Source organism: Chiloscyllium plagiosum, unplaced genomic scaffold (genome assembly GCF_037043375.1).
Source record: "Chiloscyllium plagiosum isolate Xiang-an unplaced genomic scaffold, Cpla_swu_hap1 HiC_scaffold_24, whole genome shotgun sequence".
Lineage (NCBI taxonomy): Eukaryota > Metazoa > Chordata > Chondrichthyes > Orectolobiformes > Hemiscylliidae > Chiloscyllium > Chiloscyllium plagiosum.
In genome coordinates this window covers 73,701,521-73,770,459 of record NW_028270162.1, presented here as the reverse complement: position 1 = coordinate 73,770,459, position 68,939 = coordinate 73,701,521, and positions in this window count along the sequence as shown.

The following is a 68,939-nucleotide window of genomic DNA, read 5'->3' as shown; positions in this document are numbered from 1 at the left end:
CCATCTCTCTCGAAACCCCTCTCTCTCACCTTCTCTCTCTCATCCCCCCTCATCATCCTCTCGCTCTCTCACACACTCGCTCTCACGCCCCTCATCCTCCTCTCTCTCTCTCTCTCACACCCGCGCTCTCTCGCTCTCTCAAACCCCCTCTCTCACTAAAACCCCTCTCTCTCACCCTCTCTCTCTCACCTCCCTCATCCTCCTCTCCCTCTCTCGCCCGCTCGTTCTCGATCTCTCAAAACCCCTCTCTCTAAAATCCCTCTGTCTCACCCTCTCTGTCTCTCACCCCCCTCATCCTCCTCTCTCTCCCTCACCCGCGCTATCTCGCTCTCACAAACCCCTCTCTCTAAAACCCCTCTCTCTCACACTCTCTCTCTCACCCCTCTCATCCTCCTCTCTCTCTCTCACCCGCTCTCTCTCGCTCTATCAAACCCCCTCTCTCACAAAAACCCCTCTCTCTCACCTTCTCTCTCTCACCCCCCTCATCATCCTCTCGCTCTCTCACACACTCGCTCTCACCCCCATCATCCTCCTCTCTCTCTCTCACCCGCGCTCTCTCGCTCTCTCAAACCCCCTCTTTCACTAAAACCCCTATCTCTCACCCTCTCTCTCTCACCTCCCTCATCCTCCTCTCCCTCTCTCACCCGCTCGCTCTCGATCTCTCAAAACCCCTCTCTCAAAAATCCCACTCTCTCACCCTCTCTGTCTCTCACCCCCCTCATCCTCCTCTCTCTCCCTCATCCGCGCTCACTCGCTCTCTCAAACCCCATCTCTCTCTAAAACCCCTCTCTCTCAACCTCTCTCTCTCAACCCCCTCATCCTCCTCTCTCTCTCTCACCCGTGCTCTCTCGCTCTCTCAAACCCCATCTCTCTCTCAACCCCTCTCTCTCACCCTCTCTCTCTCACCCCCCTCATCCTCCTCTCTCTATCTCTCCCGCTCTCTCTCACTCTCTCACCCCCCTCTCTCTCTAAAACCCCTCTCTCGCACCATCTCTCTCTCTCGCCCCTCATCCTCCTCTGTCTCTCTCACCCGCTCTCTCTCGCTCTCTCAAAACCCCTCTCTCTCTAAAAACCCCTCTCTCTCAACCTCTCTCTCTCACCCCCCTCATCCTCCTCTCTCTCTCTCACCCGTGCTCTCTCGCTCTCTCAAACCCCATCTCTCTCTACACCCCTCTCTCTCAACCTCTCTCTCTCACCCCCCCTCATCCTCCTCTCTATCTCTCACCCGCTCTCTCTCTCGCTCTGTCAAACACCCTCTCTCACTAAAACCCCTCTCTCTCATCTTCTCTCTCTCATCCCCCTCATCATCCTCTCGCTCTCTCACACACTCGCTCTCACCCCTCTCATACTCCTGTCTCTCTCTCTCACCCGCGCTCTCTCGCTCTCTCAAACCACCTCTCTCACTAAAATCCCTCTCTCTCACCCTCACTCTCTCACCCCCCTCATCCTCCTCTCTCTCTCACCTGCTCTCTTTCGATCTCTCAAAACCACTCTCTCTAAAATCCCTCTCTATCACCCTCTCTATCTCTCACCCCCCTCATCCTCCTCTCTCTCCCTCATCCGCGCTCTCTCGCTCTCTCAAACCCCCTCTCTCTCTAAAACCCCTCTCTCTCAACCTCTCTCTCTCACCCCCCCTCATCCTGCTCTCTCTCTCTTACCCGCTCACCCTCGTTCTCTCAAACACCCTCTCTCTCTAAACCCCTCTCTCACCCTCTCTCTATTACCCCTCTCATCCTCCTCTCTCTCTCTCACCCGCTCTCTCACACTCTCTCAAACCCCCTCTCTCTCTAAAAACCCTCTCTCGCACCCTCTCTCTCTCTCACCCATCATCCTCCTCTCTCTCTCTCACCCGCTCTCTCTCGATCTCTCAAAACCCCTCTCTCTCTCAACCCCTCTCTCGCACCCTCGCTCTCTCACCCCCCTCATCCTCCTCTCTCTCTCTCTCACCCACTCTCTCTCGATCTCTCAAAACCCCTCTCTCTAAAATCCCTCTCTCTCACCCTCTCTGTCTCTCACCCACCTCATCCTCCTCTCTCTCCCTCACCCGCGCTCTCTCGTTCTCTCAAAACCCACCTCTCTCTAAAACCCCTCTCTCTTAACCTCTCTCTCACCCCCCTCATCCTCCTCTCTCTCTCTCACCCGCTCTCTCTCACTCTCTCAAACCCCTTCTCTCTCTAAAACACTCTCTCGCACCCTCTCTCTCTCACCCCTCTCATCCTCCTCTCTCTCTCTCACCCGCTCTCTCTCGCTCTCTCAAACCCCGTTTCTCTCTATAACCCCTCTCTCGCAACCTCTCTCTCTCTCACACCCCCCTCATCCTCCTCTCTCTCCCTCACCCGCTCTCTATCGCTCTCTCAAACCCCCTCTCTCTCTAAAACCCCTCTCTCTCACCCTCTCTCTCTCACCCCCGTCCTCCTCTCTCACTCTCACCCGCTCTCTCTCGCTCTCTCAAACCCCCTCTCTCTCTCAACCCCCCTCTCTCACCCTCTCTCTCTCACACCTCTCTTTCTCCTTCCTCTCTCTCACCCGCTCTCTCTTGCTCTCTCAAACACCTTCTCTCACACCCTCTCTTACCCCCCTCATCCTCGTCTCTCTCTCTCACCCGCTCTCACTCGCTCTCGCAAATCCCCTCTTTCTCTCAACCAATATCTCTCACCCTCTCTCTCTCACCCCCTCATCCTCCTCCCGCTATCTCACCCACTCTCTCTCTTGCTCTCTCAATCCCTTTCACTCTCTAAACCCCCTCTCTCTCACCCCCTCTCTCTCACCCCCTCACCCTCCTCTCTCTCTCACCCGCTCTCTCTCTCTCTCTCAAATCCCCTCTCTCTCTAAAACCCCTGTCTCTCAACGCCTCTCTCTCACCCCTCTCTATTACGCCCCTTATCCTCCTCTCTCTCACCCACTCTCTCTCGTTCTCTCAAACCCTCTCTCTCTCCAAAACCCCTCTCTCTGACCCTCTCTCTCTCACCCCCATTCTCCACCTCCTCTGTCTCTCTCACACTCTCTCACCGCCCTCATCCTCCTCCCCCTCTCTCACCCGATCTCTCTCGCTCTCTCAAACCCCCTCTCTCTCAACCCCTCTCTCGCACCCTCTCTCTCTCATCCCGCTCATCCTCCTCTCTCTCTCTCACCCGCTCACTCTCGTACTCTCAAACCCCCTCTCTCTCAACCCGTCGCTCTCACGCTCTCTCTCTCACACCCCTCATCCTCCTCACTCTCTCTCACACGCTCTCACTCGCTCTCTCAAACCCCCTCTCTCTCAAACCCCCTCTCTCAATCTCTCTCTCACACCCCCCTCATTCTCCTCTCTCTCTCTCTCTCACCCGTGCTCTTTCACTCTCTCAAACGTCCTCTCTCTCTAAACCCTTTCTCTCTCACCCTCTCTCTCTCAACCCCCTCATCCTGCTCTCTCTCTCATCCTCTCTCTCTCACCTTCCACATCCTCCACTCCCTCTCTCACCCGCTCGCTCTCGATCTCTCAAAACCCCTCTCTCTAAAATCCCTCTCTCTCACCCTCTCTGTCTCTCACCCCCCTCATCCTGCTCTCTCTCTCTCATCCGCGCTCTCTCTCTCTCAAACCCCATCTCTCTCTAAAACCCCTCTCTCTCAACCTCTCTCTCTAACCCCCCTCATCCTCCTCTCTCTCTCTCACCCGCTCTCTCTCGCTCTCTCAAACCCCATCTCTCTCTAAAACCCCTCTCTCTCACCATCTCTCTCTCACCTCCCTCATCCTCCTCTCCCTCTCTCACCCGCGCTCTCTCGCTCTCTCAAACCCCCTCTCTCACTAAAACCCCTCACTCTCACCCTCTCTCTCTCACCTCCCTCATCCTCCTCTCTCTCCCTCACCCGCGCTCTCTCGCGCTCTCAAACCGCATCTCTCTCTAAAACCCCTCTCTCGCAACCTCTCTCTCTCACAACCCTCATCCTCCTCTCTCTCTCTCACCCGTGCTCTCTCGCTCTCTCAAACCCCATCTCTCTCTCAACCCCTCTCTCTCACCCTCTCTCTCCCACCCCCCTCGTCCTCCTCTCTCTCATTCATGCTCTCTCGCTCACTCAAACCCCATCTCTCTCTAAACCCCTCTCTCTCACCTTCTCTCTCTCACGCCCCTCATCCTCCTCTCTCTCTCTCTCACCCGCGCTCTCTCGCTCTCTCAAACCCCTTCTCTCACTAAAACCCCTCTCTCTCACCCTCTCTCTCTCACCTCCCTCATTCTCCTCTCTCTCTCTCACCCGCTCTCTCTCGATCTCTCAAAACCCCTCTCTCTAAAATCCCTCTCTCTCACCCTCGCTGTCTCTCAACCCCTCATCCTCCTCTCTATCCCTCACCCGCGCTCACTCGCTCTCTCAAACCCCATCTCTCTCTAAAACCCCTCTCTCTCAATCTCTCTCTCTCAACCCCCTCATCCTCCTCTCTCTCTCTCACCCGTGCTCTCTCGCTCTCTCAAACCCCATCTCTCTCTCAACCCCTCTCTCTCACCCTCTCTCTCCCAACCCCCTCATCCTCCTCTCTCTCTCTCGCTCTCTCTCACTCTCTCAAACCCCCTCTCTCTAAAACCCCTCTCTCGCACCATCTCTCTCTCTCACCCCTCATCCTCCTCTCTCTCTCTCACCCGCTCTCTCTCGATCTCTCAAAACCCCTCTCTCTAAAATCCCTCTCTCTCACCCTCTCTGTCTCTCACCCACCTCATCCTCCTCTCTCTCCCTCACCCGCGCTCTCTCGTTCTCTCAAAACCCACCTCTCTCTAAAACCCCTCTCTCTTAACCTCTCTCTCACCCCCCTCATCCTCCTCTCTCTCTCTCACCCGCTCTCTCTCACTCTCTCAAACCCCTTCTCTCTCTAAAACACTCTCTCGCACCCTCTCTCTCTCACCCCTCTCATCCTCCTCTCTCTCTCTCACCCGCTCTCTCTCGCTCTCTCAAACCCCGTTTCTCTCTATAACCCCTCTCTCGCAACCTCTCTCTCTCTCACACCCCCCTCATCCTCCTCTCTCTCCCTCACCCGCTCTCTATCGCTCTCTCAAACCCCCTCTCTCTCTAAAACCCCTCTTTCTCTCAACCAATATCTCTCACCCTCTCTCTCTCACCCCCTCATCCTCCTCCCGCTATCTCACCCACTCTCTCTCTTGCTCTCTCAATCCCTTTCACTCTCTAAACCCCCTCTCTCTCACCCCCTCTCTCTCACCCCCTCACCCTCCTCTCTCTCTCACCCGCTCTCTCTCTCTCTCTCAAATCCCCTCTCTCTCTAAAACCCCTGTCTCTCAACGCCTCTCTCTCACCCCTCTCTATTACGCCCCTTATCCTCCTCTCTCTCACCCACTCTCTCTCGTTCTCTCAAACCCTCTCTCTCTCCAAAACCCCTCTCTCTGACCCTCTCTCTCTCACCCCCATTCTCCACCTCCTCTGTCTCTCTCACACTCTCTCACCGCCCTCATCCTCCTCCCCCTCTCTCACCCGATCTCTCTCGCTCTCTCAAACCCCCTCTCTCTCAACCCCTCTCTCGCACCCTCTCTCTCTCATCCCGCTCATCCTCCTCTCTCTCTCTCACCCGCTCACTCTCGTACTCTCAAACCCCCTCTCTCTCAACCCGTCGCTCTCACGCTCTCTCTCTCACACCCCTCATCCTCCTCACTCTCTCTCACACGCTCTCACTCGCTCTCTCAAACCCCCTCTCTCTCAAACCCCCTCTCTCAATCTCTCTCTCACACCCCCCTCATTCTCCTCTCTCTCTCTCTCTCACCCGTGCTCTTTCACTCTCTCAAACGTCCTCTCTCTCTAAACCCTTTCTCTCTCACCCTCTCTCTCTCAACCCCCTCATCCTGCTCTCTCTCTCATCCTCTCTCTCTCACCTTCCACATCCTCCACTCCCTCTCTCACCCGCTCGCTCTCGATCTCTCAAAACCCCTCTCTCTAAAATCCCTCTCTCTCACCCTCTCTGTCTCTCACCCCCCTCATCCTGCTCTCTCTCTCTCATCCGCGCTCTCTCTCTCTCAAACCCCATCTCTCTCTAAAACCCCTCTCTCTCAACCTCTCTCTCTAACCCCCCTCATCCTCCTCTCTCTCTCTCACCCGCTCTCTCTCGCTCTCTCAAACCCCATCTCTCTCTAAAACCCCTCTCTCTCACCATCTCTCTCTCACCTCCCTCATCCTCCTCTCCCTCTCTCACCCGCGCTCTCTCGCTCTCTCAAACCCCCTCTCTCACTAAAACCCCTCACTCTCACCCTCTCTCTCTCACCTCCCTCATCCTCCTCTCTCTCCCTCACCCGCGCTCTCTCGCGCTCTCAAACCGCATCTCTCTCTAAAACCCCTCTCTCGCAACCTCTCTCTCTCACAACCCTCATCCTCCTCTCTCTCTCTCACCCGTGCTCTCTCGCTCTCTCAAACCCCATCTCTCTCTCAACCCCTCTCTCTCACCCTCTCTCTCCCACCCCCCTCGTCCTCCTCTCTCTCACTCATGCTCTCTCGCTCACTCAAACCCCATCTCTCTCTAAACCCCTCTCTCTCACCTTCTCTCTCTCACGCCCCTCATCCTCCTCTCTCTCTCTCTCACCCGCGCTCTCTCGCTCTCTCAAACCCCTTCTCTCACTAAAACCCCTCTCTCTCACCCTCTCTCTCTCACCTCCCTCATTCTCCTCTCTCTCTCTCACCCGCTCTCTCTCGATCTCTCAAAACCCCTCTCTCTAAAATCCCTCTCTCTCACCCTCGCTGTCTCTCAACCCCTCATCCTCCTCTCTATCCCTCACCCGCGCTCACTCGCTCTCTCAAACCCCATCTCTCTCTAAAACCCCTCTCTCTCAATCTCTCTCTCTCAACCCCCTCATCCTCCTCTCTCTCTCTCACCCGTGCTCTCTCGCTCTCTCAAACCCCATCTCTCTCTCAACCCCTCTCTCTCACCCTCTCTCTCCCAACCCCCTCATCCTCCTCTCTCTCTCTCGCTCTCTCTCACTCTCTCAAACCCCCTCTCTCTAAAACCCCTCTCTCGCACCATCTCTCTCTCTCACCCCTCATCCTCCTCCCGCTATCTCACCCGCTCTCTCTCGATCTCTCAAAACCCCTCTCTCTAAAATCCCTCTCTCTCACCCTCTCTGTCTCTCACCCACCTCATCCTCCTCTCTCTCCCTCACCCGCGCTCTCTCGCTCTCTCAACTCCCCTCTCTCTCTAAAACCCCTCTCTCTCAACCTCTCTCTCTCACCCCCCTCATCCTCCTCTCTATCTCTCACCCGCTCTCTCTCGCTCTATCAAACCCCCTCTCTCACTAAAACCCCTCTCTCTCATCTTCTCTCTCTCATCCCCCTCATCATCCTCTCGCTCTCTGACACACTCGCTCTCAGACCCTCATACTCCTCTCTCGCTCTCACCCGCGCTCTCTCGCTCTCTCAAACCCCCTCTCTCACTAAAACACCTCTCTCTCACCCTCTCTCTCTCACCCCCCTCATCCTCCTCTCTCTCTCTCACCCGCTTTCTCTCACTCTCTCAAACCCCTCTCTCTCTAAAACCCCTCTCTCGCACCCTCTCTCTCTCTCACCCCTCATCCTCCTCTCTCTCTCACCCGCTCTCTCTCGCTCTCTCAAATCCCCTCTCTCTCTAAAACCCCTGTCTCTCAACGCCTCTCTTTCACCCCTCTCTCTCACGCCCCTCATTCTCCTCTCTCTCACCCACTCTCTCTCGTTCTCTCAAACCCTCTCTCTCTCCAAAACCCCTCTCTCTGACCCTCTCTCTCTCACCCCCATTCTCCTCCTCCTCTGTCTCTCTCACACTCTCTCTCACCGCCCTCATCCTCCTGCCCCTCTCTCACCCGATCTCTCTCGCTCTCTCAAACCCCCTCTCTCTCAACCCCTCTCTCGCACCCTCTCTCTCTCATCCCGCTCATCCTCCTCTCTCTCTCTCACCCGCTCACTCAAATCCCCCCTCTCTCTAAAACCCCCCTCTCTCTCACCCTCTCTCACTCTCTCACCAAGCTCATCCTCCTCTCTCTCTCTCTCACCCACTCTCTCTCGTACTCTCAAACCCCCTCTCTCTCAACCCGTCGCTCTCACGCTCTCTCTCTCACACCCCTCATCCTCCTCACTCTCTCTCACCCGCTCTCACTCGCTCTCTCAAACCCCCTCTCTCTCAAACCCCCTCTCTCAATCTCTCTCTCACACCCCCCTCATCCTCCTCTCTCTCTCTCTCACCCGTGCTCTCTCACTCTCTCAAACGTCCTCTCTCTCTAAACCCTTTCTCTCTCACCCTCTCTCTCTCAACCCCCTCATCCTGCTCGCTCTCTCATCCTCTCTCTCTCACCCCCTCATCCTCCTCTCTCTCACCCGCTCTCTCTCACTATCTCAAACCCCTCTCTCTCTAAAACCCCTCTATCTCACCCTCTCTATCTCACCCCCCTCATCCTCCTCTCTCTCTCTCACCTGCTCTCTCGCTCTCTCAAACCCCTCTCTCTCTAAAACCCTTCTACCTCACCCTTTCTCTCTCACCCACCTCATCCTCCTCTCTCTCTCACCCGCGCTCTCTCCCTCTCTCAAACCCCCTCTCTCACTAAAACCCCTCTCTCTCACCCTCTCTCTCTCACCCCCTCATCCTCCTCTCTCTCTCACTCACCAGCTCTCTCTCGTTCTCTCAAAGCTCCTCTCTCTCAACCCCTCTCTCTCCTCCCCTCTCTCTCACTCCCCTCATCCTCCCCTCTCTCACCCGTGCTCTCTCGCTCTCTCAAACCCCCTCTCTCTCAACCCCTCTCTCACCCTCTCTCTCTCACCCCCCTCATTCTCCTCTCTCTCCCTCACCCGCTCTCTCTCGCTGTCTCAAACCCCATCTCGCACTAAAACCCCCCTCTCTCACCCTCTCTCTCTCACCCCCCTCATCCTCCTCTCTCTCTCACCCGCTCTCTCTCGCTCTCTCAAACCCCATTTCTCTCTCAACCCCTCGCTCTCACCCTCTCTTTCTCACCCCTCTCATCCTCCTCTCTCTCACCCGTTCTCTCTCGCTTTCTCATACCCCCTCTCTCTCTCGCAACCCCTCTCGCTCACCCTCTCTTCCTCACCCCCTCATCCTCCCCTCTCTCTCTCACGCCTCTCATCCTCCTCTCTCTCACCCTCTCTCTCTCACCCTCCTCCTCCTCCTCTCTCTCTCTCACCCGCTCTCTCTCGCTCTCTCAAACCTCCTCTCTCTCTAAACCCCTCTCTCACACCCTCTCTCTCACCCCCTCATCGTCCAATCGCTCTCTCACACACTCTCTCTCTCTCCCCCCTCATCCTCCTCTCTCTCTCCAGCTCTCTCGCTCTCTCAAACCCCCCCCTCTCTAAAACCCCTCTCTCTCACCCTCTCACTGTCACCCCCCTCATCCTCCTCTCTCTCTCTCTCCCTCTCTCACTCACTGCCCTCATCCTCCTCTCTCTCTCTCACCCGCTCTCTCAAATCCCCTCTCTCTCGCAACGCCTCTCTCTCACCCTCTCTCTCTCACCCTCCTCCTCCTCCTCTCTCTCTCACCCACTCTCTCTCGCTCTCTCAAACCTCCTCTCTCTCTAAACCCCTCTCTCACACCCTCTCTCTCACCCCCTCATCGTCCTCTCGCTCTCTCACACACTCTCTCTCCCCCCTCATCCTCCTCTCTCTCTCTCCCGCTCTCTCGCTCTCTCAAACCCCATTTCTCTCTCAACCCCTCTCTCTCACCCTCTCTTTCTCACCCCTCTCATCCTCCTCTCTCTTTCTCACCCGCTCTCTCTCGCTCTCTCATACCCCTCTCTCTCTCGCAACCCCTCTCGCTCACCCTCTCTCTCTCCCACCGCTCTCATCCTCCTCTCTCTCTCACCCGCTCTGTCTCGCTCTCTCAAACCCCCTCTCTCTCTCAACCCCGCACTCTCACCCTCTCTCTCTTTCACCCCCCTGATCCTGCTCCCTCTCGCTCACCCGCCTTCTTAAACCCCCTCTCTATCAACCCCTCTCTCACCCTCTCTCTCTCACTCCCCTCATCCTCCTCTCTCTCACCCGCACTCTCCCGCTCTCTCAAACCCCCTCTCTCTCTAAAACCCTCTCTCTCACCCTCTCTCTCTCACCCCCCTCATCCTCCTCTCTCTCCCTCACCTGTTCTCTCTCGCTCTCTCAAACCCCCCCTCTCTCTAAAACCCCTCTCTCTCACACTCTCTCTCTCACCCCCCTCATTCTCCTCTCTCTCTCTCACCCGCTCTCTCGCTCTCTCAAACCACCCCCTCACTCTAAATTCCCTCTCTCTCACACTCTCTCTCACCCCCCTCATCCTCCTCTCTCTCTCTCACCCGCTCTAACCCGCTCTCTCAAACACCCCCTCTCTCTCAACCCCTCTCTCTCACCCTCTCTCTATCACCCCCTCATCTTCCTCCCGCTCTCTCTTGCTATCTCAAACCCCTTCTCTCTCTAAACCCCCTCTCTCTCACCCTCTCTATCTCACACCCCACATCCTCCTCTCTCTCTCTCACCCGCTCTCTCTCACTCTCTCAAACCCACTCTCTCTCGAAAACCCCTATCTCTCACCCTCTGTCTCTCACCCCACTCATTCTCCTCAATCTCTCCCACCCGCTCTCTCACCCTCTCAAACACCCTCTCTCTCTAAAACCCCTCTCTCGCACCCTCTCTCTCTCACACCCGTCTCATCCTCCTCTCTCTCTCTCACCTGCTCTCTCTCGCTCTCTCAAACCCCGTCTCTCTCTATAACCCCTCTCTCTCACCCCTTCATCCTCTTCTCCCTCACTCTCTCACCCGCTCTCTCTCGCTCTCTCAAAAAACCCCTCACTCTAAAACCCCTCTCTCTCACACTCTCTCTCTCACCCCCCATCCTCCTCTCTCTCTCTCACCCGCTCTCTCTCGCTTTCTCAAACCCCCTCTCTCCAAAACCCATATCTCTCACTCTCTGTCTCTCACCCCCCTCATCCTCCTCTCTCTCTCTCACCTGCTCTCTCTCGCTCTCTCAAACCCCGTCTCTCTCTATAACCCCTCTCTCTCACCCCTTCATCCTCTTCTCCCTCACTTTCTCACCCGCTCTCTCTCGCTCTCTCAAAAACCCCCTCACTCTAAAACCCCTCTCTCTCACACTCTCTCTCTCACCCCCCATCCTCCTCTCTCTCTCTCACCCGCCATCTCTCGCTCTCTCAAACCCCGTCTCTCTCAAGAACACCTCTCTCTCACCCTCTCTCTCACCCACCTCATCCGCTTCTCTCTCTCTCTCTCACCCGCTCTCTCAAAACCCCTCTCTCTCTCAACTCCTCTCTCTCACCCTCTCTCTCTCTGTCACCCCCCTCATCATACTCTCTCTCTCACCTGCTCTCTCTCGCTCTCTCAAATCACCTCTCTCTCTAAACCCCTCTCTCTCACACTCTATCTCTCACCCCCTCCTCCTCCTCTCTCTTTCTCACTCGCTCTCTCTCGCTCTCTGAAACCGCCTCTCTCTCTAAGCCCCTCTCTCTCATGCTCCCTCTCTCACCCCCTCATCCTCCTCTCTCTCTCTCACACACGCTCTGTCACTCCCTCAAACCCCCTCATTCTCTGAACCCCTCTCTCTCACCCTCTCTCTATCACCCCCTCCTCCTCCTCGCTCTCTCTCTCACCCGCGCTCTCTCGCTCTCTCAAACCCCCTCATCTCTAAACCCCCTCTTTCAAACCCTCTCTCTCTCACACCCCCTCATCCTCCTCCCGCTCTCTCATCCGCTCTCTCTTGCTATCTCAAACCCCTTCTCTCTCTAAACCCCCTCTCTCTCACCCTCTCTCTCTCACCCCCCTCATCCTCCTCTCTCTCTCACCCTCTCTCTCAAAGCCCTCTCTCTCTAAACCCCTCTCTCTCACCCTCTCTCTCTCAGCCCCCTCATCCTCCTCTCTCTCTCTCTCACCCTCTCTCTCAAACCCCCTCTCTCTCTAAACCCATCTCTCTCACCACCTCTCTCTCACCCTCTCTCTCTCACCCCCCTCATCCTCCTCTCTCTCACCCGCTCTCTCAAAGCCCTCTCTCTCTAAACCCCTCTCTCTCACCCTCTCTCTCTCACCCCCTCCTCTCTCTCTCTGTCACACCTCTCTCTCGCTCTCTCAAACCCCTCTCTCTCTATACCCATCTCTCTCACCCTCTCTCTCTCACCCTCTCTCTCTCACCCCTCATCCTCCTCTCTCTCTCTTACCCGCTCTCTCTCGCTCTCTCAAACCACCTCGCTCTCTAAAACCCCTCTCTCTCACCCTCTCTCTCTTACCCCTCTCATCCTCCTCTCTCTCTCTCAACCGCTCTCTCTCGCTCTCTCAAACCCCCTCTCTCTCTCAACCCCTCTCTCTCACCCTCTCTCTCTCACCCCCCCATTCACCTCCCTCTCTCTCACCCGCTCTCTCTTGCTCTCTCAAACACCTTCTCTCACACCCTCTCTCACCCCCTCATCCTCCTCTCTCTCTCACCCGCTCTCACTCGCTCTCTCAAACCCCCCCTCTCTCTCAACTCCTCTCTCTCACCCTCTCTCTCTCACCCCCTCATCCTCCTCCCAATCTCTCACCCGCTCTCTCTCGCTCTCTCAAACTCCCTCTCTCTCTAAAACCCCTCTCTCTCACCCCCTCATCCTCCTCTCTCTCTATCACTCGCTCTCTCTCGCTCTCTCAAACTCCCTCTCTCTCTCAACCCCTCTCACTCACCCCCCTCATCCTCCTCTCTCTCTATCACCCGCTCTCTCTCTCGCTCTCTCCAAAACCCCTCTCTCTCACCCTCTCTCTCTCACCCTCCTCATCCTGCTCTCTCTTACTCACCCTCTCTCTCTCACCGCCCTCATCCTTCTCCCCCTCTCTCACCCGCTCTTTCTCACTCTCTCAAACCCCCTCTCTCTCTCAACCCCTCTCTCTCACCCTCTCTCTATCACCTACCTCCTCCTCTCTCTCACCCGCTCTCTCTTGCTATCTCAAACCCCTTCTCTCTCTAAACCCTCTTTCTCTCACCCTCTCTCTCACCCCCCTCATCCACCTCTCTCTCTCTCACCACCTCTCTCAATCCCCCTCTCTCTAAAACCCCTATCTCTCACCCTCTGTCTCTTACCCCCTCATCCTCCACTATCTCTCTCACCCGCGCTCTCTCACTCTCTCTAACCCCTCTCTCTATAACCCCTCTCTCTCACCCTCTCTCTCACCCCCTCATCCTCTTCTCTCTCTCTCACCCGCTCTCGCTCGCTCTGTCAAACCCCCCCCTCTCTCTCAACCCTTTCTCTCACCCTCTCTCTCTCATCCCCCTCATCATACTCTCTCTCTCTCACCCGCTCTCTCAAACCCCCTCTCTCTCTAAAGCCCTCTCTCTCACCCTCTCTCTCTCAACCCCCTTCTCCTCTCTCTCTGTCACCCGCTCTCTCTCGCTCTCTGAAACCCCTCTCTCTCTAAAGCCCTCTCTCTCACACCCTCTCTCTCTCACCCCCCTCCTCCTCCTCTCTCTCTCTCACCCTCTCTCTCTCTCACCCCCTCATCCTCCTCCTGCTCTCTCTCCCGCTCTCTCTCGCTCTCTCAAACCCCTCTCTCTCTGAAACCCCTCTCTCTTACCCGCTCACCCTCGTTCTCTTCAAACACCCTCTCTCTCTAAACCCCTCTCTCTCACCCCCCTCATCCTCCTCTCTCTCTCTATCACCCGCTCTCTCTCGCTCTCTGAAAACACCTTCTGTCTCTAAACCCCTCTTTCTCATGCTCCCTCTCTCACCCCCCTCATCCTCCTCTCTCTCTCTCACACGCTCTCTCTCGCTCCCTCAAACCCCCCTCTCTCTCAACCCCTCTCTCACCCTCTCTCTATCACCCCCCTCCTCCTCTCTCTCGCTCACCCCCTCTCTCTCGCTCTCTCAAACCCCTCTCTCTCTAAGACCCCTCTTTCTCACCCTCTCTCTCTCACCCCCTCATCCTCCTCCCGCTCTCTCACCCGCTCTCTCTTGGAACCTCAAACCCCTTCTCTCTCTAAACCCCCTCTCTCTCACTTTCACTCTCTCACCCCCCTCATCCTCCTCTCTCTCTCTCACCCGCTCTCTCAAACCCCTCTCTCTCTAATACCCCTATCTCTCACCCTCTGTCTCTCACCCCCTCATCCTCCACTATCTCTCTCACCCGCTCTCACTCACTCTCTCAAACCCCCACTCTCTCTAAAACCCCTCTCTCACACCCTCTCTCTCTCACCCGTCTCATCCTCCCCTCTCTCTCTCTCACCCGCTCTCTCTCGCTCTCTCAAATCCCGTCTCTCTCTATAACCCCTCTATCTCACCCCCCTCATCGTCTTCTCTCTCTATCACCCGCTCTCTCTCTCGCTCTCTCCAAAACCCCTCTCTCTCACCCTCTCTCTCTCACCCTCCTCATCCTGCTCTCTCTTACTCACCCTCTCTCTCTCACCGCCCTCATCCTTCTCCCCCTCTCTCACCCGCTCTTTCTCACTCTCTCAAACCCCCTCTCTCTCTCAACCCCTCTCTCTCACCCTCTCTCTATCACCTACCTCCTCCTCTCTCTCACCCGCTCTCTCTTGCTATCTCAAACCCCTTCTCTCTCTAAACCCTCTTTCTCTCACCCTCTCTCTCACCCCCCTCATCCACCTCTCTCTCTCTCACCACCTCTCTCAATCCCCCTCTCTCTAAAACCCCTATCTCTCACCCTCTGTCTCTTACCCCCTCATCCTCCACTATCTCTCTCACCCGCGCTCTCTCACTCTCTCTAACCCCTCTCTCTATAACCCCTCTCTCTCACCCTCTCTCTCACCCCCTCATCCTCTTCTCTCTCTCTCACCCGCTCTCGCTCGCTCTGTCAAACCCCCCCCTCTCTCTCAACCCTTTCTCTCACCCTCTCTCTCTCATCCCCCTCATCATACTCTCTCTCTCTCACCCGCTCTCTCAAACCCCCTCTCTCTCTAAAGCCCTCTCTCTCACCCTCTCTCTCTCAACCCCCTCCTCCTCTCTCTCTGTCACCCGCTCTCTCTCGCTCTCTGAAACCCCTCTCTCTCTAAAGCCCTCTCTCTCACACCCTCTCTCTCTCACCCCCCTCCTCCTCCTCTCTCTCTCTCTCTCACCCTCTCTCTCTCTCACCCCCTCATCCTCCTCCTGCTCTCTCTCCCGCTCTCTCTCGCTCTCTCAAACCCCTCTCTCTCTGAAACCCCTCTCTCTTACCCGCTCACCCTCGTTCTCTTCAAACACCCTCTCTCTCTAAACCCCTCTCTCTCACCCCCCTCATCCTCCTCTCTCTCTCTATCACCCGCTCTCTCTCGCTCTCTGAAAACACCTTCTGTCTCTAAACCCCTCTTTCTCATGCTCCCTCTCTCACCCCCCTCATCCTCCTCTCTCTCTCTCACACGCTCTCTCTCGCTCCCTCAAACCCCCCTCTCTCTCAACCCCTCTCTCACCCTCTCTCTATCACCCCCCTCCTCCTCTCTCTCGCTCACCCCCTCTCTCTCGCTCTCTCAAACCCCTCTCTCTCTAAGACCCCTCTTTCTCACCCTCTCTCTCTCACCCCCTCATCCTCCTCCCGCTCTCTCACCCGCTCTCTCTTGGAACCTCAAACCCCTTCTCTCTCTAAACCCCCTCTCTCTCACTTTCACTCTCTCACCCCCCTCATCCTCCTCTCTCTCTCTCTCACCCGCTCTCTCAAACCCCTCTCTCTCTAATACCCCTATCTCTCACCCTCTGTCTCTCACCCCCTCATCCTCCACTATCTCTCTCACCCGCTCTCACTCACTCTCTCAAACCCCCTCTCTCTCTAAAACCCCTCTCTCACACCCTCTCTCTCTCACCCGTCTCATCCTCCCCTCTCTCTCTCTCACCCGCTCTCTCTCGCTCTCTCAAATCCCGTCTCTCTCTATAACCCCTCTATCTCACCCCCCTCATCGTCTTCTCTCTCTCTCACCTGCTCTCCCTCGCTCTCACAAACCCCCTCTCTCACAACCCCACTCTCTCACCCTCTTTCTCTCATCCCCCTCATCATACTCTCTCTCTCTCACCCGCTCTCTCTCGCTTCTCAAAACCCTCCCTCTCTAAACCCCTCTCTCACCCTCTCTCTCTCACCCCTTCCTCCTCCTCTTTCTCTCTGTCACCCGCTCTCTCTCGCTCTCCGAAACCCCCTCTCTCTCTAAACCCCTCTCTCTCAGACTCCCTCTCTCGCCCCCCTCATCCTCCTATCTCTCTCTCACCCGCTCTCTCTCGCTCTCTCAAACCCACCCTCTCTCAACCCCTCTCTCTCACCCTCTCTCTCACACCTCCCTCATCCTCCTCTCTCTCTCTCACCCGCTCTCTCGCTCTCTCAAACCACCTCGCTCTCTAAAACCCCTCTCTCTCACACTCTCTCACTTACCCCCCTCATCCTCCTCTCTCTCTCACCCGCTCTCTCTCGCTCTCTCAAACCCCCTCTCTCTCTCAACCCCTCTCTCTCAGCCCCTCTCTCTCACCCCCCCATTCTCCTCTTTCTCTCTCACCCGCTCTCACTTGCTCTCTCAAACCCCCTCTCTCTCTCAACCCCTCTCTCTCACCCTCTCTCTCTCTCACCCCCTCATCCTCCTCCCGCTCTCTCACCCGCTCTCTCTCGCTCTCTCAAACCCTCTCTCTGTGCAAAACCCCTCTCTCGCACACTCTCTCTCTCACCCCCCTCATCCTCCTCCTGCTCTCTCACCCACTCTCTCTCGCTCTCTGGAACCCCCCCTCTCTCTAAAGCCCTCTCTCTCACCCTCTCTGTCTCACCCTCCTCCTCCTCCTCTCTCTCTCTCACCCTCTCTCTCTCTCTCTCACCCCCTCATCCTCCTCCTGCTCTCTCACCCACTCTCTCTCGCTCTCTCAAACCCCCTCTCTCTCTAAAACCCCTCTGTCTTACCCTCTCTCTCTCACCCCCCTCATCCTCTTCTCTCTCAATCACCCGCTCTCTCTCGCTCTCTCAAACTCCCTCTCTCTCTCAACCCTTCTCTCTCACCCCCCTCATCCTCCTCTCTCTCTCACGCGCTGTCTCTCGCTCTCTCAAACCCCCTCTCTCTCAACCCCTCTCTCTCACCCTCTTTCTCTCACACCCCTCATCCTCCTCTCTCTCGCCCGCTCTCTCTCGCTCTCTCAAACCACCTCGCTCTCTAAACCCCGCTCTCTCATTCTCTCTCTCTTACCCCGCTCATCCTCCTCTCTCTCTCTCACCCGCTCTCTCTCGCTCTCTCAAACCCCCTCTCTCTCTCAACCCCCTCTCTCACCCTCTCTCTCTCACCCCCCCATTCTCCTCCCTCTCTCTCACCCACTCTCTCTTGCTCTCTCAAACACCTTCTCTCACACACTCTCTCACCCCCTCATCCTCCTCTCTCGCTCACCCGCTTTCTCTCGCTCTCTCAAGCCCCCTCTCTCTCTAAAACCCCTTTCTTCACCCTCTGTCTCTCACCCCCCCTCATCCTCCTCTCTCTCTCTCACCCGCTCTCTCTCGCTCTCTCAAACACCTCTCTCTCAAAAACCCCTCTCTCTTACCCTCTCTCTCTCACACGCCTCATCCTCCTCTCTCACTCTCTCAACAGCTCTCTCTCGCTTTCTCAAACCTCCTCTCTCTCAACCCCTCTCTCTCACCCTCTCTCTCTCAGCCCCCTCATCCTCCTCTCTCTCTCACCCGCGCTCTCTCGCGCTCTCAAACCCCCTCTCTCTCACACTCTCTCTCTTAGCCCCCTCATCCTCCTCTCTCTCTCTCTCACCCGCACTCTCAAACGCCCTCTCTCTAAAACCCCTCTCTCTCTCACCCTCTCTCTCTCTCTCAACCCCCCTCATCCTCCTTTCTCTCTCTCACCCACTCTCTCGTACTCTCAAACCCCCTCTCTCTCAACCCCTCGCTCTCACCCTCTCTCTCTCAACCCCCCATCCTCCACACTCTCTCTCACCCGCTCTCTCTCGCTCTCTCAAACCCCCTCTCTCTCTCAACACCTCTCTCTCACCCTCTCTCTCTCACCCCCTCATCCTCCTCTCCCTCTCTCTCACCTGCTCTCTCCCGCTCTCTCAAACACCCTCTCTCTCAAAAACCCCCCTCTCTCACACGTCTCATCCTCCTCTCTCACTCTCTCAACAGCTCTCTCTCGCTCTCTCAAACCCCCTCTCTCTCAACCCGTCTTTCTCACCCGCGCTCTCTCTCACCCCCTCCTCCTCCTCTCTGTCACTCACTCGCGCTCTCTCTCGCTCTCTCAAACCCCTCTCTCGAAACACCTAGCTCTCTCACCCACCTCATCCTCCTCTCTCTCTCACCCGCTCTCTCTCGCTCTCTCAAACCACCTCGCTCTCTAAAACCCCTCTCTCTCACTCTCTCTCTCTTACCCCCCTCATCCTCCTCTCTCTCTCTCACCCGCTCTCTCTCGCTCTCTCAAACCCCCTCTCTCTCTCAACCCCCTCTCTCAGCCTCTCTCTCTCACCCCCCCATTCTCCTCCCTCTCTCTCACCCACTCTCTCTTGCTCTCTCAAACACCTTCTCTCACACCCTCTCTCACCCCTCATCCTCCTCCCGCTCTCTCACCCGCTCTCTCTCGCTCTCTCAAACCCCCTCTCTCTCTAAAACCCCTCTCTCTCACCCTCTCTCACCCCCCTCATCCTCCTCTCTCTCTATCACCCGCTCTCTCTCGCTCTCTCAAACTCCCTCTCTCTCTCAACACCTCTCTCTCACCCCCCTCATCCTCCTCTCTCTCTATCACCCGCTCTCTCTCGCTCTCTCCAAAACCCCTCTCTCTCACCCTCTCACTCTCACACCCCTCATCCTCCTCTCACTAACTCACCCTCTCTCTCTCACCGCCCCCATCCTTCGCCCCCTCTCTCACCCGCTCTTTCTCACTCTCTCAAACACCCTCTCTCTCAACCCCTTTCTCTCACCCTCTCTCTGTCACCCCCGTCCTCCTCCTCTCTCTCTCACCCGCTCTCTCTTGCTATCTCAAAGCCATTCTCTCTCTAAACCCCCTTTCTCTCACCCTCTCTCTCTCACCCCCCCTCATCCACCTCTCTCTCTCTCACCACCTCTCTCAAACCCCCTCACTTTCTAAAACCCCGATCTCTCACCCTCTGTCTCTTACCCCCCTCATCCTCCACTATCTCTCTCACCCGCTCTCTCTCACTCTCTCAAACCCCCCTCTCTCTAAAACCCCTGACTCACACCCTCTCTCTCTCTCACCCGTCTCATCCTCCTCTCTCTCACCCGCTCTCTCTCACTCTCTCAAATCCCGTCTCTATTTATAACCCCTCTCTCTCACCCTCTCTCTCTCTCACTCTCTCAAACCCCCCTCTCTCTAAAACCCCTGACTCAAACCCTCTCTCTCTCTCACCCGTCTCATCCTCCTCTCTCTCACCCGCTCTCTCTCACTCTCTCAAATCCCGTCTCTATCTATCACCCCTCTCTCTCACCCTCTCTCTCACCCCCCTCATCCTCTTCTCTCTCTCTCTCACCCGCTCTCTCTCGCTCACTCAAACACCCTCTCTCTCAAAAACCCCCCTCTCTCACCCCCCCATTCTCCTCCCTATCTCTCACCCGCTCTCTCTTGCTCTCTCAAACAGCTCTCTCTCGCTCTCTCAAACCCCCTCTCTCTCAACCCCTCTTTCTCACCCGCTCTCTCTCTCACCCCTCCTCTTCCTCTCTGTCACTCACTCGCTCTCTCTCGCTCTCTCAAACCCCCCTCTCTCTCGAAACCCCTAGCTCTCTCACCCCCCTCATCCTCCTCCCGCTCTCTCACCCGCTCTCTCTCGCTCTCTCAAACCCCTCTCTCTCTAAAACCCCTCTCCCTCACGCTCTCTCTCTCAACCCCTCCTCCTGCTCTTTCTCTCTCACCCGCTCTCTCTCGCTCTCTCAAACCCCCTCTCTCTCTAAACCCCCTCTCTCTCACTTTCTCTCTCTCTCACCCCCTCATCCTCCTCCCGCTCTCTCACCCGCTCTCTCTCGCTCTCTCAAACCTCTCTCTCTCTAAAACCCCTCTCCCTCACGCTCTCTCTCTCAACCCCTCCTCCTGCTCTTTCTCTCTCACCAGCACTCTCTCGCTCTCTCAAACCCCCTCTCTCTCTAAACACCCTCTCTCTCACCCCCCCATCCTCCTCTCTCTCTCACACACTCTCTCGTACTCTCAAACATCCTCTCTCTCAACCCCTCGCTCTCACCCTCTCTCTCTCACCCCCCTCATCCTCCTCACTCTCTCTCACCCGCTCTCTCTCACTCTCTCAAACCCCCTCTCCCTCGCAGCCCCTCTCTCTCACCCTCTCTCTCTCACCCCCCTCATCCTCCTCCTCTCTCTCTCACCCGTTCTCTCTCGCTCTCACAAACACCCTCTCTCTCTAAACCCTTTCTCTCTCACCCTCACTCTCTCACCCCCTCATCCTCCTCTCTCTCTCACCCGCTCTCTCTCGCTCGCTCAAACCCCCTCTCTCTCTAAAACCCTTTTCTCTCACCCTCTCTATCTCACCCCCCTCATCCTCCTCTCTCTCTCACCCTCTCTCTCGCTCTCTCAAACCCCTCTCTCTAAAACCCCTCTCGCTCACCCTCTGTCTCTCACCCCCTCATCCCCCTCTCTCTCTCTCTCACCCGCTCTCTCTCGCTCTCTCAAACCACCTTGCTCTCTAATACCTCTCTCTCTCACCCTATCTCTCTTACCCCCCTCATCCTCCTCTCTTTCTCTCTCACCCGCTTTCTCGCTTTCTCAAACCCCCTCTCTCTAAAACCCCTCTCTCTCACACCATCATCCTCCTCTCTGTCTCTCACCCTCTCTCTCTCACCGCCCCCATCCTCCTCTCTCTCTCTCACCCGCTCTCTCTCGCTTTCTCAAACCCCCTCTCTCTCTAAACCCCCTCTCTCTCACCCCCCTCATCCTCCTCTCTCTCTCTCACCCGCTCTCTCTCGCTCTCTCAAACCCCCCCTCTCTCTCAACCCCTCTCTCTCACCCTCTCTCTCACAACTCCCTCATCCTCCTCTCTCTCTCTCACCCGCGCTCTCTCACCCTCTCAAACCCCCCCTCTCTCTCAACCCCTCTCTCACCCTCTCTCTCTCACCCCCCTCATCCTCCTCTCTCTCTCAGGCTCTCTCTCTCTCTCAATCCCCCTCTCTCTCTCAACCACTCTCTCTCACCCTCTATCTCTCACCCCCCATCAACCTCCTCTCTCTCTCTCACCCGCGCTCTCTCGCTCTCTCAAACCCCTCTCTCTCTAAAACCCTCTCTCTCACCCTCTCTCTCACCCCCCCTCCTCCCTCTCTCTTGCTCTCTCAAACCCCTTCTCTCTCTAAATCCCCTCTCTGTCACCCCCCAACAAGCTCCTCTCTCTCTCTCACCCGCGCTCTCTCGCCCTCTCAAACCCCCCCTCTCTCAACCCATCTCTCATCCTCGCTCTGTCACCCCCCATCCTCCTCTCTCTCACCCGCTCTCTCTCGCTCTCTCAAAACCCCTCTCTCTCTAAAACCCCTCTCTGTCACCCTCTCTCTCTCACCCCCCTCATCCTCCTCTCTCTCTCTCACACCCGCTCTCTCTCGCTCTCTCTCACCCTTCTCTCCCGCAATCCTTCTCTCTCACCCTCTCTCTCTCACCCCCCTCATCCTCCTCCCTCTCTCTCACCCGCTCTCACAAACCCGTCTCTCTCTAAAACTCCTCTCTCTCACCCTCTCTCTCACCCCCTCATTCTCCTCTCTCTCTCTCACCTGCTCTCTCTCGCTCTCTCTCACCCTTCTCTCTCTCAACCCCTCTCTCTCACCCTCTCTCTCACGGCCCTCATCCTCCTCTCTCTCTCACCCGCTCTCTCTAGCTCTCTCAAACCCCCCCTCTCTTTGTCAGCCCCTCGCTTTCTCACCACCGCTCTCTCAAACCCTTTCTCTCTTACCCCCTCACCCGCGCTCTTTCTCACCCCTTTCTCTCAAATCTCCTCTCTCATACCCTTCTCTCTTACTCACCTCTCTTGCACCCCTCCCGCTCTCTCACACACTTCTCTCTCTCTCTCTCTCTCACCCCCTCTCTCTCACCCCCCTCATTCTCACCCTCTCTCTCACCCCCTCCCTCTCTCCCACCCTCTCTCTCTCTCAACCCCCCTCTCTCATTCCCCATCTCTCACCATCCTCTCCTCACCCCCCTCTCTCTCTCTCACCCACCTCTCTCTCTCTCAGCCCCCCTCCCCCCTCTCATACTCCTCTCTCTCTCCCACCCCCCCTCACACCCCGTGTATCTTCCCCCCCACCTCCCTCACTCCCCTCCAAACCCCTTTCCCACCCCCATCCCCCACACACCCCCTCACCCACCTACCCCTCTCACCCCCCTCTCTCATCCCCCTCTTACACCCCCTCTCTCTCTCAAACCCCTCTCTGTCACCCCTCTCTTTCTCTCACCACTCTAACTCCCTTACCTTCTCTCCTCCCCTCTCCCCTCTCTCTCCCCCGTCTCTCACTACTCTCTCTCACCCTCTCTCTCACCTCTCTCTCTCTCTCTCACACACCCCTCTCTCTCACGTCCTCCCTCTCTCATCCCATGCCTCTCTCACACCCTTCCACTCTCACACCCTCCCTCTCTCCCCCTCTCTCTCCCCTCTCTCTCACCCCCTCTCTCTCACACCCCTCTCTATCACCCTCCCTCTCTCATCCCGTCCCTCTTTCCCCCTCCCACTCACATCCCTCCTCTCTCACACTCTCTCTATCTCACCCCTCTCTCTCAGCCCATCTGTCTCTCAGCCCATCTCTCTCTCAGCCCCTCCCTCTCTCAGCCCCTCTCTCACAGCCCCTCCCGCTCTCATCCACCCTCTCTTGCACCCCCTGTCTCCCTCAGCCGTTCTCTCTCACTGCCCCCTCTCTCTCCCCCTTTCTATTACACCCTCTCTCTCACACCCTACTAACTCTCTCACCCTTTCGCCCCCCTCTTCACCACCTCTCCCCCTCTCTCTCCCCCTCTCTCACCCCTCTCTCTCTCACGCCCTCTCTCTTACCCACTCTCTTTCTCACTGCCTTTCTCTCTCACCACTCACTGTCTCTCTCGCCCCTCTCTCACACTGCCTCTCTCTCAACGCCCTCTCTCTCAGCCTCTCTCTCTCTCTCAGCCACTTTCTCTCACACCCCTTTTCTCTCTCACCTTGTTATCTCTCTCCCCCTCGCTCTATCTTACCCCCTCTCTCTCCACCCTTCTCTGTCACTCTCACCCCTTTCTCTCTGTCACCCCTCACCCTCTCTCCCCTTTATACCCTCTCTCACTCCCTCTCTCGCTCACCCCTTCACTGTATCACCCCCGCCCACACCCCTTGTCTCTTACCCATCTCCCTGTGTCTCTCTCTCACACCCCTCTCTCTCGCACCCCGGTCTCTCTCCCGCCCTCTCTCTCGCTGTATTGCCTGCTGTCTCTTGCTCCCTTTTTCTCTCTCTCATTCCCCTTCCCTCCTGTGCTCTGTCTCACACCCCCGCTCTCTCTCTCTCTCTGTATACCCCCTCTCTCGCGCCCTCTTTCTCTCATTCACCCCATTTCTCTCTCTCTTTTGACCCCTTTCTTCCTCCCTCCTCCTTGCTCTCATTCTGTCACTCTCTAGCGCGCACTCTCTCACCCCATCTCCCTCACACCCCTCTAACTCTCTCATCCATTCACTCGTTCTCTCTCTGTCTCTGTCTCTCTCTCTCTCAACCCATCATTCACTGTCTATCTCATCCCCTCTCTCACCCCTTTCGCTCTCTGTCTCACGTCCCATCTCTCTCATCCCTCTTTCGCTCGCTGCCCCCTTTCTCTCTCACCCCTTCCCTATCTCTCCCCCTTTCTCTCAATCCCTCTCTCTCACCCCCTCTCTCCCCCACTCTCTCTCCCACGTCCTCTCTCTCACCCCCTCCCACACATTCACTCTTTCTCTGACCCCCTCTCTTTCTCTCCCCTCTTTCTCATTCTCAGCCCCCTCTCTCTCCCCTCTCTCTTTCTCCACTCTCTCCCTTTCTCAGCCCTCTCTCCCTTTCTCACCCCACTCTCTCTCACCCCTTTCTCTCTCACACCCTCTCTCTCAACCCCTCTCTCACCCTCTCTCTCTCACCCTCTCATCCTCCTCTCTCTCACCCTCTCATCCTCCTCTCTCTCTCTCACCCGCTCTCTCTCGCTCTCTCAACCCCCCCTCTCTAAATCCCCTCTCTCTCACCCCTTGCTCTCTCTCTCTTACCCTTCTCTCTCTCACATCCACTCTCTCACCCCCTTCTCTCTCACCCCCTCACCTGCTCTCTCACCCCTCTCTCTTTCCCAAACTCTCTCTCTCTCTTACATCCTCACCCATACTCTCTCTCACACCCCCTCTCTCTCTTACCCCTCTCTCTTTCACCCCCTCCCTCTCTCCAACCCCCTCCCTCTCTCCCACCCTCTCTCTGTCTCGTTCTCATACCCTCTCTCTCCTTCTCACTCCCTCTCTCTCTCACCCCATCTCACTCTCACTCCATTTCTCTCAAACCCTCTCTCTCTCTCAAGCCCTTTTTCCCAGCCCCTCTCTGTCTCACCTCCAGTCTTTCTCTGCCCCACTCTCACTCCTCCTTTGTCTCTCCCCCTTTCTCTCTCACCCCCCTCACATCGCCCTCTCTCACTCACCTCACTCCCTCACTCACCTCCCTCTCTCTCCCACTCCTCTCTCTCTCCCTCTCTCTCTAACCCCCTCTCTCATCCTCTCTCCCTCTCTCAACCCCTCTCTCTACCCCTTCTCTCTCACACTTCCCCACTCTCTCTCACCCCCTTCTCTCCCTCAACCCTCCCTCTCTCAACTCCTCTCTCCCTACCCCCCTCCCCCTCTCTCTCTCCCTTCTCTCCCCCTCTCTCACCCCACTCTGTCTCACCACCCCCTCTCTCAACCCAGCTCACTCTCTCATCCCCTCAATCTCTCCAACCCTTACTCTCTCATCCCTCTCTCTCTCACCCCCTCACCCCTCACCCCTCTCGCTCACCCCATCTCTCTTGCCCATTCTCTCTCACACCCTCTCCTTCTCACTCCACTCTCTCTCTTATCCCCTCCCCACTTTCTTTCTCTCAATCACCCCTTCTCTCTCACACCCCTTACCCCCACCTCCTCTCTCTCACCCCCCTCTCTCACCCGCGCTCTCTTTCTCACTCACTCTCTCTTTCTCACTTACACTCTCTCTCCCTTTTTTACTCACACTCTCTCTTTCTCAACCCCTCTCTCACCCGCGCTCTCAGACCCTCTCTCTCTTCCCCCCTCTTTCTCCCCTTCTCTCTCCCTCTCTCTGCCCAATTTATTCATCCCCTTTCCCCCTCTCTCCCCCCCTCTCTCTCCCCTCTCTCTCTCCACACTCTCTCTAGCCCCTCGCTAGCCCCCCAATCTCTACCCCCTCTCTCCCCCTGTCTCTCACATCCCCTCTCTCTCGCTCCCATCTCACTCTTTCACCCCACTCTCACTCTCTCACCCCACTCTCTCTCTCTCTCACACCTCATTTCACTCCCTCCCACCCCTTCTCTCTCACACCCCTTCTCTCTCACACCCCTCTCTCTCAGCCCCTCTCTCTCAACACCTTTCTCTCACCCCCCTCTCCCCATCTCTCTCACCCCCCTCTCTTCCTCTCCTCCACTCCTTCCCCCTCACTCCCCTCCCCATCTCTCTCCCTCCTCTCCCTCTCCCTCTCTCTCCTCTTCTCTCTGACCCTTCTCTCCCCTCACTCTGCCCCCTCTCTCACCCCCTCTCCTCCGCTCTCTCCTCCTCACAACCCCCTCCCCCATCTCTCTCCCCCCTCTCTCCCCTTCTCTCTCACCCATCTCTCCCCCTCCCTCTCCCCCTCTCTCTCCTCCTCTCTCCCCTCCTCTCGCGCCTCCCTCTCTCTCCGCTCTCTCTCTCTCGCATCCTCTCTCTCTCTCACTCTTCCACTCGCTCTCTTCCTCTTGCTCTCTCTCACTCTCTCACCCTCTTCTCACACTCTCTCTTCTCCCTGGCTATTTCCCTCTCTCTTGCCTCCCTCTCTCTCTCATCTCACGGTCTCTCTCGCTCGCTCTCTCTCGCTCTTTCTCTCTCTCTCTCATCTCTGTCGCTGATGCTCTCTGTCTGTCTGTCTCCCTCTCTCTCAGTCCACCCTACTTCTCTCACTCTTGCTCTATCGTTCTCTCTGTCTGTTGCTCTCTCTCTCTCTCAGTCCTCCCCCGCACCTCTTCTCTCTCGCAACCCATCTTTCTCAAACCCTCTCTCTCCCCCCTCTCTCTCTCAACCTCTCTCTCCCCCTCTCTCTCAACCCCTCTCTCAACCACTCTCTCACTCATCTCTCTCACACCCCTCTCTCTCACTCCCCTCTCTCTCTCACCCCCTTCTCTCTCTCTCACCCCATCTCTCTTTCAACCCCTCACTCTCATATCCCCTCTCTCTCACCCCTCCTCCCTCTCGCACCCCCTCACCCCTCTCCCTCTCTCACACCCTTTCTCTCTTACCCCGAGCTCTCTCTCTCACCACCCAACCTCTCTCTCTCAACCCCTCTCTCTCACCCCTCGCTCTCTTACTCCTCTCTCTCACACACTCCCTCTCTCTCACTCCCCCTCTCTCATTCCCATCTCACTCTCTCACCCCTCTCTCTCACCACAATCTTTCTCTCTCTGTCCCACCCCCTCTGTATCTCACACCTTCTCTCTCATCTCCCTCTCACCCCACCCCTCTCTCTCACCCCTTCTCTCTCACCCCCCTCTCACTCCTACCCTCTCTCTCTCACCCCCCTCTCTCTCACCCGCGCTCTCTTTTTCACTCACTCTCTCTCTTTCTCACCCCCTCTCTCTCACCCCTTCTCTCTCAACTCCTCTCTCTCCCGCCCCCTCTCTCTCTCTCTTAGCCCACGTCTCACTCTCTCCCCCCACTCTCTCTCTCTTAGCCCACGTCTCTCTCTCTCACACTCACATCTCACTCTCTCACCCCACTCTCACTCTCTCCCCCACGTCTCTCTTTCGCCCACCCTCTCTATCTCCTACCCTTTCTCTCTCACACCCCTTCTCTCTCTCTCACAGCCCTGTTTCTCACCCCCTCTCTCTCAATTCCTCTCTCTCACCCCCTCTCTCAACACCTCTCTCACCCCCTCTCTCCCCCTTCTCCTGTCTGTCACTCTCACTCTCTGTCTCCCTCTCAGTCCACCTTATCTCTCTCACCTCTTCTCTCTCACTCTTGCTCCATCGTTCTCTAAGTTCTGTTGCTCTCTCTCTCCGTCTCTCTCTCAGTCCTCCCCCTCACCTCATCTCTCTCTCAACCCATCTTTCTCAACCCCTCTCTCTCCACTCTCTCTCTAACCCTCTCTCTCTCACCCCCTCTTTCCCCCGTCTCTCTCTCAACCCCCTCTCTGTCAACCCCTCTCTCTCAATCTCTCTCTCTCCCCCTCTCTCTCAACCACGCTCTCTCACCCCCTTTCTCCCACTCCCCTTTCTCTAACGACCCTTCGTTCTCTCACCACCTTCTCTCTCTCAATCCCGCTCTCTCACCCCCTCCCTCTCTCCCACCCTCTCTTTATCTCTTTCTCATCCCCTCTCTCTCCTTCTCACTCCTTCACTCTCACCCCTCTCTCTCTCTTCCCCTCTCTCTCTCACCCTCTCTCTCTCACTCCCATCTCTCTCTTTCTCAACCCCACTCTCTCTCATTCCCCATCTCTCACCAACCTCTCTCTCACACCCACTCTCTCTCACCCACCTCTCTTTCTCAACCCCCCTCACTCCCTCTCACCCACTCTCTCTCATACACCTCTCTCTCCCACCCCCTCTCACACCCCCTCTATCTCCCACCCACCTCCCTCACCCTCCCACCCCCATCCCCCCCACACTCCCTCACCTACCTACCCCTCTCACCCCCCTCTCTCACCCCCCCTTACACATCCTCTCTCTCTCAAGCCCCTCTCTCTGTCACCCCTCTCTTTCTGTAACCACTCTAACTCTCTTACCTTCTCTCCTTCTCTCTCTACCCCTCTCTCCCCCTCTCTCACTCCTCTCTCTCCCCCCTCTCTCACTCCTGTCTCTCACCTCTCTCTCTCTCTCTCACACCCCTCTCTCTCATCCCATCCCTCTCTCACCCCCTTCCACTCTCACACCCTCCCTCTCTCCCCCTCTTTCTCCCCTCTCTCTCACCCCTCTCTCTCTCTCACACCCCTCTCTATCACCCTCCCTCTCTCATCCCATCCCTCTTTCCCCCTCCCACTCTCATCCCTCCTCTCTCACACACTCCCCATCTCACCCATCTCTCTCAGCCCATCTCTCTCTCAGCCCCACTCTCTCTCAGTCCCTCCTAATCTCACCCACCCTCTCTTGCACCCCATGTCTCTCTCAGCCCCTCTCTCTCACTGCACCCCTCTCTTACCCCATCTCTTATTCCACTCTCTCTCACACCCTACTAACTCTCTCTCAACCCTCGCCACCCCTCTCTCTCAGCCCCAGTCGTTTTCCCAACCCCTTCTCTCTCTCAACCCCTCTCTATCAGAACCCCGCTCTCTCACCCCTCTCTCACACCCCTCACCAACCCCTCTCTCGACACCCCCTCACTCTCTCATCCCCTCACTCTCTCACCTCCTCACTCACCCCTCTCTCTCTTCCCCTCTCTCTCTCACTCCCCTCTCTTTCTCTCTCAACCCGTCTCTCTCACCACTCTCTGTCACATCCTCTCTCTCACCCCTCTCTTTCTCTGTCAAGCCCTCTCTCTGACCCCCCTCTCTCACTCCCTCTCTGTCTCACACACCCCTCTCTCACCACCCCCTCTCTCACCACCCCCTCTCTCAACACCCTTCAATCTCCTATCCCCACACTCTCTCACCCCCTCAGTCTCTCACCCCCCTCTCTCTCAATCCCTCTCTCTCACACCTCTCTCTCGCCCCCTCTCACTCCGTCCCTCTCTCACCCCCTCTCACACCCTTTCTCTCTTACCCCGTGCTCTCACTGTAACCTCTCCCCCTCTCGTTCAACCCCTCTCTCACACTCACTCTCTCAATCACACCCTCTCCTTCTCACTCCACTCTCTCTTACCACCTCTCCACTTTCTCTCTCTCAATCACCCCTTGTCTCTCTCATCCTCTCTCTCACCCCTCTCTCTCATTCCCTGTGTCTCTCCCCCCCCACCACCCCCTCTCTCAACCCTCCTCACTCTCTCATCCCCTTTCATTCTTATCCTGCGCTCTTTCTAACCCCTCCCCCTGTCACTCCTCTCGCTCACTCACTCTCTCTTCCCCTCTCTCTCGCACCCCTCTCTTTCTCTCTCAACCCCTCTCTCTCACCACTCTCTCTCACACCCTCTCTCCCACCCCCCTCGCTCTCTCATCCCTCGCTTTCTCTATCAACCCCTCTCTCACCCCCTCTCTCACCACTCCCTCTCTCTCACACACACCCATCTCCCTCTCACATCCCTCTCTCTCCATCACCCCTCTCTCTCCCAGCCCAATCTCTTTCACATCCGCCCCTCTCTCTCACACACACTCTCACACACCCTCCCTCTCTCACCACCTCCCTCTTTCCCACCATCTCTCTGCCTCTTTCTCAACCCCTCTCTCTCCTTCTCACTGCCTTTCTCTCACCCCCTCTCTCTCTCACCCCCCTCTCTCCCATCCCCTCTCTGTAACTCACTCCCACCTCTCCCTCTCACCGCCCTCTCACCCAGCTCTCTCTCTCTCACCACCTCTCTCTCACCCCCTCTCTCTCACCCCCTCTCTCTCACCCCCTCTCTCTCACCCACATTCTCTCTCACACCTTCTCCTTCTCACTCCACTCTCTCTCTTACCCCCTCCCCACTTTCTCTCTCTCAATCACCGCTTTTCTCTCATCCCCTCTCTCGCACACCTCTCTCTCACTCCCTGTGTCTCTCACCACGCCTCTCTCACTATCCCCTCTCTCAACCCCCTCACTCTTTCACCCCTCTCGCTCTCACCACAGTCTCTCTCTCTGTCCCATCACCTCTGTCTCTCACCCCTTCTCTCTCAACCTCTTCTCACCCCACCCCCTCAATCTCACCCCTCGCTCTCTCACCTGGTCTCTCTTTCTCACTCACTCTTTCTCTTTCTAACTTACACTCTCTCTCATTTTCACTCACTCTCTTTCTCTTTCTCACCCCCTCTCTCTCACGCCCTCTCTCTCAACTCCTCTCTCTCTCCCTCAACTCCTCTCTCCTCTCTCTCACTTCTCTCTACCCCCTCTCTTGCCCCCCACTCTCTACACCCCTCTCTGCCCCTGTCTCTCATACCCCCTCTCTCTCACTCCCATCTCACTCTCCCACCCCCCTCTCTCTCTCTCATCCCTCGCTTTCTCTATCAACCCCTCTCTCACCCCCTCTCTCACCACTCCCTCTCTCTCTCACACAACCATCTCCCTCTCACACCCCTCTCTCTCCATCACCCCTCTCTCTCCCAGCCCAATCTCTTTCACATCCGCCCCTCTCTCTCACACACACTCTCACACACCCTCCCTCTCTCACCACCTCCCTCTTTCCCACCATCTCTCTGCCTCTTTCTCAACCCCTCTCTCTCCTTCTCACTGCCTTTCTCTCACACCCTCTCTCTCTCACCCCCCTCTCTCCCATCCCCTCTCTGTAACTCACTCCCACCTCTCCCTCTCACCGCCCTCTCACCCAGCTCTCTCTCTCTCACCACCTCTCTCTCACCCCCTCTCTCTCACCCCCTCTCTCTCACCCCCTCTCTCTCACCCCCTCTCTCTCACCCACACTCTCTCTCACACCTTCTCCTTCTCACTCCACTCTCTCTCTTACCCCCTCCCCACTTTCTCTCTCTCAATCACCGCTTTTCTCTCATTCCCTCTCTCGCACACCTCTCTCTCACTCCCTGTGTCTCTCACCACGCCTCTCTCACTATCCCCTCTCTCAACCCCCTCACTCTTTCACCCCTCTCGCTCTCACCACAGTCTCTCTCTCTGTCCCATCACCTCTGTCTCTCACCCCTTCTCTCTCAACCTCTTCTCACCCCACCCCCTCTATCTCACCCCTCGCGCTCTCACCTGGTCTCTCTTTCTCACTCACTCTTTCTCTTTCTAACTTACACTCTCTCTCTTTTTCACTCACTCTCTTTCTCTTTCTCACCCCCTCTCTCTCACGCCCTCTCTCTCAACTCCTCTCTCTCTCCCTCAACTCCTCTCTCTCCTCTCTCTCACTTCTCTCTACCCCCTCTCTTGCCCCCCACTCTCTACACCCCTCTCTGCCCCTGTCTCTCACACCCCCTCTCTCTCACTCCCATCTCACTCTCTCACCCCACTCACTCTTTCACCCCACACTCACTCTCTCACCCCACTCTCTCTCTCTAAGCCCGCGTCTCTCTCTCTCACCCCTTATTTCCCCCATCTCTCTCAACCCCTCTCTCTCAACCCCCTCTCTCAACCGCTCTCTCAACTTCTCTGTCTCTCAATTCCTCTCTCTCTCCCCTCTCTCCCCCTCTCTCTTGCCCTCTACGCCCTCTTTCCCGCGTCTCTCACATCCCCTCTCTCTCACTCCCATCTCACTCTCTCACCCCACTCTCACTCTCTCCCCCCATATCTCTCTCTCTCCCGCCCCCTTTGTCTCCCACCCTTTCTCTCTCACACCCGTTCTCTCTCTCACATCCCTGTTTCTCACCTCCCCTCTCAATTCCTCTCTTTCACCCCCTCTCTCTCAACACCTCTCTCTCTCACCCTCTCTCTCCCCCTCTCTCCCCCTCTCCTCCTCTATCCACTCATCTCTCTGCCCCCTCTCTCTCCCCTCTACCTCTCCCCCCCTCCCCCACCCCCTCTCTCTCTCCTCCTGTCTCCCCTCCTCTTTCGCCCCTCTCTCTCACACCCCTCTCTTACGTCTCTCTCTCTCACGCACTTCAGCTCGCTCTCTTCCCCTTGCGGTCTCTCTCACTCTCTCATCCTCTTCTCACACTATCTCTTTCTCCCTGCCTCTCTCCCTCTCTCTTGCCTCCCTCTCTCTCTTATCTCACGGGTCTCTCTCATTCGCGCTCTCTTGCACGTGCTCTCTCTCTCTCTCTCTCTCTCTCTCTCTCTCTGTCGCTCATGCTCTCTCTGTCTGGCACTCTCACTCTCTCTCTACCTCTCTCTCAGTCCACCCTACCTCCCTCACCTCTTCTCTCTCACTCTTGCTTTATCTATCGCTCTGTCTGTCGCGCTCTCTCTCCATCTCTCTCAGTATCCCCCCTCACCTCCTCTCTCTCAACCCATTTTTCTCAACCCCTCACTCCCCCCTCTCTCACACCCCCCTTCTCTCTCACCTCCTTCTCTCTCAACCCCACTCTCTTTCAATCCCGCTCTCTCTCACCCCTTTCTCACCCCCCCATCACCACCACCTCGCTCAAATCCCCTCACTCTCTGATCCCCTCACTCTCTCACCCCCTCACTCACCCCTCTCTCTTTTCCACTCTCTCTCTCAACCCTGTCTTTCTCTGTCAACCTCTCGCTCTCACCCCTCTCTCTCTCATTCCCTCACTCTCTCACCCCATCAGTCTCTCACCCCCTCTCTCTCAACCATCTCTCTCTCTCACATCCATCTCTCTCTCACCCCCCCTCTCTCTCCCCTCTTTCTCCGTCACCCCTCTCTCTCCCACCCCAATCTCTTTTACATCCCCCCTCTCTCTCACACACTCTCACACACCCTCTCTCTCGCACCCCCTCTCTCTCTCGCCCCCTCTCTCCCACACCCTCTCTGTCACTCACTTAAACCTCTCCCTCTCACCGCCCTCTCACCCCTCTCTCTCTCACACCCCCCTCTTTCAACCCTCTCTTTCTCCCACCTTCCTCTCTCTCACCCCCTCTCTCTCTCTCACCCCTCTCTCTCACACCCTCTCTCTCACCCCTCTCTCTCACCCCCCTCTCTCAACACCCCCTCTCTCAACACCCCTCAAACTCTCATCCCCTCACTCTCTAACCCCCTCAGTCTCTCACCCCCCTCTCTCTCAACCCCTCTCTCACACATCCATCTCTCTCTCACGCCCCTCTCTCTCCCCTCTCTCTCTGTCACCCCTTTCTCTCCCACCCCAATCTCTTTCACATCCCCATCTCTCTGCCTCTTTCTCCTCCCCTCTCTCTCCTTCTCGCTCCCTCTCTCTTCCCCCCATTCTCTCTCACCCCTCTCTATCCCATTCCCTCTGTGTCACTCACTCCTACCTCTCCCTCTCACTGCCCTCTCACCCCATTCTCTCTCTTACCCACTCCCCACTTTCTCACTCTCAAACACCCCTTGTCTCTCACTCCTCTCTCTCACACCTCTCTCTCACTCCCTGTGTCTCTCACCACCCCTCTCTCACCACCCCCTCTCTCAACCCCCCTCACTCTCTCATCCCCTCTCTCTCACCCCTCTCTCTGTCACCCCCTCTCACCCCTCCTCTATCTCTCACCCCCTCACCCCTCTCCCTTTCTCTCTTACCCTGCGCTCTCTCTCTCTCTAACCCCTCCCCCTCTCACCCCTCTCGGTCACCCCCTCTCTCTAACCCTCTCTCTCACCCCTCTCTTTCTCTCTCAACCCCTCTCTCTCTCACCACTTTCTCTCACACCCCCTCTCTCTCACCCTCTCTCTCTCACACCTCTCTTTCTCTGTCAACCCCTCTCTCTCACCGCTCTCTCTCACTCCCTCTCTCGCTCACTGCCCCCCTCTCACCACACCCTCTCTCAAAAACCCTCACTCTCTCACCCCCTCTCTCTCAATCCCTCTCTCTCTCTCTCACATCCCTCTCTCTCTCACCCCTCTTTCTCTCCTCTCTCTCTCTCCGTTATTCTTCTCTCTCCCACCCCAATCTCTTTCACATCCCCGCTCTCTCTCACACACACTCTCACACACACTCGCCTCTCACTCCCCGCCCTCTCTCCCGCCATCGCTCTGCCTTTTTCTCATCCCCTCTCTCTCCTTCTCACTCCCTCTCTCTCATCCCCTCTCTCTCTTAATGCCTCTCTCTCCCACCCCCTCTCTGTCACTCACTCCCACCTCATCCTCTCACCCAGCTCTCTCTCTCTCACCCCCTCTCTCTCCCACCCCCTTTCTCTCACCCCTCGCTCTCTCACCCCTCTCTCTCACCCCTCTCTCTCTCTCACCCTCTCCTTCTAACTCCACTCTCTCTCTTACCCCTTCCCCACTTTCTCTCTCAATCACCCCTTTTCTCTCACCCCCTCTCTCTCTCACCTCCCTCTCTCACACCCCCTCTCACTCCCATCTCACTCTCTCACCCCTCTCTCTCTCTCACCACAGTCTCTCTCTGTCCCATCACCTCTGTCTCTCATCCCTTCTCTCTCAACCCCTTCTCACCCCACCCCCTCTCTTCACCCCTCACACTCTCACCCCCTCTCTCTTTCTCACTTACACTCTCTCTCTTTGGGCGGCACGGTGTCCCAGTGGTTAGCACTGCTGCCTCACAGCGCCTGTAGACCCGTGTTCAATTCCCGACTCAGGCGACTGACTGTGTGGAGTTTGCACATTCTCCCCGTGTCTGCGTGGGTTTCCTCCGGGTGCTCCGGTTTCCTCCCACAGTCCAAAGATGTGCGGGTCAGGTGAATTGGCCATGCTAAATTGCCCGTAGTGTTAGGTTAAAGGGGTAAATGTAGGGGTATGGGTGGGTTGCGCTTCGGCGGGTCGGTGTGATTTGTTGGGCCGAAGGGCCTGTTTCCACACTGTAAGTAATCTAATCTAATCTAATCTTTTTCACTCACTCTCTCTTTCTCACCCTCTCTCTCCCGACTCTCTACCCCCTCTCTTGCCCCCCACTCTCTACCCCCTCTCTCCCCTGTCTCTCACACCCCCTCTCTCTCACTCCCATCTCACTCTCTCACCCCACTCACTCCCTCACCCCACGCTCACTCTCTCACCCCACTCTCTCTCTTAGCCCACGTCTCTCTCTTTCTCACCCCTTATTTCCCCCATCTCTCTCAACCCCTCACTCACCCTCTCTCGCTCAACCCCCTCTCTCAACCGCGCTCACTCACCCCTCTCTCTCACTCCCCTCTCTCTCACTCCACTATGTCTCTCACTCCCCTTCTCTCTCTCTCTCTTACCCCCTTCTCTCTCTCAACCCCGCTCTCTCTCACTCCTCTCTCTCTCTGACCATCCTCTCGCCCAGCTCTCTCTCTCAACCCCCTCTCTCTCCCACACCCCTCTCTCTCAGCCCCCTCACTCTCACACCCCTCTCTCTCACTCCTCTCTCTCACCCCCCTCTCTCTCACCCCTCTCTCTCTCACACCCTCTCCTTCTCACTCCTCTCTCTCTTACCGTCTCCCCACTTTCTCTCTCAATCACCCCTTGTCTGTCAACCCGTCTCTCTCTCCCACCTCCCTCTCTCTCACTCCCTCTCTCTCTTAGCCCTCTCTCACACCCCCTCTCACTCCCATCTCACTCTCTCCCCCTCTCTCACCACAGTCTCTCTCTCTCTGTCCCATCCCCTCTGTCTCTCACCCCTTCTCTCTCACCCCTTCTCACCCTACCCTTCTCTCTCACCCCTCGCTCTCTCACCCCTCGCTCTCTCACCCCTCGCTCTCTCACCCCCTCTCTCTTTCACACTCACGCTCTCTCTTTCTCACTCACTGTCTCTCTTTCAAACCCCCTCTCTCCCTCACACCCTCTCTCTCAACTCCTCTCTCTCTCCCCCTCTCTCTCCCTTCTCTCCACCCCCTGTCTTGCCCCCACTCTCTACCCCCTCTCTCCCCTGTCTCTCACACCCCTCTCTCTCACTCACATCTCACTCTCTTTCTCTTAGCCCACGTCTCTCTCACTCACCCCTTTTCCCCATCTCTTTCAACCACTGTCTCTCACCCCCCTCTCTTTCAACTCCCTCACTCAACCTCTCTCTCTCAACACCTCTCTCTCACCCCCTCTCTCTCCCACCCCCTCTCTCTCCCACCCCCCCTTCTCTCTCACCCCCCTCTCTCTCACCCCCTCTCTCTCACCCCTCGCTCTCTCACCCGTCTCTCTCACCCACTCTCTCTCACACCCTCTCCCTCTCACTCCACTCTCTCTCCTACCCCCTCCCCACTTTCTCTCTCTCAATTACTCCTTGTCTCTCACCCCCTCTTTCTCCCACCTCCCTCTCTTTCTCTCAAACCCCCTCTCTCTCTCTCCCCCTCTCTCTCTCAACCCTTCTCCCTAACCCCTCGCTCTCTCACCCCTCTCTCACATTCCCTCGCTATCTCTCACCATCCCCTCTCTCAAACCCCCTCACTCTCTCATCCCCTCACTCTCTCTCGCCCTCACTCTCTCACCCCCTCCCTCTCACACCACTCTCTCTCACACCCTCTCTCTCTCCCACCCCCCTCTCTCTCACCACCACCTCTCTCTACCCCCCTCACTCTCTCATCCCCTCACTCTTTCACACCCTCAATCTCTCACGCCCTCTCTCTTTCTCAAACCCTTTCTCTCGCCCCACTCTCTCTCTCACACCCTCTCTCTCACCCCTCTCTCTCACTCCCTCTCACACCCTTTCTCTCTTACCACGCACTCTCTCTAACCCCTCACCTTCTCACCCCTCTCGCTCACCCCTCTCTCTCACCCACTCTCTCAATCACACCCTCCCCTTCTCACTCCACTCTCTCTCTTACCCCCCCCACACTTTCTCTCCCTCAACCACCCCCTCACTCTCACCCCCCTCATTCCCTCTCTCTCACCCCGTCTCTCACCCGCTCTCTTTCTCACTCACGCTCTCTTTCTCACTTACACTCTCTTTTTCACTCACTCTCTCTTTCTCACCCCCTCTCGCTCTCAACCCCACTCTCTTTCAACTCCTCTCTCTCCCCCTCTCTCTCTCCCCTCTCTCTCCCCTCTCTCCCCCTCTCTTGCCCCCCACTCTCTATCCCCTCTCCCCTGTCTCTCACACCCCCTCTCTCACTCCCATCTCACTCTCTCTCACCCCTCGCTCTCTCTCCCCTCTCTCTCACCCACTCTCTCACACACCCTCTCCTTCTCACGCCATTCTCTCTCTTACCCACTCCCCACTTTCTCTCTCTCAAACACCCCTTGTCTCTCACCCCTCTCTCTCACACCTCTCTCTCACTCCCTGCGTCTCTCACCACCCCTCTCTCACCACCCCCTCTCTCAACCCCCTCACTCTTTCATCCCCTCTCTCTCACCCCTCTCTCTGTCACCCCCTCTCACCCTCCTCCCTCTCTCACCCCCTCACCCCTTTCTCTCTTACCCCGCGCTCTCTCTCGAACCCCTCTCCCTCTCACCCCTCTTGCTCACCCCCTCTCTCTCTTCCTCTCTCTCTCTCACCCTTCTTTTTTCTCTCACCCTCTCTCTCTCACCACTCTCTCTCACACACTCTCTTTCTCTGTCAACCTCTCTATCTCACACCCCTCTCTCACTCCCTCTCTCTCTAAACGCCCCCCTCTCACCACACCCTCTCTCAACACCCCTCAATCTCTCATCCCCTCACTCTCTCACACCCTCAGTCTCTGAACCCCCTCTCTCTCAACCCCTCTCTCTCTCTCATATCCACCTCTCTCTCTCACCCCCTTTCTCTTCAAACTCTCTCTCACCCCCCTCAATCTCTCATCCCCTTACTCTCTCACCTCATCAGTCTCCCACACATCCCTCTCTCTCACACCCTCTCTCTCACCCCCCTCTCTCACCACCCCTCAATCTCTCATCCCCTCACTCTCTCACACCCTCAGTCTCTCACCCCCCTCTCTCTCAACCCCCCTCTCTCTCACATCCACCTCTCTCTCACCCCCTCTCTCTTCAACCCCTCTCTCACCCCCCTCGAACTCTCATCCCCTTACTCTCTCACCTCATCAGTCTCTCACACAACCCTCTCTCTCACCCCCCTCTCCCACCTTCCTCTCTCTCACCCCCCTCTCTCACCACCCCTCAAACATCTCCCTCTCTCCTCCCTCTCCCCTCTCTCTGTCACCCCTTTCTCTCCCACCCCAATCTCTTTCACATTCCCCCTCTCTCTCACACACACTCTCAAACACTCTCCCTCTCTCCCAACATCTCTCTGCCTCTTTCTCTCCCCTCTCTCCTTCTTGCTTCCTCTCTCTCACCCCCTCTCTCTCACCCCCTCTCTCTCACACCCCCTCTCTGTCACTCACTCCCACCTCTCCCTCAGCGCCGTCTCACCCAGCTCTCTCTCTCTCACCCCCTCTCTCTCTCCCACACCCCCTCTCTTCCTCCCTCTCACTCTTTCACCCTCTCTCTCTCACACCCCACCCCTCTCTCTCACCCCCCTCAGTCTCACCCACCACCCCTCTCACTCTCAACCCCCCTCTCTCTCTCACCCCCCTCTCTGAACCCCTCTTTCTCACTCCCTGTGTCTCTCACCACCCCTCTCTCACCATCCCCACTCTCATCCCCTCTCTCTCACCCCTCTCTCTGTCACCCCTTCTCATCCCTCCTCCCTCTCTCACCCCCTCACCCCTCTCCCTTTCTCTCTTACCCCGCGGTCTCTCTCTCTAACCCCTTCCCCTCGCACCCCTCTCGGTCACCCCCTCTCTCTCTTACCCTCTCTCTCTCACCCCTCTCTTTCTTTCTCAACCCTTCTCTCTCTCACACACTCTCTCTCACCCCTCTCTCTCTGAACTCGCTTTCTCTGTCAACCCCTCTCTCTCATTCCCTCTCTCGCTCACCGTCCCCCTCTCACCGCCCCCTCTCTCACCACCCCTCTCTCAACACCACTCAGTCTCTCACCCCCTCTCTCTCAACCCCTCTCTCTCACATCCATCTCTCTCTCACTCCCCTCTCTCTCACCCCTCTCTCTCCGTCACCCGTCTCTCTCTCCCACCCCAATCTCATTCACATCCCCCTCTCTTGCACACACTCTCACACACCCTTGCTCTCTCACCCCCCCTCTCTCTCTCACCCCCTCTCTCTCTCACACGTCTCTCTCTCACTTCCTCTCTCTTTCACCCCCTTGTCTCTCACCACCCTCTCTCTCAACCCCCTTCACTCTCGCATCCCCTCACTCTCTCACACCCCCAATCTCTCCTGCCCTCTCTCTTTCTCAAACCCTCTCTCTCTCACCCCCCTCTCTCTCTCATTCCCTCTCTCACGCCCTCTCACACCCTTTCGCTCTTACCCCGCGCTCTCTCTAACCCCTCCCCCACTCTCTCACCCCCCTCTCTCACCCACTCTCTCAATCACACCCTCTCCTTCTCACTCCACACTCTCTCTTACCCCCTCCCCACTTTCTCTCTCTCAATCACCCATTGTCTCTCACCCCCTCTCTCGCCCCTCTCTCACTCCTTGTGTCTCACCCCACTCTCACCACCCCCTCTCTCAACCCCCCTCACTCTCTCATCCCCTCTCTCTCATCCCTCTCTCTCATCCCTCTCTCTCTAACCCCCTCTCACCTCTCCTCCCTCTCTCACCCCCTCACCCCCTCCCTCTCTCACACTCTTTCTCTCTTACCCCGCCCTCTCTCTCTCTAACCCCTCCTCCTCTCACCTCACTCGCTCACCCCCTCTCTCACCCACTCTCTCTCACCCCTCGCTCTGTCACCACTCTCTCACCCACTCTCTCTCACACCCTCTCCTTCTCACTCCACTCTCTCTCTTACCCCCCACTTTTTCTCTCTCAATCAACCCTTCTCTCTCAACCCCTTCTCACCCCCAGCCCCCTCTCTCTCCACCTCTCTCTGCCCCCTTTCTCTCCCCTCTCTCTGCCCCCTCTCTCTCCCCCTCTATTTCCCTCTGTCTCTCACACCCCCTCTCTCTCCATCCCATCTCACGCTCTCACCCCACTTTCTCGCTCTCACCCCACGTCTCTCTCTCTCTCTCCACCTCCTATTCCTTACACCTCTTCTCTCTCACACTCCTTCTCTCTCTCACACCCCTTCTCTCTCACACCTCTTCTCGCTCTCACACCCCTTCTCTCTCACTCCATCTCTCTCTCACCACCCCTTTCTCAACCCCCCTCACTCTCTCATCCCCTCACTCTCTCACACCCTCAATCTCTCACGCCCTCTCTCTTTCTCAACCCCTCTCTCTCACCCCTCTCTCTCTCTCATCCCCTCTCTCACCCCTCTCTCTTACTCCCTCTCACATCCTTTCTCTCTTACCCCACACGCTCTCTCTAACCCCTCCCCCTCTCACCCCTCTCGCTAACCACTCTCTCTCACCCACTCTCTCAATCACACTCTCTCTTTCTAACTCCACTCTCTCTCTCTTACCCCCTCCCCACTTTCTCTCTCTCAATCACCCCTTGTCTCTCAACCTCTCTCTCTCGCACCCTCTCTTTCACCCACTCTCTCTTTCTCACTCAAGCTCTCTCTTTCTCATTTATACGCTCTCTTTTTCCCTCACTCTCTCTCTTTCTCATCCCTTCTCTCTCACCCCCTCTCTCTCACCCCCTGTCTCTCTCACCCTCTCTCTCTCTCCCCCCTCTCGCTCCCCTCTCTCTCCCCTTCTCTCTACCCCATCTCTTGCCTCCCACTCTCTACCCTTTCTCTCCCCATGTCTCTCACAACCCCTCTCTCTCACTCCCATCTCACTCTCTCACCCCACTCTGTCTCTTAGCCCACGTCGCTCTCTCTTTCCCACCCCCTCTGCCTCACACACCTTCTCTCTCACATCCCTTCTCTCTCACACCCCTCTCTCACACCCCTGTTTCTCACCCGCCCTCTCACTCCCACTCTCTCATCCCCTCTCTCTCATCACCTCTCTCTCTCAGAGCCCTCTCTCCCCCTCTCTCTCCACCCCTCTCTCTCCCCCTCTCTCTCACCCCTCTCTCTCAACCACTCTCTCTCTCACACCCTCTTTCTCACTCCACTCTCTCTCTTACGCCCTCCCCACTTTCTCTCTCTCAATCACCCTTTGTCTCTCACACCCTCTCTCTCACACCTCTCTCTCACTCCCTCTGTGTCTCACTCTCTCTCTTACGCCCTCCCCACTTTCTCTCTCTCAATCACCCTTTGTCTCTCACACCCTCTCTCTCACACCCTCTCTCTCACACCTCTCTCTCACTCCCTCTGTGTCTAACCGCCCCCTCTCACCACCCCCTCTCTCAACCTCCCTCACACTCTCATCCCCACTCGCTTATCCCTCTCTCTGTCTCCCCTCTCACCCCTCCTGCCTCTCACCCCCTCACCCTTTCCCTCTCTCACCCACTTTCTCTCTTACCCCGCGCTCTCTTTCTAACCCCTCCCCTTCACCCCTCTCGCTCACCGCCTCTCTCTCACCCACTCTCTCTCTCTCTCACACCCTCTCCTTCTCACTCCACTCTCTCTCTTAACCCCCACTTTTTCTCTCTCAATCAACCCTCCTCTCTAAACCCTTTCTCACCCCCACCCCCCTCTCTCTCCACCTCTCTCTGCTCCCACTCTCTCCCCTCCATCTCCCTCTGTCTCTCTCACCCCCACTCTCTCCATCCCATCTCACTCTCTCACCCTACTCTCTCGCTCTCACCCCACGTCTCTCTCTCCCTCTCCACCCCTAATTCTCACACCACTTCTCTCACACCCCTTATCTCTCTCTCACCTCTTCTCGCTCTCACACCCCTTCTCTCTCACACCCCTTCTCTCTCTCTCACCCCTCCCTCTCTCACCCCTCTCTCTCTCACACCGACTCTCTCTCAAACACACCCTCTATCTCACACCAACTCCTTCACCCCCTCTTTCTCATCCTTCTCTCATTCCCCTCTCTCTCTCTCCTCCCCTCTCTCTCCCCTCTTCCCCCCACCCTCTCTCTCCCCTGTCTCTCCAACCTCTCTTCATGCTTTCTCTCCAGCCCCTCTCCCCCACTCTCTCTCTCCCCCCTTTTTCTCCACGTATCTCTCCCCACTCTCACACCCTCTCTTACCATCCCCTCTCTCACCCCCCCTCTCTCATCCCTCTCTCTCCCCCCTCTCTCTCTGTCGCCCTCTCTCTGCCCCCTCTCTGTCACCGTCCCTCTGTCTCCCCTCCCTCTGTCCCCCTCTCTCTGTCCCCATCTCTCGGTCCCCTCCTCAGTCCGCATCTCTCTGCCCCCCTCTCTCTTTTGCACTCTCTCTGTCCCTTCTCTCTCCCCCGCTCTCTGACCCCTCCCTCTGTATCACTCTTTCTGTCCCCCCCTCACTGTCCCCTCTCATTGTCGTCCTCTCTATGCCCCCTCACTGTCACCGTCTCTCTGCACCCCTCTCTCTGTCCCCGTTTCTCTGTCCCCCTGCTCTCTGTCCCCTTCTCTCTGCCCCCTCTCTGTCACCGTCTCTCTGCACCCCTCTCTCTGTCGCCCCTCTCTCTGTCCCCGTTTCTCTGTCCCCCTGCTCTCTGTCCCCCTCTCTCTGCCCGCTCTCAGTCACCGACTCTCTGTCCCACCTCCGTCTGTCCCCCTCCCTCTGTGCCCCCTCGCTCTGTCCCCCACTCCCTGTCCCCTCTCTCTGTCCCCCTCTCTCTGCCCCCCTCTCTCTGTCCCCCTCTCCCTCTGTCCCCCTCTCTCTTTCACCCTCTCTCTGCCCCCCTCTCTCTGTCCACCTCTCTCTGCCCCCCGCTCTCGGCCCCCTCTCTCTGTCCACCCACTCGTTCACCCTCTCTCTGCCCCCCTCTCTCTGTCCCTCTCTCTCTGTCCCCCCCTCTCTGTCCCTCTCAGTCTCTGTCCCCCTCTCTCTGTCCCCCTCTCTCTCTGACCCCGTCTCTCTCTGCCCCTCCTTCTCGCTGTCCCCCTCTCTCTGTCCCACTCTCTCTGTTCACTCTCTCTCTCTGTCCCGGTGCTCTCTCTGTCCGCATCTCTTTCTGTTGCCCCTCTCTATCCCTCCTCTCTCCGTCCACTCCGTCTCCATCCACCCCTCCCCCCGTTCCCCGCTCAGTCCATCCCCCTCTCTCTGTCCCCCAGTCTCTGTCCCCGCCTCACTGTCCCCCTCTCTCTGACGGACTCTCTCTCCCCAACTGTGTACCCCTCTCTCAGTCCCCCACTCTCTGTCCCCCTCCCTCTGTCCCGCTCTCTCTGTCCCCCCTCTCTCTGCCCCATCTCTCTCTGCCCCCCCTCTCTGTCCCACTCTCTCTGCCCCCTCTCTGTCACCGTCTCTCTGTCCCCGCTCACACTGCCCCCCTCTTTCTGTGCCCCTCTCTCTGTCCCCCTCTCTCCCTGTCCCCCTCTCTCTGTCCCCACTCACTCTGTCCCCTTCTCTCTGTCCCCGCATCCCTCTGACCCCATCTTTCTGTCCCACTCTCTCTGTCCCCTTCTCTCTCTGTCCCCCTCTCTCTGTCCCCCTCTCTCTGTTCCCCTCTCTCTGTCCCCCTCTTTCTGCCCCCTCTCTCTGTCCCCCCTCTTTCTGTCTCCTTCCCTCTGTCCCCCTCTCTCTGTCCCCCTCTCTCTGTTCCCACTCTCTGTCCCACTCTCTCAAACTTTCCCCATTCCTGAAGAAGGGCTTATGCCCGAAACGTCGATTCTCCTGTTCCCTGGATGCTGCCTGACCTGCTGCGCTTTTCCAGCAACACATTTCCAGCTCTGATCTCCAGCATCTGCAGACCTCACTTTCTCCTCACTCTCTCTGTCGCCCTCTCTCTCGCCCCCTCCCTCTCCCGCACTCTGTCCCCCACTCTCTGTGCCCCCACTCTCTTTCCTCCCTCCCTATGACCCCCTCTGTCTCCCGCTGTCTCGGTACCCCCTCCCTCTGTCCCCCTCTTTCTGCCTCCTTTCTGCCCCCCCCGTCCCCGTCTCTCTGACCCCATCTCTTACTGTCCCCCCTCTCCCTCCACTCTCTGTCCTCTCCCCCTCTGTACCACACGACCCCATCTCTCCCCCTCTCTCTGACCCTCTCTCTGCCCCCCTCTCTCTGTCCCCCTCTTTCTTTCACCCTCTCTCTTTCACCCTATCTCTGTCCACCCTTCTCTGTCCCCCTCTCTCTGTCGCCCTCTCTGTCCCTCTCTCTCTGTCCCCCTCTGTCCCCCATTTCTCTGTCCCCCTCTCTCTCCCACCTGCCTCTCTCTGTCCTCCTCTCTCTGTCCCTCCTTTCTCTGACACCCTCTCTTTCCCCCACTCTGTAACCCTCTCTCTGTCCCCACTCCCTCTGACCACCTCTATTTTCCCCACTCTCTGTGCCCCACTCTCTGTCCCACGCTCTCTGTCCCTCGCTCTCTGTCCTCCACTCTCTGTCCCCCTCTCTCTGTCCCGCGCTCTCTGTCCTTCGCTCTCTGTCCCCCACTCTCTGTCCCCCTCTCTCTATCCCCCAGCTCTCTGTCTCCCCCGCTCTCTGTCCCCTCTCTCTCTCTCTTTCCCGCCCTCGCTCTGTCCCCCATCTCTTTCCCCCTCTCTCTCTGTCCCGCTCTCTCTGTCCCCCTCTCTCTGTCCCCCTCGCTCTCTGCCCCCCTCTCTGTCCCCTCTCTCTCTCTGTTCCCCTCTCTCTCTGTCCCCCTCTCTCTCTATCCCTCCTCTCTCTGTCCCTCTCTCTCTGTCCCCCTCTCTTTGTCCCCCTCTCTCTCTGTGCCCCTCTCTCTGTCCCCCCTCTCTCTGTCCCCCTCTCTCTGTCCCCCTCTCTCTGTCCCCCTCTCTCTGTCCCCTCTCTCTCTCTGTACCCCTCTCTCTCTGTCCCCCTCTCTCTGTACCCTCTCTCTGTCCCCTCTCTCTCTGTACCCCCTCTCTCTGTCCCCCTCTCTCTGTCCCTCCTCTCTCTGTCCCCCCTCTCTGTCCCCCTCTCTCTGTCCCCCTCTCTCTGTCCGCCTCTCTCTCTGTCGCCCTCTCTCTGCCCCCCTCTCTCTGTCCCCCTCTCTCTCTGTCCCCCTTCTCTGTCTGCTCTCCCTCTCTCTGTCCCTCCTCTCTCTGTCCCCTCTCTCTGTCCCCCTCTCTCTGTCGCCCTCTCTCTGTCCCCCTCTCTCTCTGTCCCCCTCTCTCTCTGTCCCCCTCTCTCTGTCCCCCTCTCTCTCTGTCCCCCTCTCTCTCTGTCCCCCTCTCTCTCTGTTCTCCCTCTCTCTGTCCCTCCTCTCTCTGCCCCCACTCTGTCACCATCTCTCTGTTCCCTCTCCCTCTGTTCCCTCTCGCTCTGTCCCCCTCTCTCTGCGCCCCCACTCTGGTCCTCCCCCTTCCCCCCCGTCCTCTCTCTATGTCCCCTCTCTCTCTGTCCCCCTCTCTCTCTATCCCTCTCTCTCTCTGACCCCCTCTCTCTGCCCCCTCGCTCTGAACCCGCTCTCTGTTCCCCCATCTCTATCGCCCTCTCTCTGTCCCCCCCGTCACCTTCTCTTTGTCCCCTCTCAGTCACCGTCTCTCTGTTCAACCCCCCGTCCACCCCTCTCTGTCGCCCGCTCTCTGCCCCCTCTCTGTCAGAGTTTCTCTGTCCCCCCTCTCTCTGTCCCGCTCGTCCCCCCCTCTCTCTGTCCCCCCCTCACTGTCCCCTCTCAGTCACCGTCTCTCTGTTCGCCCCCCGTCCCCCCTCTCTGGGTCCCCCCCTTCACTGTCCCCTTTCTTTGTTGGCCTCTCTCTGCCCCGTCTCTCTGCCCCTTCTCTCTCTGGCCACCCTCTTCCTGCCCCCTCTCTCTGTCCCCCTCTCTCTGTTCCCTCTCTGGTCCCCCCCTCTGACCCCCTCTCTGTTCCCCTGTCTCTCTGTAACCACTCTCTCTCTGACCCCCTCTCTCTCTGACCCCCTCTCTCTGTAACCCCTCTCTCTGACCCCCTCTCTCTCTGTCCCCCCCTCTGTCCCCCCCTCTCTGTCCCCCCTCTCTGTCTCCCTCTCTCTGCCCCCTCTCTCTGTCACCGTCTCTCTATCCCCCCCTTCTCTCTGTCCCACCTTTCTCTGTACCCCCTCTCTTTGTCCCGCCCTCTCTCTGTCTCCCTCTCTCTCTGTCCCCCTCTCTCTGTTGCCTCTTTCTGCCCCCTCTCTCTCTGTTCCCCTCTCTCTATCCCCCTCTCTCTCTGTCCCTCTCTCTGTCCCTCCTCTCTCTGTCCCTCTCTCTCTGTCCCCCTCTCTTTGTCCCCCTCTCTCTCTGTGCCCATCTCTCTGTCCCCCCCTCTCTCTGTCCCCCCTCTCTCTGTCCCCTTTCTTTGTCCCCCTCTCTCTGTCCCCTCTCTCTCTCTGTACCCCTCTCTCTCTGTCCCCCTCTCTCTGTCCCCTCTCTCTCTCTGTACCCCTCTCTCTCTGTCCCCCTCTCTCTCTGTCTCCCCTCTCTCTCTGTTCTCCCTCTCTCTGTCCCGCCTCTCTCTGTCCCCTCTCTCAGTCCCCATCTCTCTGTCGCCCTCTCTCTGTCCCCCTCTCTCTCTGGCCCCCTCTCTCTCTGTCCCCCTCTCTCTGTCCCCCTCTCTCTCTGTCCCCCTCTCTCTCTGACCCCCTCTCTCTCTCTGTTCTCCCTCTCTCTGTCCCTCCTCTCTCTGCCCCCACTCTTTCACCATCTCTCTGTCCCCTCTCCTTCTGTTCCCTCTCGATCTGTCCCCCTCTCTCTGCACCCCCACTCTGGTCCACCCCCTCCCCCCCGTCCTCTCTCTCTGTCCCCTCTCTCTCTGTCCCCCTCTCTCTCTATCCCTCTCTCTCTGACCCCCTCTCTCTGCCCCCTCGCTCTGTTCCCCGCTCTCTGTTCCCCCATCTCTATCGCCCTCTCTCTGCCTCCCCCCGTCACCGTCTCTCTGCCCCCTCTCAGTCACCGTCTCTCTGTTCAACCCCCCGTCCACCCCTCTCTGTCGCCCGCTCGCTGCCCCCTCTCTGTCACAGTTTCTCTGTCCCCCCTCTCTCTGTCCCCCACGTCCCCCCCTCTCTCTGCCCCCCCCCTCACTGTCCCCTCTCAGTCACCGTCTCTCTGTTCGCCCCCCGTCCCCCCACTGTGGGTCCCCCCCTTCAGTGTCCCCTCTCTTTGTTGGCCTCTCTCTGCCCCGTCTCTCTGCCCCTTCTCTCTCTGGCCACCCTCTGTCTGCCCCCTCTCTCTGTCCCCCTCTCTCTGTTCCCTCTCTGGTCCCCCCCTCTACCCACCTCTCTGTTCCCCTGTCTCTCTGTACCCCCTCTCTCTCTGACCCCTCTCTCTCTGACCCCTCTCTCTCTGCCCCCCCCTCTGCCCCCCCCTCTCTCTGTAACCCCTCTCTCTGACCCCCTCTCTCTCTGCCCCCCCCTCTGCCCCCCCCAATCTCTCCCCCCTCTCTGTCTCCCTCTCTCTTTGTCCCCCTCTCTCTGTCACCGTCTCTCTATCCCCCCTTCTCTCTGTCCCACCTTTCTCTGTTCCCCCTCTCTTTGTCCCGCCCTCTCTCTGTCCCCCTCTCTCTCTATCCCCCTCTCTCCGTTGCCTCTTTCTGCCCCCTCTCTCGCTGTCCCCCTCTCTCTCTGACCCCCTTTATCTCCCCGCTCTCTGTCCCCCTCTCTCTGTTGACTTCTCTCGCTGTCGCCCCTCTCTCTGTCTCACTCTCTCTGCCCCCCGACCTCTCTCTCTGTCCCCTCTCTCTCTGTCCCCCTCTCTCTATCCCCATCTCACTGTCCCCTCTCTCTCTCTCCCGCTCTCTGACCCCCTCTCTGTCATTTTCTCTTTCTGCCCCCTCTCTCTGCCCCCTCTCTCTCTGCCCCCCTCTCTCTCTGCCCCCCTCTCTCTGACCCCCGTCCCCCTCTCTCTGTGTCCTCTCTCTCTCCCCACTCTCTGAACCCCTCTCTGTCGCCCGGACTCTCTGTCACCCTCTCTCTCCGTCTCCCCCTCTCTGTTCTCCCCCTCTGTCCCCCCCTCTCTCTGTCCCCCTCTGTCTGACCACCTCTCTCTGTGTCCTCTCTCTCTCCCCGCTCTCTGACCCCCTCTCTGTCGCCCTCTCTCTCTGTCCCCCTCTCTCTCTCTCTCTGCCCCCCACTCTCTCCATATCCCCACTCTCTGTCCCCCTCTGTCCCCCCTCTCTCCCACCCGCATCTCTCTATCCCTCCTCTTTGTCCCCCTCTCTCTCTGTCCCCCACTCACTCAGTCACGCGCTCTCTGTTCCCACATCTCTGTCCCCCTCTCTCTCTGTTCCCCTCTCTCTGTCTTCCCCTCTCTCTGTCCCCCTCTCTCTCTGTCCCCCCTCTCTCTGTCCCCCGCTCTCTGTCCCCCTCTCTCTCTGTCCCCCTCTCTCTCTGTCCCCCCTCTCTCTGCCCCCTCTCTCTGTCCCCTCTATCTCTCCCTGTCTCTCTGCCCTCTCTCTGTCCCCTACTCTCTCCATCCCCCCACTCTCTGTACCCCTCTCTCTGTTCCCACTCTCTGACCGCCTCTATCTCCCCAACTCCCTGTCACCCTCTCTCTGCCCCCTCTCTTTCCCCTCTCTCTCTGCCCCCCTCTCTTTGTCCTCCTCTCTCTGTCCCTCTCTCTCTGCCCCCCTCACTCTGTCCCCTCTGTCTGCCCCCCCCCCTCTGTCTACCCCCATCGCTCTCTGCCCCTCTCTCTCTATCTCCCCCACTCTCTGTTCCCCCCCTCTCTCTGCCCCTCTCCCTCTGCCCCCTGTCTCTGGCCTCCTCTCTCTTTGGCCCCTTCTCTCTTTCTGCCCCCTCTCTCTCTGTCCCCCCTCTCTCTGTCCCCCTCTCTCTGCCCCCTCTCTCTGTCCCCCTCTCTCTGTCTCTTCTATCTCTCCCTCTCTCGCTCTGCCCCCTCTCTGTCCCCCTCTCTCTCTCTGACCCCCTCTCTCTGGCCTCCTTCTCTGTCCCCCTCTCTCTCTGACCCCCTCTCTCTCACTGCCCCCTCTCTCTGCCACGGTATCTGTCCCCTTCTCTCTGTGGCCCTCTCTCTGCCCACTCTCTGTCCCCCTCTCTCTGTACCCCCTCTCTCTCTGACCCCTCTCTCTCTGACCCCCTCTCTCTCTGACCCCCTCTCGCTCTGTACCCCCTCTCTCTGACCCCCTCTCTCTCTGTCCACCCCTCTGTCCCCCCCTCTCTGTCCCCCCTCTCTGTCTCCCTCTCTCTGCCCCCTCTCTCTGTCACCATCTCTCTATCCCCCTTCTCTCTGTCGCACCTTTCTCTGTTCCCCCTCTCTTTGTCCTTCCCTCTCTCTGTCCCCCTCTCTCTCTGTCCCCCCTGTCCCCCCCTCTCTGTCCCCCTCTCTGTCCCCCCTCTCTGTCTCCCTCTCTCTGTCCCCTCTCTCTGTCACCGTTTCTCTATCCCCCCTTCTCTCTGTCCCACCTTTCTCTGTTCCCCCTCGATTTGTCCGTCCCTCTCTCTGACCCCCTCTCTCTTTGTCCCCCTCTCTCTGTTGCCTCTTTCTGCCCCCACTCTCTCTGTCCCCCCTCTCTCTCTGACCCCCTCTATCTCCCCCGCTCTCTGTCCCCCTCTCTCTGTTGCCCTCTCTCGCTGTCGCCCCTCTCTCTGTCCCACTCTCTCTGTCCCACACTCTCTGCCCACCTCACTCTGTCCCCTCTGTCTGCCCCCGTCTGTCTAACCCCATCGCTCTCTGCTCCTCTCTCTCTATCTCCCCCACTCTCTGTTCCCCCCCTCTCTCTGCCCCTCTCTCTCTGCCCCCTGTGTCTGGCCTCCTCTCTCTTTGGCCCCCTCTCTCTTTCTGCCCCCTCTCTCTCTGTCCCCCCTCTCACTGTCTCCTCTATCTCTCCCTCTCTTGCTCTGCCCCCTCTCTGTCCCCCTCTGTCTCTCTGTCCCCCTCTCTCTGGCCCCCTTGTCTGTCCCCCTCTCTCTCTGACCGCCTCTCTCTCTCTGTCCCCCTCTCTCTGCCCCCTCTCTCTGCTCCGGTATCTGTCCCCCTCTCTCTGTTGCCCTCTCTGTGCCCACTCTCTTTCCCCCTCTCTCTGCCCCCCTCACTCTCTCCCACTCTGTACCCCTCTCTCTGTCCCCCACTCTCTGTCCCCCTCACTCTGCACCCCTCTCTCTCTGTCACCAGTCGCTCTGCCCCCCTCTCTTCTCCCCTATCTCTGACCCCTCTCTCTCTGTCCCCCTCTCTCTGCCCCCCCCTCTCTCTGTCCCCCCTCTCTCTGCCCCCCTCTCTCTGTCCCCCTCTCTCTGTTCCCACTCTCTGACCCCCTCTATCTGCCCAACTCCCTGTCACCCTCTCTCTGCCCCCTCTCTTTCCCCTCTCTCTCTGCCCCCCTCTCTCTGTCCTCCTCTCTCTGTCCCTCCTTCTCTGCCCCCCTCACTCTGTCCCCTCTGTCTGCCCCCCTCTGTCTACCCCCATCGCTCTCTGCCCCTCTCTCTCTATCTCCCCCACTCTCTGTTCCCCCCCTCTCTCTGCCCCTCTCCCTCTGCCCCCTGTCTCTGGCCTCCTCTCTCTTTGGCCCCTTCTCTCTTTCTGCCCCCTCTCTCTCTGTCCCCCCTCTCTCTGTCCCCCTCTCTCTCTATCCCACTCTCTCTCTGTCCCCCTCTCTCTGCCCCCTCTCTCTGTCCCCCTCTCTCTGTCTCCTCTATCTTTCCCTCTCTCGCTCTGCCCCCTCTCTGTTCCCCTCTCTCTCTCTGTCCCCCTCTCTCTGGCCCCCTTCTCTGTCCCCCTCTCTCTCTGTCCCCCTCTCTCTGTCCCCTCTATCTCTCCCTGTCTCTCTGCCCTCTCTCTGTCCCCCACTCTCTCCATCCCCCCACTCTCTGTACCCCTCTCTCTGTTCCCACTCTCTGACCCCCTCTATCTCCCCAACTCCCTGTCACCCTCTCCATGCCCCCTTCTCTTTCCCCTCTCTCTCTGCCCCCCTCTCTCTCTCCTCCTCTCTCTGTCCCTCTCTCTCTGCCCCCCTCACTCTGTCCCCTCTGTCTGCCCCCCTCTGTCTACCCCCATCGCTCTCTGCCTCTCTCTCTCTATCTCACCCACTCTCTGTTCCCCCCCTCTCACTGCCCCTCTCCCTCTGCCCCCTGTCTCTGGCCTCCTCTCTCTTTGGCCCCCTCTCTCTTTCTGCCCCCTCTCTCTGTCCCCCTCTCTCTGTCTCTTCTATCTCTCCCTCTCTCGCTCTGCCCCCTCTCTGTCCCCCTCTCTCTCTCTGTCCCCCTCTCTCTGGCCTCCTTCTCTCTCCCCCTCTCTCTCTGACCCCCTCTCACTGCCCCCTCTCTCTGCCATGGTATCTGTCCCCTTCTCTCTGTGGCCCTCTCTCTGCCCACTCTCTGTCCCCCTCTCTCTGTACCCCCTCTCTCTCTGACCCCTCTCTCTCTGACCCCCTCTCTCTCTGACCCCCTCTCTCTCTGTACCCCCTCTCTCTGACCCCCTCGCTCTCTGTCCACCCCTCTGTCCCCCCTCTCTGTCCCCCCTCTCTGTCTCCCTCTCTCTGCCCCCTCTCTCTGTCACCGTCTCTCTATCCCCCTTCTCTCTGTCGCACCTTTCTCTGTTCCCCCTCTCTTTGTCCTTCCCTCTCTCTGTCCCCCCCCCCCTCTCTGTCCCCCCCTTTCTCCCCCCCTATCTGTCCCCCCTCTCTGTCCCCCCTCTCTGTCTCCCTCTCTCTGCCCCCTCTCTCTGTCACCGTCTCTCTATCCCCCCTTCTCTCTGTCCCACCTTTCTCTGTTCCCCCTCTATTTGTCCGTCCCTCTCTCTGACCCCCCTCTCTCTTTGTCCCCCTCTCTCTGTTGCCTCTTTCTACCCCCACTCTCTCTGCCCCCCTCTCTCTCTGACCCCCTCTATCTCCCCCGCTCTCTGTCCCCCTCTCTCTGTTGCCCTCTCTCGCTGTCGCCCCTCTCTCGCTGTCGCCCCTCACTCTGTCCCCACTGTCTGCCCCCCTCTGTCTACCCCCATCGCTCTCTGCCCCTCTCTCTCTATCTCCCCCACTCTCTGTTCCCCCCCTCTCTCTGCCCCTCTCTCTCTGCCCCCTGTCTCTGGCCTCCTCTCTCTTTGGCCCCCTCTCTCTTTCTGCCCCCTCTCTCTCTGTCCCCCCTCTCTCTGTCTCCTCTATCTCTCCCTCTCTCGCTCTGCCCCCTCTCTGTCCCCCTCTGTCTCTCTGTCCCCCTCTCTCTGGCCCCCTTCTCTGTCCCCCTCTCTCTCTGACCCCCTCTCTCTCTCTGTCCCCCTTTCTCTGCCCCCTCTCTCTGCTCCGGTATCTGTCCCCGTCTCTCTGTTGCCCTCTCTATGCCCACTCTCTCTCGCCCTCTCTCTGCCCCCCTCACTCTCTCCCACTCTGTACCCCTCTCTCTGTCCCACTCTCTCTGTCCCCCCTCCCCCTCACTCTGCCCCCCTCTCTCTGTCCCCCTCTCTCTGTTCCCACTCTCTGACCCCCTCTATCTCCCCAACTCCCTGTCACCCTCTCTCTGCCCCCTCTCTTTCCCCTCTCTCTCTGCCCCCCTCACTCTCTCCCACTCTCTCCCCCTCTCTCTGCCCCCCTCACTCTCTCCCACTCTGTACCCCTCTCTCTGTCCCAGTCTCTCTGTCCCCCCTCCCCCTCACTCTGCCCCCCTCTCTCTGTCCCCCTCTCTCTGTTCCCACTCTCTGACCCCCTCTATCTCCCCAACTCCCTGTCACCCTCTCTCTGCCCCCTCTCTTTCCCCTCTCTCTCTGCCCCCTCACTCTCTCCCACTCTGTCCCCCTCTCTCTGTCCCCCACTCTCTGTCCCCCTCACTCTGCACCCCTCTCTCTCTCTGTCACCAGTCGCACTGCCCCCCCTCTCTTCCCACTCTCTCTGTCCCCCTCTCTCTGTCTCCTCTCTCTCTGTCCCCCCCTCTCTCTGTCCCCCCTCTCTCTGACTCCCTCTCTCTGTCCCCCTCTCTCTGTTCCCACTCTCTGATCCCCTCTATCTCCCCAACTCCCTGTCACCCTCTCTCTGCCCCTCTCTCTTTCCCCTCTCTCTCTGCCCCCCTCTCTCTGTCCTCCTCTCTCTGTCCCTCTCTCTCTGCCCCCCTCACTCTGTCCCCTCTGTCTGCCCCCCTCTGTCTACCCCCATCGCTCTCTGCCCCTCTCTCTCTATCTCCCCCACTCTCTGTTCCCCCCATCTCTCTGCCCCTCTCCCTCTGCCCCCTGCCTCTGGCCTCCTCTCTCTTTGGCCCCTTCTCTCTTTCTGCCCCCTCTCTCTCTGTCCCCCCTCTCTCTGTCCCCCTCTCTCTCTATCCCACTCTCTCTCTGTCCCCCTCTCTCTGCCCCCTCTCTCTGTCCCCCTCTCTCTGTCTCCTCTATCTTTCCCTCTCTCGCTCTGCCCCCTCTCTGTTCCCCTCTCTCTCTCTGTCCCCCTCTCTCTGGCCCCCTTCTCTGTCCCCCTCTCTCTCTGTCCCCCTCTCTCTGTCCCCTCTATCTCTCCCTGTCTCTCTGCCCTCTCTCTGTCCCCCACTCTCTCCATCCCCCCACTCTCTGTACCCCCTCTCTGTTCCCACTCTCTGACCCCCTCTATCTCCCCAACTCCCTGTCACCCTCTCCATGCCCCCTTCTCTTTCCCCTCTCTCTCTGCCCCCCTCTCTCTGTCCTCCTCTCTCTGTCCCTCTCTCTCTGCCCCCCTCACTCTGTCCGCTCTGTCTGCCCCCCTCTGTCTACCCCCATCGCTCTCTGCCCCTCTCTCTCTATCTCACCCACTCTCTGTTCCCCCACCCCCTCTCACTGCCCCTCTCCCTCTGCCCCCTGTCTCTGGCCTCCTCTCTCTTTGGCCCCCTCTCTCTTTCTGCCCCCTCTCTCTGTCCCCCTCTCTCTGTCTCTTCTATCTCTCCCTCTCTCGCTCTGCCCCCTCTCTGTCCCCCTCTCTCTCTCTGTCCCCCTCTCTCTGGCCTCCTTCTCTGTCCTCCTCTCTCTCTGACCCCCTCTCACTGCCCCCTCTCTCTGCCACGGTATCTGTCCCCCTCTCTCTGTGGCCCTCTCTCTGCCCACTCTCTGTCCTCCCCTCTCTGTACCCCCTCTCTCTGACCCCTCTCTCTCTGACCCCCTCTCTCTCTGACCCCCTCTCTCTCTGTACCCCCTCTCTCTGACCCCCTCTCTCTCTGTCCACCCCTCTGTCCCCCCCTCTCTGTCCCCCCTCTCTGTCTCCCTCTCTCTGCCCCCTCTCTCTGTCACCGTCTCTCTATCCCCCTTCTCTCTGTCGCACCTTTCTCTGTTCCCCCTCTCTTTGTCCTTCCCTCTCTCTGTCCCCCTCTCTCTCTGTCCCCCCCCCCTGTCGCCCCCTCTCTGTCCCCCCTCTCTGTCTCCCCTCTCTGTCTCCCTCTGTCTGCCCCCTCTCTCTGACACCGTCTCTCTATCCCCCCTTCTCTCTGTCCCACCTTTCTCTGTTCCCCCTCTATTTGTCCGTCCCTCTCTCTGACCCCCTCTCTCTTTGTCCCCATCTCTCTGTTGCCTCTTTCTGCCCCCACTCTCTCTGTCCCCCTCTCTCTCTGACCCCCTCTATCTCCCCCGCTCTCTGTCCCCCTCTCTCTGTTGCCCTCTCTCGCTGTCGCCTCCTCTCGCTGTCGCCCCTCTCTCTGTCCCACTCTCTCTTTCGCACTCTCTCTGCCCCCCTCACTCTGTCCCCTCTGTGTGCCCCCCTCTGTCTACCCCCATCGCTCTCTGCCCTCTCTCTCTATCTCCCCCACTCTCTGTTCCCCCCCTCTCTCTGCCCCTCTCTCTCTGCCCCCTGTCTCTGGCCTCCTCTCTCTTTGGCCCCCTCTCTCTTTCTGCCCCCTCTCTCTCTGTCCCCCCTCTCTCTCTCTGTCTCCTCTACCTCTCCCTCTCTCGCTCTGCCCCCTCTCTGTCCCCCTCTGTCTCTCTGTCCCCCTCTCTCTGGCCCCCTTCTCTGTCCCCCTCTCTCTCTGACCCCCTCTCTCTCTCTGTCCCCCTCTCTCTGCTCCGGTATCTGTCCCCCTCTCTCTGTTGCCCTCTCTCTGCCCACTCTCTCTCCCCCTCTCTCTGCCCCCCTCACTCTCTCCCACTCTGTACCCCTCTCTCTGTCCCCCACTCTCTGTCCCCCTCACTCTGCACCCCTCTCTCTCTCTGTCACCAGTCGCTCTGCCCCCCTCTCTTCTCCCCTCTCTCTGTCCCCCTCTCTCTCTGTCCCCCTCTCTCTGTCCCCCCCTCTCTCTGTCCCCCCTCTCTCTGCCCCCCTCTCTCTGTCCCCCTCTCTCTCTGTCCCCCTCTCTCTGTCCCCCTCTCTCTGTCCCCCTCTCTCTCTCTGTCCCCCACTCTCTCTGTCCCTCTCTCTGTCCCCCTTCTCTGTCCCCCTCTCTCTGCCCCCTCTCTATGCCCCGGTATCTGTCCCCATCTCTCTGTTGCCCTCTCTCTGCCCACTCTCTGTCCCCCTCTCTCTGTCCCCCCTCTCTCTGTCCCCCTCTCTCTGTCCCCCTCTCTGTGTCCCCCTCTCTCTCTGTACCCCCCTCTCTCTGTGCCCCTCTCTCTCTGTTCTCCCTCTCTCTGTCCCTCCTCTCTCTGTCCCCACTCTGTCACCATCTCTCTGTCCCCTCTCCCTCTGTTCCCTCTCGCTCTGTTCCCCGCTCTCTGCATCCCCACTCTGGTCCCCCCTCCCCCCTCTGTCCTCTCTCTCTCTGTCCCCTCTCTCTCTGTCCCCCCCTCTCTCTATCCCTCTCTCTCTCTGACCCCCTCTCTCTGCCCCATCGCTCTGATCGCCGCTCTCTGCACCCCCACTCTGGTCCCCCCTCCCCCCTCTGTCCTCTCTCTCTCTGTCCCCTCTCTCTCTGTCTCCCTCTCTCTCTATCCCTCTCTCTCTCTGACCCTCTCTCTCTGCCCCCTCGCTCTGTTCCCCGCTCTCTGTTCCCCCATCTCTATCGCCCTCTCTCTGTCTCCCTCCCTGTCACCGTCTCTCTGCCCCCCACCCCCGTCCACCCCTCTCTGTCGCCCGCTTTCTGCCCCCTCTCTGTCACAGTTTCTCTCTCTGTCCCCCCCTCACTGTCCCCTCTCAGTCACCGTCTCTCTGTTCGACCCCCGTTCCCCCCCCCCCCCCCGCTGTGTCCCCCCCCTTCACTGTCCCGTCTCTTTGTTGGCCTCTCTCTGCCCCCTCTCTCTGTCCCCCTCTCTCATTTCCCTCTCTGGTCCCCCCCTCTGCCCCCCCCTCTCTGTTCCCCTCTCTCTCTGTACCCCCTCTCTCTCTGAGCCCTCTCTCTCTCTGACCCCCTCTCTCTCTGACCCCATCTCTCTCTGTCCCCCCCTCTCTGTCGCCCCTCTCTGTCTCCCTCTCTCTGCCCCCTCTCTCTGTCACCGTCTCTCTATCCCCCTTCTCTCTGTCGCACCTTTCTCTGTTGCCCCTCTCTTTGTCCTTCCCTCTCTCTGTCCCCCTCTCTCTCTGTCCCCCCCTCTGTCCCCCCTCTCTGTCCCCCCTCTCTGTCCCCCTCTCTGTCTCCCTCTCTCTGCCCCCTCTCTCTGTCACCGTCTCTCTATCCCCCTTTCTCTCTGTCCCACCTTTCTCTGTTCCCCCTCTATTTGTCCGTCCCTCTCTCTGACCCCCTCTCTCTTTGTCCCCCTCTCTCTCTGTTGTCTCTTTCTGTCCCCTCTCTCTCTGTCCCCCCCTCTCTCTCTGACACCCTCTATCTCCCTCGCTCTCTGTCCCCCTCTCCCTGTTGCCCTCTCTCGCTGTCGCCCCTCTCTCTGTCCCACTCTCACTGTCCCACTCTCTCTGCCCCCCTCACTCTGTCCCCTCTGTCTGCCCCCCTCTGTCTACCCCCATCGCTCTCTGCCCCCCTCTCTCTATCTCCCCCACTCTCTGTTCACCCCCTCTCTCTGCCCCTCTCTCTCTGCCCCCTGTCTCTGGCCTCCTCTATCTTTGGCCCCCTCTCTCTCTTTCTGCCCCCTCTCTCTCTGTCCCCCCTCTCTCTGTCCCCCTCTCTCTCTATCCCCCTCTCTCTCTGTCCCCCTCTCTCTGCCCCTTCCCTCTGCCCCCCTCTCTCTGTCTCCTCTATCTCTCCCTCTCTCGCTCTGCCCCCTCTCTGTCCCCCTCTCTCTCTCTGTCCCCCTCTCTCTGGCCCCCTTCTCTGTCCCCCTCTCTCTCTGATACCCTCTCTCTCTGTCCCCTCTCTCTGCCCCCTCTCTCTGCCCCGGTATCTGTCCCCCTCTCTCTGTTGCCCTCTCTCTGCCCACTCTCTGTCCCCCTCTCTCTGCCCCCCTCATTCTCTCCCACTCTGTACCCCTCTCTCTGTCCCCCACTCTCTGTCCCCCTCTCTCTGTACCCCTCTCTCTCTGTCACCAGTCGCTCTGCCCCCCCTCTTCCCCCCTCTCTCTGTCCCCCTCTCTCTCTGTCCCCCTCTCTCTGTCCCCCCTCTCTCTGTCCCCCCTCTCTCTGCCCCCCTCTCTCTGCCCCTCTCTCTCTGCCCCCTGTCTCTGACCTCCTCTCTCTTTGGCCCCCTCTCTCTTTCTGCCCCCTCTCTCTGTCCCCCCTCTCTCTGTCCCCCTCTCTCTCTATCCCCCCCTCTCTCTGTCCCGCCCTCTCTCTGCCCCCTCCCTCTGTCCCCCTCTCTCTGTATCCTCTATCTCTCCCTCTCTCGCTCTGCCCCCTCTCTGTCCCCCTCTCTCTCTCTCTGTCCACCACTCTCTCCATCCACCCACTCTCTGTCCTCCTCTCTCTGACACTCCGTCCCTGACCCCCTCTGTCTCCCTCACTCTGTACCCCTCTCTCTGTCCCCTCTCTCTGTCCCCTCTCTCTTTCCCCTCTCTCTCTGCCCCCCTCTCTCTGTCCCCCTCTCTATGTCCTTCTCTCCCTGCCCCCCTCACTCTGTCCCCCTCTGTCTGCCCCTATCCCTCTCTGCCCCTCTCTCTCTGTCCACCTCTCTCTGTCCCCCTCTCTCTGTCCCTCTCTCTCTCTGTCCCCTCTCTCTCTCTGTACCACTCTCACTGCCCCCTCTCTGTTCCCCTCTCTCTGTCCCCCCCTCTCTGTCCCCCCCCTCTCTCTGTCCCCCCTCTCTCTGTCCCCCTCTCTTTGCCCCCTTCTCTCTCTGCCCCCCCCTCTCTCACTGACCCCCTCTCTCTCTGACCCCCTCTATCTCCCCGACTCTCTGTCCCCCTCTCTCTGTCGCCGTCTCTCTGTCCCCCTCCCTCTCTGTCCCCTCTCTCTCTGTCCCCCTCTATCTGTCCCCTCTCTCTCCCACCCTCTCTGACCCCCTCTCTCCCCCGCTCTCTGACCCCACCTCTGTTGCCCTCTCTCTGCCCCCGCGCTCTCTTCCTCCCGACCCCTCACTCTGACCCCCTCACTCTCTGACCCCCCTCTCTCTCTATACGCCCTCTCTCTGACCCCCTCTCTCTCTGTCCCCCCCTCGGTCCCCCCCACCCTGCCCCCTCTCATTCACCGTCTCTCTGCTCCCCCCAGTCCACCCCTCTCTGTTGCCCGCTCTCTGCCTCCTCTCTGTCACAGTTTCTCTGTCCCCCACTTACACCCCTCTCTCTGTCCCCCCCCTACACTGTCCCCTCTCTTTGTTGGCCTCTCTCTGCCCCGTCTCTCTGCCCCTTCTCTCTCTGGCCCCCCTCTTTCTGCCCCCTCTCTCTGTCCCCCTCTCTCTGTTCCCTCTCTGGTCCACCCCTCTGCCCCCCACTCTGTCCCCCACTCACTGACCCCCCTCTCTCTCTCCCGCTCTCTGACCCCCTCTCTGTCATCCTCTCTCTGCCCCCTCTCTCTCTGACCCCTCTCTCTCTACCCCCTCTCCCTCTGCCCCCTCTCTCTCTTTTCCCCCCTCTCTCTGACCCCCGCCCCCCTCTCTCTGTGTCCTCTCTCTCTCCCCGCTCTCTGACCCCCTCTCTGTCGCCCGCGCTCTCTGTCCCCCTCTATCTCTCTCTGTCCCCCCCTCTCTGTTCTCCCCCTCTGTCGCCCCCTCTCGCTGTCCCCCTCTCTCTCTGTCCCCCTCTCTCTGCCCCCTCCCTCTGTCCCCCTCTCTCTGTCTCCTCTATCTCTCCCTCTATCGCTCTGCCCCCTCTCTGTCCCCCTCTCTCTCTCTGACAGCCACTCTCTCCATCCACCCACTCTCTGTCCCCCTCTCTCTGACACCCCGTCTCTGACCCCCCCGTCTCCCTCACTCTGTACCCCTCTCTCCGTTCTCACTCTCTGACCAACTCTATCTCCCCAACTCTCTGTCACCCTCTCTCAGCCCCTCTCTCTTTCCCCTCTCTCTCTGTCCCCCTCTCTCTGTCCCCCTCTCTCTCTGTTCCTCTCACTCTGTCCCCCCCTCTCTCTGTCCCCCCCTCTCTCTGCCCCCGCTCTCTGTCCCCCCTCTCTCTGTCCCCCTCTCTCTGCCCCCTTCTCTCTCTGTCCCCCTCTCTCTCACTGACCCCCTCTCTCTCTGACCCCCTCTATCTCCCCCACTCTCTGTTCCCCTCTCTCTGTCGCCGTCTCTCTGTCCCCCTCTCTCTCTGTCCCCTCTCTCTGTGTCCCCTCTCTCTCTATTCCCTCTCTCTCTGTCCCCTCTCTCTCTCTGTCCCCCTCTATCTGTCCCCTCTCTCTCCCACCCTCTCTGACCCCCTCTCTCCCCCGCTTTCTGACCCCCTCTCTGTTGCCCTCTCTCTGCCCCCGCTCTCTCTGCCCCCCCGACACCTCTCTCTGACCCCCTTTCTCTCTGACACCCCCTCTCTCTGTACCCCCTCTCTCTGACCCCCTCTCTCTCTGTCCCCCCCTCTGTCCCCCCCTCTCTGTCCCCCCTCTCTGTCTCCCTCTCTCTGCCCCCTCTCTCTGTCACCGTCTCTCTATCCCCCTTCTCTCTGTCCCACCTTTCTCTGTTCCCCCTCTCTTTGTCCCTCCCTCATTCTGTCCCCCTCTCTCTCTGTCCCCCACTCTGTACCCCCTCTCTCTGACCCCCTCTCTCTCTGTCCCCCCCTCTGTCCCCCCCCTCTCTGTCCCCCCTCTCTGTCTCCCTCTCTCTGCCCCCTCTCTCTGTCACCGTCTCTCTATCCCCCTTCACTCTGTCCCACCTTTCTCTGTTCCCCCTCTCTTTGTCCCTCCCTCTCTCTGTCCCCCTCTCTCTCTGTCCCCATCTCTCTGTTGCCTCTTTCTGCCCCCTCTCTCTCTGTCCCCCCTTTCTCTCTGACCCCCTCTGTCTCCCTCGCTCTCTGTCCCCCTCACTCTGTTGCCCTCTCTCGCTGTCGTCCCTCTCTCTGTCCCAATCTCTCTATCCCACTCTCTCTGCCCCCCCCGACCCCTCTCTATGTCCCCTCTCTCTCTCTTCTCCTCTCTCTATCTCCCTCTCTCTGTCCCCCTCTCTCTCTCCCTTGCTCTTTGACCCCCCTCTGTCTCCCTCTCTCTCTCTGTCCCCTCTCTCTGTCCCCCTCTCTCTTTCCCCATCTCACTGTCCCCTCTCTCTCTCTCCCGCTCTCTGACCCCCTCTCTGTCATCCTCTCTTTCTGACCCCTCTCTCTGCCCCCTCTCTCTCTGCCCCCCTCTCTCTCTGCCCCCCTCTCTCTGACCCCCGTCCCCCTCTCTCTGTGTCCTCTCTCTCTCCCCGCTCTCTGACCCCCTCTCTGTCGCCCGCTCTCTCTGTCCCCCTCTCTCTCTGTCCCCCCCCTCTGCTCTCCCCCTCTCTCTTCCCCCCCCCTCTCTCTGTCTCCCCTCTCTCTGACCCCCTCTCTCTGCCCCCTTCTCTCTCTGTCCCCCTCTCTCTCACTGACCCCATCTCTCTCTGCACCCCTCTATCTCCCCCACGCTCTGTCCCCCACTCTCTGTCCCCCACTCTCTGTCCCCCTCTCTCTGTCGCCGTCTCTCTGTCCCCCTCTCTCTGTGTCCCCTCTCTCTGTGTCCCCTCTCTCTCTGTCCCCTCTCTCTCTGTCCCCCTCTATCTGTCCCCTCTCTCTCCCACCCTCTCTGACCCCCTCTCTCCCCCGCTTTCTGACCCCCTCTCTGTTGCCCTCTTTCTGCCCCCGCTCTCTCTGCCCCCCCGACCCCTCTCTCTGACACCCCTCTCTCTGACACCCCTCTCTCTCTGTACTCCCTCTCTCTGACCCCCTCTCTCTCTGTCCCCCCCCCTCTGTCCCCCCCTCTCTGTCCCCCCTCTCTGTCTCCCTCTCTCTGCCCCCTCTCTCTGTCACCGTCACTCTATCCCCCATCTCTCTGTCCCACCTTTCACTGTTCCCCCTCTCTTTGTCCCTCCCTCTCTCTGTCCCCCTCTCTCTCTGTCCACCACTCTGTCCCCCCCTCTCTTTCCCCCCCTCTGTCTCCCTCTCTCTGCCCCTCTCTCTGTCACCGTCTCTCTATCCCCCTTCTCTCTGCCCCACCTTTCTCTGTTCCCCCTCTCTTTGTCACTCCCTCTCTCTGTCCCCTCTCTCTCTGTCCCCCTCTCTCTGTTGCCTCTTTCTGCCCCCTCTCTCTCTGTCCCCCCTTTCTCTCTGAACCCCTCTATCTCCCCCGTTCTCTGTCCCCCTCTCTCTGTTGCCCTCTCTCGCTGTCGCCCCTCTCTCTGTCCCACTCTCTCTGCCCCCCGACCCCCCTCTCTGTCCCCTCTCTCTCTGTTCCCCTCTCTCTCTCTCCCTTGCTCTTTGACCCCCCTCTGTCTCCCTCTCTCTCTCTGTCCCCTCTCTCGGTCCCCCTCTCTCTATCCCCATCTCACTGTCCCCCCTCTCTCTCTCCCGCTCTCTGACCCCCTCTCTGTCATCCTCTCTTTCTGCCCCCTCTCTCTGCCCCCTCTCTCTCTGCCCCTCTCTCTCTGCCCCCCTCTCTCTGACCCCTGTCCCCCTCTCTCTGTGTCCTCTCTCTCTCCCCGCTCTCTGACCCCCTCTCTGTCGCCCGCGCTCTCTGTCCCCCTCTCTCTCTGTCCCCCCCTCTCTGTTCTCCCCCTCTGTCCCCCCTCTCTATATCCCCCTCTCTCTGTCCCCCTCTCTCTGTCTCCTCTATCTCTCCCTCTCTCGCTCTGCCCCGTCTCTGTCCGCCTCTCTCTCTCTGTCCCCCACTCTCTCCATCCACCCACTCTCTGTCCCCCCTCTCTGACACCCCGTCTCTGATCCCCCCTGTCTCCCTCACTCTGTACCCCTCTCTCTGTTCTCACTCTCTGACCAACTCTATCTCCCCAACTCTCTGTCACCCTCTCTCTGCCCCTCTCTCTTTCCCCTCTCTCTCTGCCCCCCTCTCTCTGTCCCCCTCTCTCTGTCCCTCTCTCCCTGCCCCCCTCACTCTGTCCCCCTCTGTCTGCCCCTATCCCTCTCTGCCCCTCTCTCTCTGCCCCTCTCTCTCTGTCCCCCTCTCTCTGTCCCCCCCTCTCTCTATCCCCCTCTCTCTCTGTCCCCCTCTTTCTCTGTCCCCCTCTCTCTCTGTCCCCCTCTCTCTGTCCCTCTCTCTGTCCCCCTCTCTCTGTCCCCCCCACTCTCTGTCCCCCCTCTCTCTGTCCCCCTCTCTCTGCCCCCTTCTCTCTCTGTCCCCCTCTCTCTCACTGACCCCCTCTCTCTCTGACCCCCTCAATCTCCCCCACTCTCTGTCCCCCTCTCTCTGTCGCCGTCTCTCTGTCCCCCTCTCTCTCTGTCCCCTCTCTCTCTGTCCCCCTTTATCTGTCCCCTCAATCTCCCACTCTCTCTGACCCCCTCTCTCCCCCGCTCTCTGGCCCCCTCTCTGTTGCCCTCTCTCTGCCCCCGCTCTCTGCCCCCCCCGACCCCTCTCTCTGTCCCCCTCTCTCTATTCCCCTCTCTCTGTTCCCCTCTCTCTGTTCCCCTCTCTCTGTCCCCCTCTCTCTTTTCCCCTCACTCCTGTCCCCCTCACTCTGTCCCCTCTCTCTCTATCCCACTCTCACTGCCCCCTCTCTCTCTCTCCCGCTCTCTGACCCCCTCTCTGTCACCCTTTCTCTCTGCCCCCTCTCTCTCTGCCCCCACTCTCTCTGCCCCCCCTGTCTGTCCCCCCCACTCTCTGTCCCCCTCTCTCTGACCCTCTCTCTCTCCCCCACTCTGTACCCCTCTCTCTGTCTCCCTCTCTCTGCCCGCCCTCTCTGTCACCGTCTTTCTATCCCCCCCTTCTCCCTGTTCCCCCATTCTCTGTCCCCCCCTCTCTGTGCCCCCTCTCTCTGCCCCCTCTCTCTCTCTGACCCCCTCTCTCTCCCCCGCTCTCTGTCCCCCCTCTCTCTGTCCCCCTCTCTCGCTGTCGCCCTCTCTCTGTCGCCCTCTCTCTGACCCCCTCTCTCACACCCGCCTCTCCCTGTACCACCTCACTGTCCCCCTCTCTCGCTGTCGCACCTCTCTCTGTCCTACTCTCTCTGTCCCACTCTCTCTGCCCCCCCGACCCCTCCCTCTGTCCCCTCTCTCTCTCCCCCGCTCTTTGACCCCCTCTCTGTCACCCTCTCTCCCTGCCCCCTCTCTCGCTGTCCCCCTTTCTCTGTCCTCATCTCACTGCCACCTCTCTCTCTGCCCCCTCTCTCTCTGCACCCCTCTGTCTGAACGCCGTCCCCGTCTCTGTACCCCTCTCTCTCTGTCCCCCTCTCTCTGTCCCCCTCTCTCTGTCCCTCTCTCTCTGTCCCCCTCACTCTGTCCCCCCTCACTCTGTCGCCCTCTCTCTGTCCCCTTCTCTCTGTCTCCCTCTCTCTATCCACCTCTCTCTGTCCCCTCTCTTTCTCCCCCGCTCTTTGACCTCCTCTCTGTCGCCCTCTCTCTCTGCCCCCTCTCTCACTGCCCCCTCTCTCTGTCCCCCTCTCACAGCTCTCTCTCTCTCCCGCTCTCTGACCACCTCTCTGTCACCCCCTCTCTCTGCCCCCACTCTCTCTGCCCCCTCTCTCTGTCCCCCTCTCTCTGCCCCCTCTCTCTCTCCCCCGCTCTCTGACCCCCTCTCTGTTGCCCTCTTTCTGCCCCCTATCTCTCTGCCCCCGTCTCTGTCTCCCCTCTCTCTGTCCCCCTCTCTCTCTGTCCCCCTCTCTCTATCCCCTTCTCATTGTCCCCCCTCCCTCTCCCGCTCTCTGTCCCCCTCTCTCTGTCCCCCTCTCTCTGTCCTCCTCTCTCTGTACCCCCTCTCTCTGTCCCCCCTCTCTCTGTCCCCCCTCTCTCTGTCCCCCTCTCTCTGTCCTCCTCTCTCTGTCCCCACTCTCTCTGTCCCCCCTCTCTTTGCCCCTCCTCTCTGTCCCCCCCTCTCTCTGTCCCCCTCTCTCTGTGTACTCTCTCTCTCCCGCTCTCTGTCCCCCCCTCTCTGTTCCCCCCTCTCTGTCCCCCCTCTCTCTATTCCCCCCTCTCTCTGTCCCCCCTCTCTCTGTCCCCCCTCTCTCTGTCCCCCCTCTCTCTGCCCCCCATCTCTGTCCCCCCTCTCTCTGCCCCCCTCTCTCTGTCCCCCTCTCTCTGCCCCTCCTCTCTGTCCCCCCTTCTGTCTGTCCCTCTCTCTCTGTGTACTCTCTCTCTCCCCGCTCTCTGACCCCCACTGTCGCCCACTCTCTCTGTCGCCCCTCTCTCTGTTGCCGTCTCTGTGTCCCCCTCTCTCTGCCCCCTCTCTCTCTGCCCCCTCTCTCTCTGCCGCAATCTCTCTGCCCCCTCTCTCTGTCGCCCTCTCTCTGTCGCCCTCTCTCTGCCCCCTCTCTCTCTGCCCCCCTCTCTGTCCCCCTCTCTCTCTGTCCCCCCTCTCTCTATCCCCCACTCTCTCCATCCGCCCACTCTCTGTCCCCCTCTCTCTGACCCCCCCCTCTCCCCCACACTGTACCCATCTCTCTCTCTCCCTCTGCCCCCTCTCTCTGTCACCGTCTCTCTATCCCCCCTTCTCTCTGTCCCCCCTCTCTCTGTTCCCCCCCTCTTTGCCCCCCTCTCTCTGTCCCCCCTCTCTCTGTCCCCCCCACTCTGTCGCCCCCGACCCCTTCTCTCTCTGTTCTCCTCTCTCTCTGTACCCTTCTCTCTGTCTACTCTTTCTGACCCCCTCTCTCTCTGACCCCCTCTATCTCCCCCACTCTCTGTCCCCCTCTCTCTGTCGCCGTCTCTCTGCCCCCTCTCTCTGTCCCCTCTCTCTGACCCCCTCTCTGTTGCCCTCTCTCTGCCCCGTCTCTCTCTGCCCCCGACCCCTCTCTCTGTCCTCCTCTCTCTGTTTCCCTCTCTCTGTTTCCCTCTCTCTGTCCCCCTCTCTCTGTCCCCCTATCTCTGTCCCCCTCACTCCTGTCCCCCTCTCTCTGTCCCCCCCTCTCTGCCCCCCCTCTCTGTCCCCCTTTCTCTGTACTCCTCTCTCTGTCCCCCTCTCTCTCTGTCCCCCCTCCCTCTGTCCCCCTCCCTCTGTCCCCCTCTCTCTGTCACCCTCTCTCTGTCCCCCCCTTTTCCCCCCTCTCTGTCCCCCTTTCTCTGTACTCCTCTCTCTGCCCCCCTCTCTATGCCCCCTCCCAGTCACCATCTCTCTGTTCCCCCTCCCTCTGCCCCCTCCCTCTGTCCCCCTCCCTCTGTCCCCCTCACTCTGTCCCCCTCTCTCTGCCCCCTCTCTCTGTCCCCCCTCTCTGTCCCCCACTCTCTGACCCCCTCTCTGCCCCCCCCCTCTGCCCCCCCTCTCTGTCCCCCTCTCTCTGTCCCCCTCTCTCTGTCACCCTCTCTCTGTCCCCCCCTTTTCCCCCTCTCTGTCCCCCTTTCTCTGTACTCCTCTCTCTGCCCCCCTCTCTATGCCCCCTCCCAGTCACCATCTCTCTGTTCCCCCTCCCTCTGCCCCCTCCCTCTGTCCCCCTCCCTCTGTCCCCCTCACTCTGTCCCCCTCTCTCTGCCCCCTCTCTCTGTCCCCCCTCTCTGTCCCCCACTCTCTGACCCCCTCTCTGCCCCCCCCCTCGCTGCCCCCCCTCTCTGTCCCCCTCCCTCTGTCCCCCTCACTCTGTCCCCCTCTCTCTGCCCCCTCTCTCTGTCCCCCCTCTCTGTCCCCCACTCTCTGACCCCCTCTCTGCCCCCCCCTCTCTGCCCCCCACTCTCTGTCCCCCTCTCTCTGTCCCCCTCTCTCGGTCCTCCTCTCTCTGTCCCTCAATCTCTGTCCCCCCCTCTTTGCCCCCCTGTCCCCCTCTCTCTGTCCTCCTCTCTCTGACCCCCTCTCTCTGTTGCCATATCTGTCACCGTCTCTCTGCCCCCCACTCTCTGTCCCCCTTCTCTCTGACCCCCTCTATCTCCCTCACTCTCTGTGGCCCTCTCTCTGTCGCCAACTCTCTGCCCCCCTCTCCCTCCCCGCCTCTCTCTGTCCCCTCTCTCTCTGTCCCACCCATTCAGTCCCCCTCTCTCTGTCCCCCTCTCTCTCTGTCCAACCCACTCTGTCCCCCTCTCTCTGTCCCTCTCTCTCTGTCCCCCTCTCTGTCCCCCATTTCTCTGTCCCCCTCTCTCTCCCACCTGCATCTCTCTGTCCTCCTCTCTCTGGCCCCCTTTCTCTGACACCCTCTCTTTCCCCCACTCTGTAACCCTCTCTCTGTCCCCACTTCCTCTGACCCCCTCTATCTTCCCCACTCTCTGTCCCGCGCTCTCTGTCCCGCGCTCTCTGTCCCTCGCTCTCTGTCCCCCGCTCTCTGTCCCCCTCTCCCTGTCCCGCGCTCTCTGACCCTCGCTCTCTGTCCCCCACTCTCTGTCCCCCCCTCTCTGTCCCCCAGCTCTCTGTCTCCCTCACTCTCTCCCACTCTGTACCCCTCTCTCTGTCCCCCACACTCTGTCCCCCTCTCTCTGTACCCCTCTCTCTCTGTCACGAGTCTCTCTGCCCCCTCTCTTTCCCCCTCTCTCTGTCCCCCTCTCTCTCTGTCCTCCTGTCTCTGTTCCTCTCTCTCTGTCCCCCTCTCTCTGTCCCCCCTCTCTCTGCCACCCCTCTCTCTGTCCCCCCTCTCTCTGCCCCCCTCTCACTCTGTCCCCCTCTCTCTGTCCCCTCTCTCTGTCCCCCTCTCTCTGTCCCCCTCTCTCTCTGCCCCCCTCTCTCTGTCCCCCTCTCTCTCTGTCACCCTCTCTCTGTCCCCCCTCTCTCTGTACCCCTCTCTCTGCCCCCCTCTCTCTGTCCCCCTCACTGTGTCCCCCACTCTCTCTGTCCCCCTCTCTCTCTATCCCCCCTCTCTCTGTCCCCCCCTCTGTCTGTCCCCCCTCTCTCTGTGCCCCTCTCGCTGTCCCCTCTCTCTGTCCTCCTCTCTCTCTGCCCACTCTCTCTGTCCCCCCCTCTCTGTCCCCCTCTCTCTGTCCCCCTCTCTCTCTGTCCCCCTCTCTCTCTCCCCCTCTCTCTGTCCCCCTCTGTCTCCTCTCTCTCCCACCCACATCTCTCTATCCCTCCTCTTTGTCCCCCTCTCTCTCTGTTCCCCTCTCTCTCAGTCCCGCTCTCTCTGTTCCCCCATCTCTGTTCCCCTCTCTCACCCACCCGCCTCTGTCTCTGTCCCCCCTCTCTCTGTCCCCTCTCTCTCTGTCCGCCCCCTCTCTGTCACCCTCTCTCTGACCCTCTCTGTTTCCCCTCTCTCTCTGCCCCCCTCTCTCTGCCCCCCTCTCTCTGTCCCCCTCTCTCTGTCCCCACCCTCTGTCCCCCATTTCTCTGTCCCCCTCTCTATCCCACCTGCATCTCTCTGTCCCCCTCTCTCTGTCCCCACCCTCTGTCCCCCCCCTGCACCCCCCTCTGTTCCCCCCTCTCTGTGCCCCCCTCTCTGTTCCCCCCTCTCTCTGTAGCCCCTCTCTCTGTCCCCCCGCTCTCTGTCCCCTCACTCTCTCCCACTTTGTACCCCTCTCTCTGTCCCCCACCCTCTGTCCCACTCTCTCTGACCCTCTCTCTTTCCCCTCTCTCTCTGCCCCCTCTCTCTGTCCCTCTCTCTCTGTCCCTCTCTCCCTGCCCCCCTCACTCTGTCCCCCTCTGTCTGCCCCTATCCCTCTCTGCCCCTCTCTCTCTGTCCCCCTCTCTCTCTGTCCCCCTCTCTCTGTCCCCCCCTCTCTCTGTCCCCCTCTCTCTGTCCCCTCTCTCTGTCTCCCTCTCTCTGTCCCCCTCTCTCTCTGTCCACCTCTCTCTGTCCCCCTCTCTCTCTGTCACCCTCTCTCTGTCCCCCCTCTCTCTGTACCCCTCTCTCTGCCCCCCTCTCTCTCTACCCCTCTCTCTCTGTCCCCCTCTCTCTCTGTCCCCCCCTCTCTCTGTCCCCCTCTCTCTGTCCCCTCTCTCTGTCTCCCTCTCTCTGTCCCCCTCTCTCTCTGTCCACCTCTCTCTGGCCCCCTCTCTCTCTGCCCCCTCTCTCTCTGCCCCCCTCTCTGTCCCCCTCTCTCTCTGTCCCCCCTCTCTCTATCCCCCACTCTCTCCATCCGCCCACTCTCTGTCCCCCTCTCTCTGACCCCCCCTCTCCCCCACACTGTACCCATCTCTCTCTCTCCCTCTGCCCCCTCTCTCTGTCACCGTCTCTCTATCCCCCCTTCTCTCTGTCCCCCCTCTCTCTGTTCCCCCCCTCTTTGCCCCCCTCTCTCTGTCCCCCCTCTCTCTGTCCCCCCCACTCTGTCGCCCCCGACCCCTTCTCTCTCTGTTCTCCTCTCTCTCTGTACCCTTCTCTCTGTCTACTCTTTCTGACCCCCTCTCTCTCTGACCCCCTCTATCTCCCCCACTCTCTGTCCCCCTCTCTCTGTCGCCGTCTCTCTGCCCCCTCTCTCTGTCCCCTCTCTCTGACCCCCTCTCTGTTGCCCTCTCTCTGCCCCGTCTCTCTCTGCCCCCGACCCCTCTCTCTGTCCTCCTCTCTCTGTTTCCCTCTCTCTGTTTCCCTCTCTCTGTCCCCCTCTCTCTGTCCCCCTATCTCTGTCCCCCTCACTCCTGTCCCCCTCTCTCTGTCCCCCCCTCTCTGCCCCCCCTCTCTGTCCCCCTTTCTCTGTACTCCTCTCTCTGTCCCCCTCTCTCTCTGTCCCCCCTCCCTCTGTCCCCCCTCCCTCTGTCCCCCTCTCTCTGTCACCCTCTCTCTGTCCCCCCCCTTTTCCCCCCCTCTCTGTCCCCCTTTCTCTGTACTCCTCTCTCTGCCCCCCTCTCTATGCCCCCTCCCAGTCACCATCTCTCTGTTCCCCCTTCCCTCTGCCCCCTCCCTCTGTCCCCCTCCCTCTGTCCCCCTCACTCTGTCCCCCTCTCTCTGCCCCCTCTCTCTGTCCCCCCTCTCTGTCCCCCACTCTCTGACCCCCTCTCTGCCCCCCCCTCTGCCCCCCCTCTCTGTCCCCCTCTCTCTGTCCCCCTCTCTCTGTCACCCTCTCTCTGTCCCCCCCTTTTCCCCCTCTCTGTCCCCCTTTCTCTGTACTCCTCTCTCTGCCCCCCTCTCTATGCCCCCTCCCAGTCACCATCTCTCTGTTCCCCCTCCCTCTGCCCCCTCCCTCTGTCCCCCTCCCTCTGTCCCCCTCACTCTGTCCCCCTCTCTCTGCCCCCTCTCTCTGTCCCCCCTCTCTGTCCCCCACTCTCTGACCCCCTCTCTGACCCCCCCCTCGCTGCCCCCCCTCTCTGTCCCCCTCCCTCTGTCCCCCTCACTCTGTCCCCCTCTCTCTGCCCCCTCTCTCTGTCCCCCCTCTCTGTCCCCCACTCTCTGACCCCCTCTCTGCCCCCCCCTCTCTGCCCCCCACTCTCGGTCCCCCTCTCTCTGTCCCCCTCTCTCGGTTATCCTCTCTCTGTCCCTCAATCTCTGTCCCCCCCCCTCTTTGCCCCCCT